The sequence below is a fragment of the Magnolia sinica genome, chromosome 5 (assembly GCF_029962835.1).
Source record: "Magnolia sinica isolate HGM2019 chromosome 5, MsV1, whole genome shotgun sequence".
Lineage (NCBI taxonomy): Eukaryota > Viridiplantae > Streptophyta > Magnoliopsida > Magnoliales > Magnoliaceae > Magnolia > Magnolia sinica.
The window spans coordinates 99,823,428-99,895,516 of record NC_080577.1 but is presented as its reverse complement, the minus strand read 5'-3'; the positions used below and the strand labels follow the sequence as shown (position 1 = coordinate 99,895,516).

Here is a 72,089-nt window from a genome sequence, read left to right as displayed (position 1 = left end):
TCACTCAAGCGATCCTTTCGTAATACCCAGTGGTAAAACCCATGGACATCAAATACTCTGATGGCTTTATAACATCAAACGAATAAGAATTGATATTGATCAGAAATTATTTTTAAAATGTAGGTAAATACTACGTAGTTGATGCAGGATATGCGCACTCACCCGGTTTCATGGCCCCTATCGCGGTGTACGTTACCATCTCAATGAGTATCGTACCGGTCGAAAACCATCCAATGCTCGGGAGTTATTCAATTATCGTCATGCACAACTGAGGAATATAATAGAAAGATGTTTTGGAGTTTTGAAAGCCAGGTTCCCAATTCTGAAGACTGCTTCACAATATCCGATACAAACTCAAGTAAAGATAATGCTAGCTTGTTGTGTGTTACACAACTTCATAAGAATATCTAGAGACGATGACATGTTTGAGGTTGATGAGTCATCAAGTTGTAGTGCCGATGGTGTGATCCCATCACCTACAGAAGTATCCATCCTCGATGAAGGTCGTGTGCTGTTGAATGTCACTCCACATGAAAGAGAGGAGTGGGCCAGAAAACGCGATGAAATAGCTTCCAGAATGTGGAGCCAAGCTCATCTAGTGAGTCAAACAAATTAAATGCATTGTAATGAGACGTACATCAAAGATGGTTTAACTGAGTATCATTCAAGATTATCAAATTAGATCACTATTTTCTGTGTGACATATTTTGTTTTATTTAATGTGCAAGCTTTTTTGGACTTCATATTATTTACTCATGTGGTAGAATAATCTTTTTAACTTGTTGTCGCATCACTTATCTTCTCATAGATTGAGGTAGACCAAAGTGGCTCCATGTCATCGAATAAAGAATCTGTACTATCCACTCCAACGAAATATCACGTGGGATCACCTACTAGTACCCCACGGAGATCACCTAGGAAACATACACTGAACAGTGGAACTGAGGACCAGTCCTATGGAGGTGTCCTTCGTTGGATAGACGACATGGACGACATCCTAATTGACGGATTAATGGAGTTAGTCATTGTTGGAAGACGAAGTGGTGCTGGATTTAAAATAGAATCATTTGCAGGAATCGTTGAAAATATGATGTTGAAGTTACGCCTCAAGATCACTAATGCGAACGTAAAAAATCGCATCCGCACAGTGAAAAAAAACTTCTTCACTGTCAAAGATCTACGAAGTGTGTCTGGTTTTGGATGGGACCTAAACCTACAAATTGTCATCGCATCAGATGAAGTGTGGATGGACTACGTTAAGGTGTAGTTTCTTTAACAGTTACATCATATCTCATCATACAAAGTGTTATGTTAATGACTGATTATTTTTTTTTTGTTATGTTTAGTCTCATCCAGATGCTGCCCAATTTCGCGGCAAACCCATGCCCAGATATGATGATCTCGAGTTCATTTTCGGAAATGACAGGGCTACTAGTAAAGCATCTACCACTGGTAACTTCCCTCCCTGTGCAACCACTCCTCGATGGAGAGATATAGATGTGTCGTCTAACCACACTATTGATCTGAATGATGATATTAGTATAATATCTTCTGAAGAACGTGGCGATGATGCATCGCATATCCATTGGTCTGACGACAGCCCTGGAGGCGACAACATTTCTCGTCCGAGTCCGACACAGCATGAGAATGCCTCCCGCAACACGAATTCCACGGTTAATTCTAAAAAGAGACCGAGGGTGGAGCGACCTGAACATCAGATTGGCACCGGGATGGTCGATATTGGGGGTGCCATGAAGTCAATTGTCATTTTCATCGACAGGGGTCTGAACTTTGGTCGGATGGCACAAATTATACCGGCTTTGGAAGAGTTGGAGGGACTGACAGCTGATGAAGTCTTATGGGCAACGAAGTTGCTATCAAAAGAAGAACCGTATGGGGCCTCCTTCCTTAACTTTGCCAAAGAGAAGAGAATTTCATTCATAAGAATGTTGCTGAATGAGGGTGGACCGCACGTATGAAATAACATTTTTCCTAATTTGACTGGCTGGAAGCAATCATTCGTAGGCTTTTGCCTTTAAGACAAGTCATTAACTATATTATTTTTTGGACTTATAAAACTTAATTTTGGATATTTCTATTTGTTTCTTGTTGCACTTTTGGATAACACAGCACTTGTTATTAATACTTGAATACAACACGTGCATTGATAGAGATTATTGTTATTAAATTGAACTATATGCAAGCTTTTATTTCGCGCAAGTTGACACTTGCGTCACTGATATATTACCCAGTAGGTAATTGGTTATAATTATGCATACTATAAAGATCATTAATGACTTGTGCCAATTAATGATATGTCAATGCAGATGGGCAAGGAGAAGTATTACGTCGTGTTGGTGGGACGTAGGCTTGGAGTATACGTGTCTTGGGACGACGCGAGGTTGGAGGTGGAGGGATTTTCTAGAGCGAGACACCGCGCATTCAAGAACTGGAAGGAGGCAGTTGCATACTAGGACGGTCACTTCAGTAAGGCATGTGCACCGTCGAGACCTTGCACGGATTCTCATACAATTCAGTATGCTGCATTTTCTGATGACCTGGACATCCGTCATTGTACGTCGTCGTCCATCTGACAGATGATACAGACGACACCGGCGACCCCGGCCATGGTTTCCAGGGCCATGTCGACTGATGATCTTCGCCCAACAGACAGAGAGATATTTTGTGCCCTTGTAGTTGGCGTCGGTGTCCTTTTTCTTGCCTTCCTTATTATTTTTAAATTATAGGATGATTGTATATCTTTATCCACCACTTGTTTCTTTTCTATTCCATCTGATCCCGCACAACTTATGATAGACATTGTCTTTTGCTTTTCATGTTTTCATATATTTGGACATTTTCGACTGGCGTACATCTGTTGTGATATACCTATATCACACCACCGTGTCTAATGCAGTCCATGCGGATATACGGCTATGTTCTATGGTGGCAGTGATATTGACCACAATGCATCCATCCATCCATTAAATTAGTTTACTTTCATGACCATTCATTTTCCAAAGCATCCACGGTATAGTTACCATCCATATTCCGCACAGCAGTCGAATTGCCAACAAGAAACACGTGTAGAAGATCCGAGCTTTCCAAATGGTTGGACATAATGCTTAGATCTTTTGCTTCAAAAATCAGGCCATTTCACACCTTAGGTGGGCCACACTGTTCAAAATAAATGGATGCATACTGAAAATTATTAACAATTAGTTTGATATATATGTTCAAATTGACGGCTGAAATTTTTGAAAATTTCTAAACAGTGTGCCCTACCTAATGGAAAGGTCAGATCTCACATGTGTTTCAAATTTACACGTGACATCCTTGCATAACAATTCAAATGGTCTAAATCATGGGCCATAGTGTGGATGGAGCAGATCCCTAGTCCATCAATCCCTTGCAGTCTAATCGATGACGATGAAATTATGAGATTAGTAGGACGGTACACCGTAGTGGGCTAGATAGATGAATGATCTGGATTACTGAAAGGACGGTTGCTAGCACGCGGAACCCTGCCCATCTACACATAAGCACACGTTTCCTGTAATGTGGTCCACTTGAGATTGAGTTATGATTGCATTTTTTTCTCATATCATATAATAATATATATAAATAGATGGACGGCATGGATGACACACATACATCATGGTGGGCCCCACAGAGAACCGACTAGCCGCGAAATGGCTGGTGTCAGGGCGGAGTAGCCAATCCGTTCCCACTCATTTTCCTTGCCTCAGCGAACACGAAAATTGCCATTTCTCTCCTTTTTAGAAAATTTTCAAATACGTGAAATCCAAATGATGGCTTCTGCCACTTCACCGCATTTACCTGAGCAAGTAATAAATGCTCAAAGAAAATGCATTTACCAGCGCATTGAAAAAACAAACAGGCCCTAAGGGCAAAAAAGCAATGCTAAGGTGTTGATAAAAGCAATGCTAGGGTGTTGATAATTGAAGTTGAGCCAAATACAATTTCATTTAACATAATCACAACTTTTTCCATTCTCTCCAAACATTGAATAAATTTTATATAAAATCAAATGCAACTCCTTCTCACCCAAACTCATCTAATACCATGTGTCAAACACCCCCCTTAAGATAGGATTCCAAAAATGAGGCATATCTAAATATCCCGTGGACTACACAAAAAAAATAGTGAGGAATAAACTACTACTATTAAAAAATTTCTAGGGCCCACTATAATATTTATTTGCCATCTAATCTCTTGATTAAGTCACGAAGACATGAATAAAGGAAGACACTAATATTATCTTCATCCAAAACTTTTGTCCCAAGACAATTTTAATAATAGACATATGCATCACTATTATTTTTTATGGTATGGTCAAGTTGTGTCTTCCTCATTTTTTGTCAATGCACCTCAAGGACACCTTGATGAATGTACTGTATGTTCACACTGATTATATTTATAATCATTTTTGGTGAAACACCACTGTTGTTTCTTGTAGTGTACTCCACGTGAGATTTGGATCAACTTCAAGTTTTGGCTCGTGTCATAAAATGGTATAGTAAAATGGAAGGACAGCATGAATATAAAATACATATATCAAAGTGGGCCCCACAGTCGGAGCTGCTTCTAATCCGCGTCCCTTCCCACTTCCATTCAAACAGGCAATGTACGGTCTTCACGTGACATCAGGGTAGCACGAGTGTGCTCTACCTGATCAGCAGACCATAAGTATTTTTCTTACAGGTGATGTTCACGGTGCACGTTACCTGATGAATGGTCCAGATCAATTACATGTGTTTCAGATACCGCATCCCTGTTCCGCACTTGAGAAGGGGGAGCGCCCGGGTTTTCCATTTGTAGGTGTTGATTGGGAGATGGCTGCGATTGCAGGCGTTGAGAGTGATCGATGGTTAGGGGAGGAAATCTCGATCGGTGGCCGACGCGACTGACGGCATCCTGCCATCACCTTTCCACGTCACAGGTACGAGATCCAGTGTACCCCCATGCCGCCGGCCACAAAGAGCACCACGTGGTTCCATGATGAAAGAAAGGATGTTTGGATTGAGCGGTTCCCATCTAGTACTGTAATACAACAAATCGCACGTCACATCGTGGTATTGGAAGAGTCACTATGGGCGCAACAACTGCCCATTTGGATGCCCCCATCACCTATCCTGAAACGCATTGGTTTCAAGATTTCATTGTTTGGATTTAATGTATAACCTGTGAAGGTTCAGTGTATTCGTTGCTCAAGCACTCGTTGAGTGCAGGCTGTACGTAAGGTGCTTGCTGATGGATCTCCGGATCCACCGACTTGGGGTTCTGACGGTGGGGCCCAGTGTGATGTATGCGTCTTACATCCATGCCATCCGATGCTTTATCTTCGGCGAATTTTAGGGCATCATCCAGAGGGCGTGGATTAGGTGTTACCCGGGTATCAGCTTTAGTGGGTGCTACCCGTCCCACCTTCCGTCCGTTTTTTCAGCCCATTTTAGGACATATCAAAATCTTAGGCAGACCACACCACAAGAAACAGTGATTATTAAAAGCCTACAACTAAATGCATCCCAAAGCCTATTTGAAGCGGATCCATAATGTTTATTTGTCATCCAACCCGTTGCTAAGGTTACAAAGAACTAGATGAAAGTAGAATACAAAAATTAGCTTGATCCAAAACCTTTGAGGCCTATAAAAAGCTTTTAATGATTATTCACCACTTTTTCTAGTAGTGTGGTTTACTAGAGATTTTCAGCTGCTTAATTTTTAGGATAACTTGCTTAAATGAGCTGTAAAAACGGATGCACGGCGGGGATAAAAAAAAAAAACTTTATCGAGGTGGCCCCACACAGTAAGGGTAACACCCGCTGAGCTGTTACCCGAGTAACAGCTAATCCGCTCCGTATCTCAAAAAACGGTGCAGGCCCATCTCAGGTGGCCACATCTCGGGAAGGCACGAAGGAGTGCTGATTTTAATATAAAAAAAACATTTCAACTTTTCAACTAATATAAGCAACGTGTATATAATATAAAGCAATTGTCTTGCACCTTATATAGACAGATGAATATCCATCTCTTTTTAAAATGCACAAGTTCATAGGAAATAAAATATTTGTTTTGGACAGTGCATGTACATAATGTATGTTAACGCCATCTTTTTTTATTTGAGAAAAGCAAAAGAAGGAATTTATTATAGATTACATTACTTTCCTTAAGTAAGGATCGGATAAAATGACGAACATATTTAATATGTGAGTGGTATACTGAGTTTTTAACTAAATTAATTACATTTTCGTTGTCAAAATTAACCGACATGGTTCCCTTTTAAAGCCTAAGCTGATTTATTATTCCTCTCAACCAAACACCTTTAAACGGCTACATTACCATCATATACTCAACTTCGTTTGTAAAAGAGTTATCACAGACTGAAGTTTCGATATCCAACTAATCGCACCACCCATTAGAGCAAATGAGTAATTGAAAGTCGACATTTTATTACCTATATTATCCATGTAATCGGCATCCACATGATCTATTAATTTATCTTCTGACTTTTTAAATGTCAAGACGTAATCCACTCTATCCCATATATATCGAAATAACCATTTCACCGTCTCCCGGTGTTGATTGTCGGAGTTAGTCATGTATCTGCTCACAACACCCACTTCATGCGAAAAATCTCTTCTCCTAGAGACCATGACATACATCAAACAGCCAATGACGCTCGAATGGGGCACATGAGACATCAATTGCTTTTCTTTATCTATAATAAGACACTGTTATGAAGAAAGCCTAAAGTGAGCAGCATGGTGTGTACTAACCGGTTTTGTTGTGTTCATACTAAACTTAATCAATACTTTCTCAAGGTACTATGCTTGGGATAACCGTACTATGCTTTTCTTTCTGTCACTGTGAATGTCTATACCAAGAATATCTTTGTAACCCCTGAATTTTTCATTTTAAATGTCTCTGACAACCGAGACTTCAACATATTGATCTCATGCATGCTATAACTAAAGATAAGCATGTCATCTACGTACGATATCAGTACAATGAATTGTTTATCATCTAGTGTCTTCTTGTAATAGACATAATGATCATACTCATTTCTGGTAAATTGTTAACTCATCATGATAGTATCAAACCTTTTGTACCACTGCCCAGGCAATTGTTTCAAGCCATATAACGACCTCCTCAACCTTTAAATTTTATTCTCAGCCACTTGTACTTCGAACCATTCTTGTTACTTTATATAATTTTTCTCCTCTAACTGCCCATATAGAAAATCATTGTTTACATACATTTGTTCTAATTTCAGGTTGTATTGAGCAATCATCGCTAATACAAATATGATGGACACCTACTTGACTACGGACGTAAAAATCTCACTGCAGTCGACACCTTCCTTCTGCTTATACCCTTTTACAACCAATCTCGTATTGTATCTATTATATTTCTTCCTATAAATATATCTATAACCGATCACTTTACAACCCACTAGAAGCTCCACCAGCTTCCATGTCTGATTCTTGTGTAGAGAGTCCATATCGTTATGCATGGCCTCCATCCACTTCTCAGCATCTGGGTCATCTAGTATTTATTGGAAGGTAGACAGATCCCCCTCATTCGTAATGAGTGGGAATGCAACATTCAAGTCATCTCTGTATCTAGCCGGTAATCTCGATCTCTCGATGGATTTCTTCTGAGAGGAGGCTACTCCACCTGCTCTTTTATTTTTGTTTGCGGCTTAGCTTCAAACCGTGTCTCACATATTTCAATTTCAATGTCAATCATTGCTGATTTTTCGATTTATTGCTTTCATCCTTGCAGAACAAAGAATCCCCATCAAACTTGACGCTGCGGCTCAAAGTGATTTTCGGAATAAGTCGGTCATATAGCATGTACCTTTCACGTCATCACCATAGCCCATAAAAGGTAAGTTTTTCACTCTTTGGTATAACTTATCTCTCTCAACTGACGGTATACGAGAGTGAGAATTGCAACTAATTACATGCAATCTCGAGTAGTCAACATCATAACCACTTCACACTTATTTAGGAATTTTACAGTCTATTGGCATAGATGGGGACCAATTCACTAGATAACAAGTCAAGTCGTATACATGGCCTCAATTAGAAGTGGGCATCGAGTTAAGTTAGATCGGATTAAGTCCAACTTGACTCGATTCGGTTTTTGCAAGTACAATCTGATTCGGGACCGAGTCCAGCAGGTTTAACTCAATTTGAACCGATTCCTTGCTGGCCTGACCCGAACCGAGTCCGACTCGATTAAGGAAACCGAGTTGGATCGAGTCAAGTCTGTTCGGTCAATTCGGATTGGACTGAGTCAAGTCGAGCCGGAGACTTTGGTGCTAGGAAGGAAATATGAGGAAAATCGGGAGAGAGAGAGGGAGAGAAAGGAGTAGAGAAAGAATGAGAGGAGGGAAATTGGGAGAGAGAGGGAGAGAAAGGAGGAGAGAAAGAAGGAGGGAATGAGAGGAAGTCGGCTTGGGCTGCAGGTAGGGTTAGGGTTCAGGTCGAAGAAGGGCAAAGGTTTAAAAAAAACATGAGAGAGTAAAATTTGACTTTTTACTACCCGATTCTTATCCGAGTTAGATCGGATCGGACCGGATTCGACCGGATAGGATTCCAGCTCAAACCAGATTTGACCTTCAATATCTTTATTTTCATGAAATGGGAAGAAGAAGGAGAATAAGCATTGCTCTTTAACATCAACAATTACGGTTTTGAGTAAAAGTAACCTTCTCTCATCGTGCTCTCATCTTTAGACCCCTCCTCCAAGAAATCCTCGCCCACTGTTTGGTTTCTTTCGCTCCAATTCTGATGTAGAGTAGGTCGTGGACACTTTCATGTCCAAGATGGACCAAAGAAGGTCCGACCGAAGGCGGAAATGATTCGGACTGTCATAATCTTAAAACATGTGTATCTCGCAAACTGGAATGAGTTATTCGACGTGTCATATATGATTTTGGGGTAAGAGAAGCTACTTTATCCACCCAACCCTGCTCTACTTGGTTGTCCATGTCAAATATTCATTAGATCGACAGTCAAAAATCCATTTTATTTTCATTTTTACTATTTATAGTAAGTTTTAGTTTGATTATAACTCTTCATCCTTTGAGCTTTAAGAGTTGTGCCTAACATGAAAAGTTCTTAGGAAAATCACGAGAATAGCATGATTAAGCCAAATAGGATGTAAGACCCGTATCCTAGTTCGTACTATTCCGTCGAATCCCTTGATTATTCCTGTCGAATTCCGGCAACCTGCGACGTATAATTGATGTTTGCAGGCAACTGTAAGTCGAATCCTGTAGATTTGGTATCACTATTTAAAGTGTTGTAAATTCATTTTTATCATCTATCAATCAAAATTTGAATTTCTATAATTTAATTTAATTTTCTTAATTTCCCTCGTGGATTCGAGGAATCTTTGTGAGGAGTTTATAGAAGCTTTGTGGATTCGGAGTAGTTATCCCCTTGAGGAAGACGGTGATCAACCTCATCATACCCATCCCTGCGTCAAATTCCAACCTCTTAAATCTTCTACATGTATCGATTTCCATTGCCGAAAAATCTCTCGGAGAAGCAAAAGACACCGGAGAGGAGAATTCTCCAAGCTTTCCAAGCATAACATGTAAGACCTGTATCCTAATTAACCTTTTGTAAGCATGATATTTAGTGCCGACCTGCGTTTGAATGGACCGGATTGACGAGTTCCGATCGGTTATCATGTTTTAGTCTCGTAATGACCCGAGATCTATACCTTAACGATTACGCGGACGTGGTAATTCCAACACCGTGAGGCATACCCTATTTTGACGACCAGATCGAAAGATGTGTGCCCCATTAGAGTCAACGTACGACATGCATCAGACATGCATGCACACGTGATATAAGGCCCACTTAGTATAAAGTATCTAGAATAGTAAAACATCACTTTAACATACATACATACATACATACATACATACATACACACACACACACACACAAACAAATCTAACGCATTTATGCCTCACCCTTACCGCGTCATACCTATCCCACGTCTTCTCACCTTTATATTCAACGATGACCATGTCATCCTCATGTATAAAACCATCTCCCGTCCATCTCAACGACTGTGTGAAAGAAATCGAAAAGAAAAAAAACGATACAAAGAAATAAAATGTATAGTTGAACAAGAGATTAGGGAAAAGGAAAGGTGATCTCAACCGTTCGTATATGTTCGTTGTCCAAATCAACCGTTAAGGTGAGTGCACGGGTCGTTATCCAATGTCTTAATGCCGAGCCCATCGAATGGACTCCATCTTGATGTATATGTTAATATCCATGTTATTTTTCCATTTTTCAGAAGGTGGGACCCACCTGTCCATGCTATCCTATGTGGCCGATGTTTGGTCCACCTAGATGTGCATATGATTCGTATATATGAGTCCCATAGTGGTGGAAGTTCATTCGATGGTTGGAATTTCATGTTTCCTTTTCCCTCTCCCTTTACATGTTCTTGGGTTTTATTAGATATGCAAAGCTCGGTAAGCCGACCATGAGCTGACCAACTTTATAGAAAGAGTTGATCACTTTGTTGGACCCTATTTATATATTTAGAATAAAAAAAAAAGAACCGATTAGTCACTCTCTAAGACATGCAAAAGGTGTCTACATTAACAGTGCGAATGAAGTTTGTCACTAATAAACCCACCTTGAAGTAGATGGTTAATCCAAACCATCCATCTTCCCTGTTGGATCATTTTATGCTCACCATTGAAACCTTCTATGAGATTTGCCAAGGCATTTATTGCCATACTCGTAAAGTCATATCGACATGTACATGGTGAACATATAACAAAGAGGTGGCCCCACTCATAGGACCCACATGTTGTATGCGTAGCATCTAATCCATCCATCCATTTTGCTAGGCCATTTTAGCCCTTGGTTCCAAATATTGTCATGACCCATATATGGGGTGGGCCACACTATAGGAAACAGATGAGATAAGAATATTCACCATTGAAAACCACCTACTATGACATTTATTTCAATATGACTTTTCCAGAAGAAAAAACAAGCTTGACAGTGACATCTCAAATAATAGTTGGTCCACTGTGGGACCTACCATGATGTATATGTTTATCGGTGTCGTACATTTGTTTTACTAGCCAATTTTATGTTCATAGACCCAATAGTTGGACCGATGCAAGTCGCAATTCTTTAATGGGTCATGCCACATGAATATTTAAATTTCTACTAGGACCGCTATTCGGGTCCACGGTCTTTATCTTAAGCTATTTAATGTTGATTATCACATATATTGTGCAACCTTTGGGAATGAGAATATGTGTGTACCAAAATTAATTTGGTAACATGCTATTATACTTAGCCCCGATAAGGTTTACACTAATAATATGCTTAATATAAGGCATATCATGCTCATTCATATATTACACACATCATCTGTATGCTTGTTATGGATTTTGATTAATCATAGTATACGCCTTTCAAATTGATATATTTAGGGGACCCGTATGAGATAGGGTTACCGCATGATCACACATGACTTGATGTATGACTTGAAAGTGTGATTTATGCACAACGCATTTTGTATGACACGTTGCATCTACTCCCTAGTGACACCAGGGAGGTAGTTTCGCAGTCGAGATATGGCTGGCGTATGAGTATGGACATCGGAAACTATTAAAGTTACATGGCATCACGGGCGTCCTGGGTGAAAGTCCCTAAACCCTATGGTACCAGTATGATGCTCCAATATTTAGATCGAGTGGAGTCATGAGCGCATGAGGGCCAGATACTGGTAGGCCGCATCTCCCACTGTGTTGAGGTCGATTGGGAATAGGGTTTGACCTTGCCCGCTCGGGTGAAGAGGGATATATGATAGATTGGGTTTGACCAGCTTGTGAAATGAGTTCATTATTGGAGAGTCGAGTGGGTTTTCGTATACCACCAACGAGGCGGATGGTGAGGTCTCTTGCACTCACTTGGTCTCACGCACGATGGGGTAGCAACTAGTGTTGGAAGTGTACTAGACCCCATTGATGATCTAATTGTGAACTGTTATGAGATGTTGATTAGACATCAGGATTGATATGTGACATATGGTAACCATACATTCATGTAGCACTCAAGATTGTAAATGCGTAAATATAATTTAGTGTTATACAATCGTGGGACCGATCCCTAATAGGTATGGTACTATTCGGGATCATGAGTTTATCATTTTGGAATTACATTACATGTTTACTATAGGACTAACATATGTTATAACCCTGGGTGTGAGGCCCTACCGGCATAAGACACTACGCACTACGACTCGTTCCTTCATCATGCATTTTATATTGTATTACTGTATATGACATTTGGCTCGATGATGGCATTTTACTTTGTATAACCTTAGTATGACCGTTAACATTCATGGACTTAGCAGAATAGCTCTCCATCATTTCCGCATACTCTGATATCGTTATACTTGTCATACCTATTGTACATGCACACACGTATACTCTGATATTGTTATACATGTCATACCTACTGCACACACACACACACACACCCTCTCTCTCTCTCTCTAAGCTTTGTAGTAAGCTTACACACGTTGTTTATGTGTAGGTTACGCTACACAACAACAATAGTGAGAAAGGAGCACGTGCCTGACCTTTTGGAGTTTTTATATATGTATTGTATTTACCTTTCCAGTATTGTATTCAAATCCTTTTATAGTAGATGTTTAATGATGTTTTGGCTTATGGTATATTCATGGTTATGCTTTCCTTTAAAAAAAAAAAATTTACCCTGAAAATCCTCCTCGTAGGATTTTTTTTTTCAAAACTTGGTGCAAGCTAGGTATTGAAATCGGGGTACCACGGAAGTTGTTAGCATCGGATTCATTTACTACGAATGAGCATCGAAAATCGGATTTGGAGCATGACATAGCATATCTAGTCCTGTCCCATTCCTAGTTATTATACTAAAATAACCATAGACTACATTTTTTTTTTTTTAAAATTAGGGATTTCTATTACTCTAGTTACTTTGATTGTGTTTAAAGTTAAAAGCATTCAAATCACATTTTCATGAGTTTTTCATGTATAGAATTTAGAAAAAAATCAAATAAAATATTTCAATATCAATTTTTTGGTAATTTTTGAGAATTTCCATATATTCATAAATTCTATAAAAATTTTTATGATTTTGTAAAGTTATTTCTTCCTCATCTATCCAACTATCCATGAATTGATCTATATCATCTTTTCATCGATGTATGCTTCTACCAAAGCTCAAAGCTCTTAATATGAGTTTAAAATGGGGTTTTTTCATTTTGTTAGCTAATGAATCGCTAATTTCTTGAGGGTGTTTTTCCATTATCCAATCATTTGCTATCTTGATAAATAACCATGCTTTGAAGATCTTATTTGTATGCCTTGTGGATAGGGGTGTACATTGAGTCGAACCAAGTTGAGCTGGCCTCGGCTTGACTCGGCTCATACACTGACTGACCTCAGCTCGAACTTGGCTCGTCTCGGTCCTCGGGCTTGACTAGCCAACTCGGCTCGGTTCAGTCAGCAGCTCCGGCCGAGTTCGAGCCAAGATCGAGCCGAGTTTGCCATCGAGGCATTTCCACAAATACCTGAACTGCAACTTCAAAACCCCACGGTTTTACAAATAGAGGCAATGGTTTTACAGGTGTTTTCTCAAACACCTTCTAAGTAACATTAAAAACAAGAAAAACAAAGAGAAAAAAGGTATTAGTTTCATGGATCAGCTCAAAATGTTGTTTGTAGAAGTAAGGGATGTGAGAGTTATATTGTAGTGTCTTTGGAGTTACCCTTAATTCACAACACCAACTGGGGGGACGATGGCAAGAAGAGCGATCATGATCTCCGTGTTGCAAAGTACTTTCCCTTAGTAGAATATGTTTTTCTCTTTGTTGGTTGAACCCTCTACTAAGGGGTCAATCCCACTTCGAAGTCACCTTCAGACTTGTGTTCTGGCTTCTTGCACCCTCGCGATTTATACTTGCAAATTTTGAAACAGATGCTTCTGTGGTCCTGCACTCACTCAAATCTTCTGCTGTTACTTCTCTTTACGCTTTGTTTCTCTGTGTAACTATAGTTTCTCTAATTGGCCTAGCATAAGAAAAGAAAAATGATCCTCTCTCTTTTCTTGAATGAATGCCTCATTGTTTTGTTGGAATGTATTACCTGATGTACATACCTTCCTGGCCACTAGCCACATTTTGTTGAGTCATTTTATCAAACAGTTGGTTAGCAACATCAATGGCAAAATAACTGAGTCACCGATCTGGTTCGATCTGAGTTCGATTCGAGCTAGATTTGATCCGAGTCGAGTCGAGCTGGGGCCTGCTCAAACTTGGCTCGAACTCATTTACGAGCTAAAAAAATCAGCCCGACACGGCTCGAACTCAGCTTCAAACCGAGTCGAATCGAGCTTTTTCGAGTTGAGTTGAGCGAGCTAACCGAGCTAGCTCGGTTTGTGTACACCCCTACTTGTGGATTTTATGATTGTTCTTATTTTCATAATCCATGATTGTACAAATTCAAGAAAACTTCTTGCTTAGCTTTTATGGTTTTCAAGGGATGAGATTGCAGTCTCTTTTTAAGTGCATGCTTTTCCAGGGGTGTTTTTGCTCTTTCCCTGAAAAATGCTTAAGAACAGTCCCACTTCTGTTGGAAAATGTAATGCAAGGGCGCACGTGCTAGAAAAGAGATGGAATTTTCACAAATATGCCCACATGAATGAGTTTTCTACGGTATATGAAAAAGAAAGCGGTTATGTGACTTATGTCCTGTTTAAAAAAAAGGCAAACGGCTCCAATATGATTCAAATATTGGACGTGAAATGGTGTTTGATTTAGGTGGTCCAATTAAAAAATGTTTCTACAGTGACTCGACTTGCTCAGGCCATTTGGTTGCAGTTCTGGCCACTTCCGGGTACGTAAACATTTCCCCCACATATCCCAGGTCCAAGGCTGTCAATGGGCTGGGTTGGCCTGCCTTGGGCCAGACTTGGGCTGGACTGGCTGGCCCAAGGGCTGGGCTCAGGGTTTAAATACAAGCCCGCTTCCCAATCAAGCCGGACTTGGACTGAACAACAGCGGCCGGTTAGCCCGCTTGAGGCCGGACTCATCAGGGTTGCAACGGGAAGAAATTAAAAGAAAAGAAAAACTATAATTTAGAGAAGCTGAGAGACTGTTGGTTGAAGTGGGCCCCACCATAATATTTACGTGAAATCCACACTGTTCACTAAGTGTGTTGCATCATTTAAGGTGCTGGGACCAAATATCAACCCCATCCAATTTAGGTAGATCACACAATTGGAAACAATGTAAGGTATAATGCTCATCCTACGAACTGTGTCTCTTATGGTGGCCCGCATCAATCACTTGTAAATTTATTTTTAAGTCCCATGTTTAAATTTTGGTGTAGCATCTAATGGCTCAAGTTGATTTATTGTAATCAATGCAATAGACTATGTAAAACTCAAGGGTAGCCCACCATGATGTTTGTGTGAAATGTGATGTGTAATCCAGCTTGGACAAAAGACTGCACAAAAGGAAAAAGTTGGAAGAAAGATGTTCAACTGTAATTTTTATATGGCCCACCATGATGATTATATAAAATCTACTCCAACCATTAGATGATACACCAAAATTTATTATGGGTTTAAAATATTAGGCCCATATGTGATTCATGTGGGCCACAAGAAAAGAATTTTTTTATCGGTAACCATTGTCTTATACATTATTTCCAACCGTGTAGTCCACCTGAATCAGGGATGTGATGATATTTACTCCCTTAGCCTAAAATAAGGTGAGAAACCCAGGTGCTCTAGGTGGATTTCACATAAATATCATAATAGGGTTCCGCCGACACTCTCATTACTTCTCTCTCATCTTACAACCCATGCCACATCTCACTTCTAAGCTTTGAACCGCATCACCTCATCTTAAGCTCTAACTTCTGCCCCTCGTATAACTTTTTCTCGTTTCACAAGCTTATTTGATTACACAACCGAAGCCCTATAAATATCAGACAACATTACCGGCTACACGGCCACAACAACACTGTAGCACCAGCAAGCCTTTAACAAATGTCTCTCTTTCCTTTCCATATGAGAAATGCTTGGGATGAGGCTCCGTTTGGTTAGGGCTGTACATGAGCTGAGTTAGCTCCACTAGCTTGCTCGACTCGACTCGAAAAAGCTCAATTCAACTCGGTTCGAAATTGAGTTCAAGCCGAGTTGAATTGAATTTTTTAGCTTGAAAAAATTTAGAACCGAGATCGAGTTTGCCTGAGCTCAACTCGACTTGGATTGAACCCCAACTCAAATTAAACTCGGATCAAACCAATTTGGTGACTTGATTACTTTGATATTGATGTTGCTCACCAAGTGTTTGATGAAATTACTCAATGAAGTGTTGGCTGACAGTAAGGAATGTATGTATATGAAATAAATATCATTTTTTCTTGATTTTGATATTGCCTACAAGGTATTTGGTGAAACACTTATTAATAGCTGCTGTTGTTTTACATACAGTAAGAAATTAAAAGTGTACTCCTTGTGTTTGTGAAAATGCCGCACAAACTCGAACTAGCCTGAGTTGTTGACAGAATCAAGTTGAGCTGGCCAGTGAGGCTCGAGGACTAAGCCAAGCCGAGTCGAGCTGTGCCAAGCTCGACTCGGTTTGACTCGTGTGCACCTCTACATTTGTTCATAACTAGAGCTGAAGTATTTTGAGCCGTCATGGGCCGGACGGGGTCTATGATGAACAATACAAGCCGGGCTCAGACAGGGCTTTTCCCTGACAGTAATCGAGCCCACGCCACTACCGAGTCTCGTCCCGACTCTCCACAGCACGATTCGACAACAGCATGTGTGCTACGTCAGCACGTGATGTGCGTTTGTGTTTGGCGCGCAACTGCGATAGCGAGGAGGCACCGCGCGGTAACAAAATTCACCCTCTTCATCTTCTTCCATTTTCGGCAGCGAAAGCGCAGGTACGAACTCTCTTCTTCTTCGGTTCTCCTTCATCTTCTTCGAATACAGAGTAATAATTAGGGTTTTCATAACTTTTTAGGGTTAACTTTCCGAAACTGCAAATCAATCTGTCAGATATCAATTTTAGAGTTCTTGTTCTTGGATTTACAGAAATTTAGGGTTCTGTCTTGATTTTCTTTGTATGCATAGAAGAAGAAGGAGATGAGGAGGAGGTGGAAGAAGGGGTTCTCAAGTTCTTGATTTGATATGTGTACTCGATGCTGGCTCATAGTACATGTGCGTTTTCAGCTACTGAAATGTGTGATGTCAACCACCATACCCGTGCCATATGTTTATGTCCATCCAGACCGTTTAAATTGTGGACGTTAGTAGTAATGGGGCATTTGACCAAACGAGTATACTGGTCAGATGATATTAACCGTCCGATGTCTTCCTACTGGACTTGGATTGCCTTCCATGTTGCTTTCAGCACTCCAGTTGATGGCCACCAATTTTGGTTGTATGGTTAGTGGATCGAATGCTATCACATATTCCCATCAGGTCGTTGAGCCTTCAGGTTTATGCTACCTTTTCTGATATGATATTTCGCTACTCTTGTATGAGTTGACCATGGGTTACTTAGTTGTTGGCGGCTCATCCACCGTACACATTACATCATGTGGCAAACATGTAGTTCAATCTTAGGCCATCCAAATCACTGGTTCATTTGTGGATGGAGCATAATTAATTGATATTCACATTGGTCAGGCAATTCATGGAAAAAATCTGACCAATTGATCATTTGTCTCATCCTTGACTAACTTGCTCCTTGGGGTGGTCAGTTTATCATAGGAATGTCAGCTAGTATTTATTCAAGGAAATCTCTAATACAGTTCCTGTCTTTAGTTCAACCAACCATGAATGAAAAAAAAAAAAGTCCATTAGCATGTAAGTATGGTTGTGATTTCCAAACATGTCTACTCTCAGTGAAATTTCCCTGTCCAACCTGTTTTGGATACATTACACCACCCATAGCACATTCAAGTTATTGGAACTCTGCTTGATATAAAATGCCTGTGCCCTTAGTAACTTAGTTGGGGCAATCATAACCAGTTAGAAGGTATTCCCCTTTAAACAAGTACCTCAAACTTTCCTAATAGCTCTCGTACACATGTATGTGTAGTTCCATGCATTTTTTCCTTATGCTACAGTGTCGTAGCGTGTGTCACGCAGCATGTAATATGTAGCATATTGATGTAGGACAATTAACCACTTGATTTGAAAGCTCGAACTGTTAGAGTATGGCGAATTAATCCCGTTATCTCATACCCCAGGCCCCAAATCCATAGGTTAGGTCCTCGGCCGAACTCTCCTCGTGGGCCCCAAATCCATGGGTACCATCCTACACAAGCCACCCGCCTCCATGGGCCCCAAATCTATGGGTTATGCTGGCCACCCACCCAAGTGTGCCCCTGCATCCCACAGGCCAGCCCACTCGAACCCGGTGTGAAAATGCCCTCGCATTAATTACCCCCGGTGAGGAGTCTCGAACACGAGACCTTCTGCTCTGATACCAATTTGATTCAGGACAATTAACCACTTGCTCTAAAAGCTCAAACTGTTAGAGTATGACGAATTAATCCCCTTATCTCATAGCCCAGGCCCTAAATCCATGGGTTAGGTCTTTGGCCGAATCCTCCTCGTGGGCCCCCAAATCCATGGGTTCCACCCTCTCATGGGCCCCAAATCCATGGGTTCCACCCTCTCGTGGGCCCTAAATCCATGGGTACCATCCTACATGAGCCACCCACCTCCACGGGCCTCAAATCCATGGGTTATGTGGGCCACTCACCCCGAGTGTGCCCCTACATCCCATAGGCCACCCCACTCGAACCTAGTGTGAAAATGCCCCTGCATTACATATGCTAAAGAGTACTTTTTAAAAAGGGAATTTTACAAAATAGTGAAATACTACCTCATTAATGCGGTTATTTACATCCCGGTACCTTTTTAAAAAGGGTTACTAATAAGCCATGCCATTCATATAACTAATTATCACTGGAGTACCTTTTTTTAAATTTTTTAACGGAAGCCGGGTATCTGAGCAAAGGGGTAGGCAGCTCGAGTGGGCCACACTGCGGTGTTTATGTGAAAAGGGAGTATGTAAAATCTTGGTTGCCAATTTCTCTCCAACAAAGTGATAATCAAACTCTATGTTTAGTCTGTTTACAAAAACCTAGATTTGAAGCAACGTGTATGGCTGCTTGATTGTCACAGTGAAGAGGAATATAAGATAGTATTAATACGCATATCATTTAGAATTGATTTGACCTATATAATTTCACATGTCGCTTGTGCTATTGTAGATTTTCAGCCTTGGCAGAAGAATGAGCCATCATGACCAACCGCTTTTTTTTTTTCTTTTCCATGTGATGAGGTTACCCCCTACAAACATATAGTAGCTAGTTGTGGAGTGATAATTAGATGTAGGGCCAACCCAGTCAACATTATAGAAACCACTGATGTTTAAATGTCTGTGGTTTGAATAAAGAAGACCGCGACCAGGGGCAACAAATTCAGTACTGGAGAATTCTATATACAACTTCAAGATGATGACTACATGGATTTTGCATGATTTGACTCATATCCCAACTACATAATTGATGTTGAGACGATTAATACTGAGATAGATTAAATGCTTAACGAGTCTCCTATGTATGTTGGGATTATCTATTTCATCAGAACTTTGGTCATGCAGCTTATGATTTACCCTAATAGGTGTCTCAACTTGTTGTGCACTAAATAATCTTGATTTGAAAAGAAGATCAAGCACTCGTTTTTGTTGCGATAAGATGCCCCTCGTTTTGATCAAGCAACTTCAATGACGAAGAAGTATTTGAGATGCCCACGATACTTCATGTCGAAAGGCATAATGAGGAACTTCTTGACATTACTAGTTTCCTATTTGGTGGTACACTAAGAATGATATCATCAATATATATGACAATGATAGTTGTATCACCTATCGCCTGTTTAACAAATATAGATTGATCAGACGTACTTCATTTGAATCCATTTTTGAGAGGTAGTATCACCAAGTTTCTCAAATTAGGCTCTAGGCAATTGGTTGATACCATGAAGTGCCTTTCGAAGATTGCAGATTTTCCCAGATTCCCTCTTAGGCTGAAATCTAGAAGGAAGAGTTATATGAATTTCTTCATGTAGATCACTGTTAACAAATACATGCTTGACATTTAGTTGGTGAATAGTCCAATTATATTGAGCCATGACAAAAAAATAATATACAGAAGTGTTCAATTTGGCTACTGGTGCGTGCGCGTGCACACACACACACCATTTCGATGGATTGTACATAATTGAGTTCCTTTGCAGAGAGCAACGAGAAGATCCATGTGGTCCAGTATTGAAGTTGATGAAGGGTAGTGCTCAGGTAGCATTGCCAGAGTTTTCTTTCACTAGGAGTATACATTTAATTCTTCAAAACTTTGGAACTCTTCAGTTAGAGGAGTTTCAATGACTGCAAGAGAAAGAGGGGCATGAACCAGTACATTTCCCTGTGATTTGAAATAAGTTATGTTTTTAAAGAATGTAACATCTTATAAAACTTATCTTTTCGTGTCACAAAACTATGAGACTTGTAGCCCTTTTGAGAATTAAAATACAAAAAAAGAACACATTTGATGGATTGTGGTCCAAGTTTGGTTTTAGATGGCCCTAGTATGTGAATAAAACAAGTACAACAATACTTTGAAAGGTAGAGTAAACAATGGAGCACTTGGTTGCAAAACGCGTAATGATATTTTTCTTTAAGAATAATGGATGTGGTTCGATTGATGACATAAATAGCTAAAAGAATGGCTTCGTCGTAATATATATTGGTACAAACATTCCAAGTAATATAATCCACATTACCTCCAATAGATGTCATTTTTGCACTCAGCAACGCCCTTCTCAAGAGATAAACCCATGTATATCATCATCCTCATCGTCATTGTCATCATCACCATCATCATCTAAGCTTTGTCCCAATTAATTGGGGCTGGCTACGTGAATCATGTTATGCCATTCCACTCTATGAATATTTGAATCCAAAGAAAAAATGGGGGGTAGACCTTCACATCCGAATGAATAAGATGACATGATAACAAAGTTTTTGTATTATGTGGAGGAAATGAAGTTTGATAGTACTTAAATAGCTGACATGTTGTAAACTATCATGCTTGTTCAACTTGCTAAGAAATGATAAATGAAGGGAAGATAGAGACCAATGCCCTAGTTGAGTGTGCCATATGGTCAGTCTTTATTTTGAACATCGGGAATGGAGACAAGCAAAACTTGAAGTTCCTCTATCAAGAACTAAAAAGTTTGTGATCTTCTTGACCACCACCAATCTTCTTCTTTGTTGGTAGATTTTGGATGATAAAATGAGATGGGTAAAAGATGATGCAACAATTAATTTTAGTATCACATGGATAACGTATGAAATAGATAGGGATAAAAAAGACTAGAGGTTCCTTTGCTAAGAGCTTTGGGAAAAAGGATCTGCCAGCTAACTTAATATTGCTAGAAATAGAGGAATAAAAAGTATATCCATCTGTTGAACTAATCATGTGGTCACGCACTCTTAAATCAATGATCCAGGATGCGTGGGAGACATGGTTGGCAGATGCAGATGTACCCGACTGCCCTCCTAGCGTAGTAGTGGAAAGAGAAGCTTGGTGAGCTGCCATTTGTTTTTTGTAGATCATTGATTGCTTTACCCCTTGGTTCTTGTTCATTTTTGATTGAAGGCTACTCCTCAGTGGTAGACATATTGGCTGTTGGTTTAGACCAAAAGTCCTTTGGTTGAAGGCTTGGATTCAAGATCCAACAACAATGGTCTCAAATATGTTTCCTTTTCCCACAATGAGAACGTGGGAGTTTATCTTTGTTCAAATTTCAAATTTCCACATTCAACATTTTGTCCTTTAGCTAATTTAGAGTCTGTGGTTTAAGTCGACCTTTTGAGAAGGACATAAATGGTAGTAGTACTAGTAGTATGATAGTGAGCATCTCCTTGAATATATTCGTATACAAATTCCAAGGTGGTTAAAGCCTCCATCCCTAGGATTTGTATAAGTTGTGGCATTTTAATGGGAATATAAGGCTTTTTGGGAAGCTAGCGTAGAATCATTTAGAGCTGATAAATTCTCCTCCCGTCTCTCCACGCATACACACACGGAGAGAGAGAGAGAGAGAGAGAGAGAGAGAGAGAGAGAGAGAGAGAGAGAGAGTTGTGATTTTCGAGCAAGGTGTCTATTGGCTTGATTTTTGCAGTTGGGGATGGGTCTAGGGTCAAATTTTGGGTGGATGTTTGGTGTGGGGAGTCCTTGCTCCAATCGTCTTTTCCTTCCTTGGCCAATCTGTCTTGTTGTTGATGTCACTATCGCTAGTTGCGTCTCGGTCCAGGATGTTAGGGGTGTAGGCCCCTCATTGTCGGAATTTATCTGACTTGGAGATTGATGACATGGTTTGACTTCTCTCTCATTTGTAGGGGATTTAGCCATCTCCAGGTGTGAAAGATTCATTGTTTTGGAAGAAAGACAAATTGAGAATTTTTTCCCGATGCGGTCTTGCTATTCGCTTTTGTCCCAGTTCGAGAATTCTGGCTGCATCAATCACATTGATTCTATTTGGTCCTACGGTGCCCCTCTTAAAGTCTTGGCCTTCGCGTCGTCGCTGGCATGAATATGATTCTTACAGTCGACAACCTTTATAGAAGAGCAACGGTACTGCCGAATGTCACTCCTTTGCCTTAACGATGTGGAGTTGGTGGATCATTTGTTCGCTCATTGCCCCTTTGCCAGGGTTCTCTGGTCTAGTATTTTTCTCTCTTCTAATATCTCTTAGGCAATGTATGGGTAGATTCAAATGGAGTGTTGCCTTGATTGTTGTTTGATGCGGACATTGGTGGTGCACCCTTTAGAGTGTACAAGAGGAGGAGGCGTCGCTGATAGAGTACCAGAGAGGAGGAGTTGATGTGGATGGATGCTGAGTCCATCTGACCCATTTTCTGATGCGCTACGAGTGCAGGAGCGGCATGACCGCAGACCCATGGGTCAGATTTCACACCCCGTCGCACGGGTGTTTTAGTTTTAGGCGTTTTTTTGTTCTTTTTTCCTTGTTTTAGGGGCTTTATTGCATTTTTAATTTTTAATTTTATATCTTTTTGTTATTTTTCTTGTTTTCATGGACTTTAGTGCACTTATACTTTTTCATGGCTTATGTATACACTGTGAGAAACCCAATTTGATATCATTGAATGAATAAGAGTTCGTATGTTTTTTTTTTTTGTTCCCTCTTTTGTTAGGAGATTAGGGCTTCAGGATTGGCTCTTGGGTGCTGAGGATTTCACCTTGGTTTCATGTTTCCTTATTTCTAGATCTTCGAGGTATAGGAAAAGGTAAGAATCATCCGCCTTCTTTTCTTTTGATGACAAAGGATCCGTACTTTCTTCATCTTGAGCCCTCCCTTCTTCATCCATTTTGTTCCTCTCTAGATATCACCCTTTTGGTTTGAATGGAAAAGAGGGATGGCTAGTTAGGAGAATTAGATCTAAACTTGACCGTGGACTGACTTATGCTAGATCTGGGATATCCTCATATTCCTACGTCCTTCATTGTTGTTGTTTACGTGATTTTATATTAAGGGGCATGATCTTGACGGAATGATCTCATCTTTTTGTTGAGATTTGCCCAATCCCTTTAATTGAAAACAGTTAGTTGATTAATGAATTTATTTGAATATCTTCAACTTGATTATACATGCATATAGGATTAAGTGGTCATCACATGTCCCTGCATCATTGTTCCTTGGTCTATTTGGGGTGAAAGAAACAATCGCTACTTCCTCAAGAAACGTTGTTATGTTATTAGGGTCCTCAACCAGTTTTTATTGTATATCAGGGATTGGGTGCCTCAAGGGCTGTTTTTGTATTTTCCTTTTTTACCTTTTTGGTTCTACTTTCTTGTTCTCCTCTTCTGTGTTTTTTTTTTTTGGGCTTTCGGATTTTAATAATATGCATCATCTTTCAAAAAATAAAAAAAAAATGCTTAGCTCAAATCATCGCCACCTTATTCTCTTTTCACTTTATTTGTCTTTTTTAGTTTGAATGTGAGCGAGAGTCTCTTTTGAGTAGAAAGTAGAGTTTAGGAGGTTTCTTTTTTCTTCCTTTCAAGTAGAAAGTAGGGTTTAGGAGATTTCCATTTCCACAGCCTGCTGGAATTATAGATTTTGCTGTTTCTATCCTGTATTTGACTTCCTTTCAGCTTTTGATTTTGCCTTTTGGATATGCAATTGTCACAACAAATTTTACCCTTTTTAGGCTTCTATTATCAACAGCTGATATGGGCAGTCTTCGAGAGGAGAAGGTGAAAAAATTTGAGGAATTTGTCGATCGCAGACTGAAGCCAGACCTTGTCCATGCTATTGCCGAGAGGTAGTCCCTTGTCTCTTTCATGCACTATTAGAATGAATCGTTTGTGTTTTATTGTTTAGATTTTAGTTAGCTAATTGGTGATGTGTTGAGTGTGTCATTACATGATCATGGTATGTTTATCTTAGGATCCTAGTGAAAGTGGTTTAGTATTACAAATTTGCAATTGAATTATATTGAAAAGAAAACCATATATGATCTTCATGATTCTTTCTTAAGCAGAATGTAATAGTGGTTCTTATGATGGTGGACTCGATTCCAACACATCTTTCCCATATGCTAAGATCGAATGCGATGAATGCAAACAAGCTTGTCTTTGACACCAGAAAGGGAATTACCACTATCATTTCCTATACAACCAATACGATCACTATCATCACCATGCTTATGAAATCCACTGTTCATCCTCACTGTAATAGAGCAACTCACGCACCTGCAAAGTATGAACTTCAGTGCTACAGGTTTAGTCCACAGTAGACAGTACAAAGTCCATATCAGTCAAGACATGCACCAATTCAAACTACACCACTCACACTTATTCACAAGTAAGCGTACACAACCCCCCACAACTCTTCACCTCCAAATACTGGAATCCACAGAAAATTAGCAAAATGATGGAAAAAATTGGCCCATACAGCAACCGCACGTTACAAAAACCTTCATCGCTTTCAAATCTCATTCCACATCACGCATGAAACTTGTTTCTATAGTTGGTAAACACTCAATGACACCAAATCCATGTAAAGAAATGCCACATAAATGCTTAGAAATACTGCAAAGAAAAATGAAATTTGGACTGTTTCTTGACTTTTTCTATTTGCGTAAAGAACCATAAAAAACTTGCCCAAAAAATTCTTAGAGAAATCACCATAATTCCTCTAAATCATCCTCTTCCACATTCTGTACTCCCCCCCATGGGACCATCCTACCTTGCATTGTTGACATCACCCACACAGACTAATGATATTAGCAGTGGGCCCCACAAAAACCCCTTTGATTAGCCTAGAGACTTGCTTTGATACCGATCAGAAAGGAGAGAAGAAAGTGGGAGAGAAGGAGAAGGGCTGATGAAGAAGGAAGAAGTAGAAAGAGAGATGGGAGAGAGAGAGTTTAGGGCAAGATACCTGTGTTAGCCCACCGACTAACACATACTTTATATGAGACAGAAAGGAGTATGATACACCTCACAAATACAAGAGAATATACACATGCATACATAAATAAATATCTTCTTACAATTATAAGATTAGCCATACTTTGTGGGAGAGAGAGAGAGATTAGGACAAGATACTTGTGTTAGCCCTTAGACTAACACATACTTTATATATGAGACAAAGGAAGGAGTATGATACACTTCACGAATACAAGAGAATATACACATGCATACATAAATAAATATCTCTTTATAGTTATAAGATTAGCCATACTTTGTGGGGACAAAATGTTGGGCAGTCAAAGAACACCATTTTCATGGGACGAGTTTAGTTGAAAAGAGGATGTTGAGATGGATGAGTGTCAAGATGAGGGAGGATATAATTAGAAATGAATGCTTTTGAGGGAACTTTTGAGTAGCATCGGTAGGTAATAAGATGAGGGGCAGTAGATCTAATTGGTTTGGCCATGTGCAACAGAAACCAAGAATTGCATTGCTTAGGAATAAGTTGGTTGAAGTTGAAGGTGCTAAAAGGGCAAGAGGAAGGCCCAAAAGAATGTGGGTGGATGTAGTAGGAGAAGACTTGATGACCTATGGTTTAATTGAGTATATGGTCCTTGATAGAGGGGAATATTGGAATAGGATTTGTGTAGCCGACTCCAATTAGTTGGGATAAGGCTTAGATGATGATGATGATTCATGTATACATACGTAAAGAAATGTTTGTTTCCACTCCTTTTTATTAAAAATGCCTTGCTCATGTTTAGCTTTTTTGAGGCTCAATTGACTCCGGATAACAAATTGACACTCATAAGTTACATATAGCTAACTTCTTCTAGTTTTGATATTGACCCTGAAGGAATTATTTAATGCCCATCATTTGCTGATGGAACTTACTTGGTTACCTATTTTGCAGGGACAAGGTCTTTGAACAACAGAAAGTGTTGTATCCTTTTGACTTTGTTCTTTGCCACATGCATTTGAAATACATTTTGATAATTGGTCTTTTGGATGGCTGTAATTTGTTTCTTTGTATAGGGTGCACATCACAATTACAATCAAGAACTTAATGAAATTATGTGATTTGCGACATGCAGTACTTGATTATGTTGTTACGGTTACCTTTGGTCCTTTTATATGACTTACAAGTTGCATTGTTAGGGGTAGTTTGGTCTTTTAGTTGTATTCTCTTATTAATCTTATAATATGGGAGGGCTAGTTGCCTGTATAGTGAATAATAGGAAAGTGGGTTTCTTGCTTAGTTGCTCATCGTCTTTCTTCTCTTCTTGCTTTATCAATTGGATTAGAGATTGCTCCCAAAGAACATGGTGAGGGCAACCATTGCAAGTAGCATTGAAGATACATTTACTATTTTTAATTCTCTTGAAGGAAGGGAGAGAGTGTTGAAAAGAAAACTGGGGAGAGGAACATGGAAGAAGCAACGGTCGAGCAAGAGAGAACTCCTCAGACTGGCGTCATTAGTGAACTATGACAAATATGTGGGACCTAAGGGGGGTGAGTGGCTATTACTGACTTCTCTAATAGTAGTGGGAAAGGACAAGGGGCTTAGGGAAGAAAAAAAAATCTCCCAATGAAGCTGATATCATGGCATGTTTGAGGGTTGGTTTGAGCCTTCCTTTGAGAGAGGCTAGGTGAAACAATTTTTTAAGGCTCAAAAAGTTCAGTTGGTCACTCTTCAGGAGACTAAATTGCAAGCATGGGATATAGGAATGGTCGTGTCTATTTGGCTAGATACATCCTTTGGTTGGGTAGCTTTGAATTCAAATGGGGTTGTAATGCTGGGGCATTTTCACACCGGGCTTGAGTGGGGTGGCCTGTGGGTTGCAGGGGCACACTTGGGGTGGGCGGCCCGTGGAACCCATGGATTTGGGGCCTGTGTGGGGTGGGCGGCTCGTGTGAGGCGGAACTCATGGATTTGGGGCCCACAAGGAGGGTTCGGCTGAGGACCTAACCCATGGATTTGGGGCCTGGGCTATTATGAGATAAAATGGATTAATTTGCCATGCTATATCGGTTTGAGCTTTTAGAGCAAGTGATTAATTGTCCTGCATCAAATTGGTATCAGGGCGGGAAGTCTCGTGTTTGAGACTCCTCACTGGGGGTGATTAATACGGGGTCATTTCACATTGGGCTCGAGTGGGGTGGCCTGTGGGATGCAAGGGCACACTCGGGGTGGGCGGCCCGCGGAACCCATGGATTTGGGGCCCACGAAGAGGGTTCGGCTGAGGACCTAACCCATGGATTTGGGGCCTGGGCTATGGAGATAAAGGGATTAATTTGCCATGCTCTATCAGTTTGAGCTTTTAGAGCAAGTGGTTAATTGTCTTGCATCAGGTTGCAGGTGGGATAATTTTTATTTGAGATGACAATATGTTGGTCGAGAGATATTAGTGGTCGTGCTAGTTTTCCATTTTGATTCTTTTGAAAACTGTTAGATTAGGGAGAGACTGGCTGTTCACTGCAATTTATGCTCTTAATGATTCTAGTGTTAGGCATTTCTTTTAGAACGAGTTGAATGGATGCAGGAGTAGGTGGCATGGGCCATAGTGTGTAGGGGGAGATTTTAATGTGGCGTGATGCCCTTTGTAAGAGATCAAATGGAGAGGATATTGACAACAGTATGCGTTCCCTTTTTGATTGGGTGGAGGGCAATGTGATGATTGATCTTGCCCTATTTGATGCTAAATCTACTTAGTCTAATAATTTGGACAATCCTGTAATATATTTTTCATCTATGGTGATTGGGAGGAGATGTATACTAGTGTACCGTAGCTGATCTTTTGAGAATAGTATCCTATCACACTCCTATAGTTCTTGACTATTGCGAAGAGCTGTGGGGCCCTAAGCCTTTCAGGTTTGAGTTTTCCTGGCTCGAGAATGAAGAGTTTAGAAGTAACATCAAGAATTGGTGGACATTGCTCGAGGCGAATGGAAGGGTTGGCCACAGACTTATGCTGAAGCTCAAAGCTCTTGAAGGAAAGATAATGAGTCGTTGAAAGTGACGTTCTCTTCAATAGAGGAGGAAAAATCAAATTTGCTTCCTACCATTCATGAATTAGATAGGGAAGAGGAGGCTAGTTCACTTACTGGTGAGGATTTGGTCCAAAGATAGCTCTTGAACCTGGTTTTGGAGAGAACCTGTAGAAGAAGCAATTAAATGGAAACTAAGTTTTTTGGCAATTTATCTCAAAGAGAGAGATAGGAACACTAAATTTTTCCATGGAATAGCTAGTGCAAGAAGAAGAACAAATCACATTATAGTCTTCTTGTTGACAGTGTGTGAATTGAAAGAAAAGGTGAGACCTGCACAGCTTTTATAGGCTTCTAGAAAAATCTTCTGAAAAGGGTAGGATGGAATAGCCCGTTACTTTTCCATCTAGCTTTTGATAGGATCGTGAAGCTTGTGTTGAAAGCTATGTTTTCACTTTTCGGTATTGGTATCTTTGCATGCATCGCACACTTGGGATACAAAAATGTATAAGGTATTGCACAAGAAATATTGCGTAATGTATCGTTGTTTCTGGGAATCATTGGGAAATTGGTCAAATTTTTTTTTAGTGAATCTTTAGTGGATGTTCAAAAGGACATCATTATACACTCAGAACCAGTGTTTTAAGTATCGACGATATCGGATGATATATTCTACGATATATCTTATATCCCATCAGTGCAATACGAAACACACAAGTAGTAGGATATATCCCACGTTTGATCGATCCTTTTTATTTTTGTAAATCATGTGAAATTAGTGTCAAATTGTTACAAATCTATGATTTTTCATGTTCTGCATGAAAAAGAACGTGAAAATCATGGATTAGGAGCTTCGATGGGCTGAGTTGTGGAAATATTAGAAAAAATAAAAAATTTCCAATTTCTCGCAAATCAATTGCAATCCGTGTCCAAACATAAAAATCAAACATGTATGTAACTTGGTCTAGTGATTCTTCTCTAGCTTTTGAATGTATTACTTGTGTTTCCACACGTCTTTTTCCATTACTAAATTATATGAATAGACTTTGAATATACTTGCATTAGTTCACTTAGACAATGCATGTATTAGGACCCCAAACAAAGAAAGCATATTATGTGCACTTGTTTTTTTTGTAATGTTTTGATTTTTAAGTGTGTTTTGATGTCTTTTTTAACGATCATTGAAGTTTCATTGAAAAATTCGACTAATTTCCCAATGTTTCCTCATGTTTCGAACAACAGCGATGCATCACACGATACAACCGATATATCTCATGCGATAACCGATACGTATCCGTATCCCAAGGGTGCGATACCGCTATTTCGAACAATGGGTGTAACTAGTGTTTTAAATATCTATGATATCAGCCGATATTTCCCACGATATATCTTGTATCCCGCCTGTGCGATACGAAACGCATAGGTAGTTGCCGATATATCGCACCTATTCGATCCAGTGAGCATTTTCGATTTTTGGTCCATGTTTTTGTTGTAAATCGCATTAAACTAGTGTCAAATGGTTACAAATCTATGATTCTTCATGTCTTCCATGAAAAATCATGGATTTGGAACTTCGATTTTGAGATTTGGGGGGATGGGTCAAGTTGCAGAAAATTAAGAAAAATCAAAATTTCTCAATTTCTCGCAAATCAGTTGCAATCTTTGTATCAAAACATAAAATTAAACATGTATGTAACCTGATCTAGTGATTCTTCTTTTGCTTTTGAATGTATTGCTAGTGTTTACATACATGTCTTCTTACGTTTATAAATTATATGAATAAACTTTGAATATACTTACATCAGTTCAATTGGAAATCACATATATTAGGGCGTCATACAAAGGAAACCCCTATTATGTGCACTTTTTTGTGATGTTTTGATTTCTAAGTGTGTATTGATGTCTTTTTCAACAATCTCTAAAGTTTCATTGAAAAATTTGACCAATTTCCCATTGTTCCCATGTTTCCCAACAACATCGGTACATTACGCGATACAACCGATATATCCCATGCGATAACTGATATGTATCCATATCCCATGGGTGCGATACATTACACGATATCGTTATTTAAAACAATGCGTGTAACAACAATATTTTGTGATATATCATTGATACTGTGATATATCGCGCGATATCAACTATATATTGATTGATAAAGGGGATTTTTGCAACTTTCCCCTAGATCACATTAGTCTATTGTGACAGCAACAATATCGGCCGATATGTTGGTTGATGTTATCGAGACTGCAAACTATTGTTGAAACTGAAAGATAAACAAATGAGGAAGAGGTATGGGCAATAGTGAAGCCCTTGGGGTGGGATCAATCCCCAACCCAGATGGTTACCCCATTGCATTCTTCTAGGTGTTCTTGGAAGTGGTGAAACGAGAACTATTAGATTTTATATTTAAGTGCTTCAATTGAGACGCTTCTCAAAAGGGTTAGGATTTAGGAATGTCTTTCATTGCGATTGTCCCTAAAAAGGAAGGCGTGGCAAGATTGTTTGATTTTCAGTTTATTAGTATGATGGGTAACCCTTGTAAGTATTAGTGAAGTTTTGGGTTCCGTCATATCAAAGTCTTAAGGTGCATTCTTGAATGGGCGACAAATTATTGATGGAGCGTTGGTAGCCTACAAATGTGTTGATTCTAGAAGAAAAGAAGGTAGACCAGGTATTGTGTGCAAGCTAGAAATGGAAAAAGCATATGATTATGTGCAGTGGAACTTTGTTTGATACTTATTGGTTACGATGGGTTTTGGTGAAAGATATCAGGGATGAATGGCGGAGTGTATGGGATTAGCCCACTTCTTTGTGCAAGTAAATGGGTTGCCTAAATGCATCTTCTTTAAATGCTCCTGTGGCCTTAGGTAGGGCAACCCTCTATCTCCATTTCTGTTTATAGTGGTGGCAGAAGCTCTCATCGGATGTTGGAAAAAGGGCAGAGAGGCGGAGCTCATTAAATGCAAAAATGCAAATCTCTCATCTCCAATTCCCTAATGACACCCTTCTCTTTTGCAGGGTGGATAGTGGTTAAGTTGATAATATGTGGAAGATTGATTGTCGTTTTGAGGTAGTTTCTAAGTAGGAAGTAAATATTAATAAGAGTGAGATTCTGGGTGTCAGTGTAAGGGAAGAGGAAATTGAGGGGTACATTTTAGGTGCAACAAAGGTAATTTCCCAGCTACTTGGCCTCCCATTATGTAACGGGAAACAGAAAGTGCATTTATTGGGCGTAGCCATCGAGATTATCCAATGCAAACCCTTGGGGTCGAATAAGAAAACCATATATCTAGGAGGTTGTGTTACATTAATAGAATTTGCTTTATCCAAGATGTCTCTCCACTTCTTGTCGATATTTCAGTGCCCATCTAACGTTATTGAGAAGATTGAAAAATGTCAAAGGGACTTCGGCGGAAAGGGGAAAATTCTACCTAGTCAATTGAGAGGAGGTTTACACACTTGGCATTAGATCGTTGAAACTTTTCAGCTTAGACTCTTATAGCCAAAATTGTTGTGGGTATTTGAAGAGGAGAGACTATGGTACAAGGTAATATCTAACAAATATGGTGAAAACAGAGGGAGGTGGTTTACTGCAACAATATCTACATATGAGGCTTCAAGCTTTGCGAAGACGATTCTTTGAGTGATCTATCCATTCGAAGAGAATATTTCCTTTTCAATGCTGATGGGTTGTGTATCCGTTTCTAGGAGGACTGCTGGTGTGGGGAGAGATCTTTGAGTGGAGAATTTGCTTTTTTATATAGGGTGATTAGGGCCAAAAAAGTCTTTGTATCTCAGTATGCGGCATTGGTGGGAGCGTAAGGGACTTGGCGCCCCATCTTTAGAAGAAAGCTATAAGAGGAGGAAATTATTGAATTTATTAGGTTGATGGAAGTGTTGCATTTTCATAATCAAGGAGAGCCGATAGGGGGATGGGATGGGTGATGCAAAACATGGAAATTAAATATGATATGCAAGATTTCAGACTTTAGATTATACTAATTTAGAAACATTCACAAAAATTCCACATCCCACATAAAGTCAAGCATTCAACAAGGGGGATCTACAAGGGTCCAAGCCTACACATGCTAAGGTTGGATCAATTAAAATTATCGACCAAATAATGATCAAAGGAGAGTAAATTCATCCACAAATGCAAATGATTATTTTCCAAATCCAAGGGATTCACAAGTTTCAATTCGAAAAACCCTTAGGGCTGAAAAAGGGGAATATAACTTTAGATTTAGGATAATCTAGGGTTAGGGTTAGGGAAATAGCGTGAGAAAAGAGTGAAATAGAGGAAATAGACGAACCCGAGGTGATCCACACGTGTAGACAGTGGCTGGGTCCAGACGCACGTGCATGGGATCCTGGCCGCATGTGTGTGGTGCCCACGAATTTGAAATCGGCCAACTTGGGTTTGGTCGGCCAGGGGAGGTCCACCTTCAAGCCAAATTTCGGGACGATCGGATGTCCAGTTTGTGCTCGGTGTTCCACCGAAGTTTCGGCCCCCTGCAGGGCTAGATTCTGGAAATCTGCTGTAGGGGAAAGATTAGCTGCAAACGTGGGTGGATTTGATGAGGGGATGGCTGTAGGAGATGATGAATATAGAGAGTAGGAGATGTGGGCGATGTGGGATGGGTGTGGCTTCGCACCACGGTAGTTAGCCCTTCGAACAAGGGAGGGTTTCGCACCCAATTAGGTTTCCACAACTCAGAGAATTAGAGAAGTAGAAAAACGCAGAATTTTATTAATCATCTTCAATGAGAAAAAACCTACAAGGGGTTACCTATTTATAAGAAAACCCTATACCCCAAAAGCCACGTCATGTGCGCATACTATTACTTAGAGACGAAGTAACAAAAATAACAACTAATCAAAGCAATCTAAATCGTTCATGATGTTCCTTATAACGATAATAAGCAAAACTCAAAGTCCCTAGATCATCTAGGGTAGTGGGCCATGATCATGAGATCCAATGGTGGGATCCACATGATGATCGGGTCTACTCCAAGGAACCAAAACACAGTCCTCTAATTAGGAGGCTCTCCATGGATGTCGTCATTGATCCAGATCGAAGGTGGGACCCTCCTCCTTGCGTACGTGCGTAAGGGGGGCGTGTATATGCGCGAGATGTCCTCATCGACTCTCCCTGGCTGCGAAGATTTTGCTATTAGCAAAACAAAACTCCTAAACTGCTCCAAGATGTCAGGATCAAGTCTCTGAAGCTCCTTATCAATGAGCCGCGTACTGTCTGAAGTTGGGCGTGACTTCCACTTGACCAGGAACTTTTGAAATCTGATGTCTGACGTTGATATTATCTGATGGTCCAGAATATCCTTTATCTCCTCTCTGGGTGTGGGAAGGGTGGGTATGGGAGTTAGAGGCTAGGAAGATGAGTCGGGAGGGAGCCATGGATCAAGGGAAAGGTTTGGGGAATCAAGATGGTTAGCTGACAGGTTGGACAATGTATCAGTGGTCCCCTGAAATGCAACTAGATCCTCCACATTGAATGTAGAACTAATTTTCATGAAAGGTGGAAGATCTACCGCATATGCATTGAGGCCGTTTCGTTTTATAATTTTGAATGGTCCAGCGCTACGCGTGTGTAATTTACGAACGGCTCCCTGAGGGTACCGCTCTGGCCTGATGCGGACCATCACAGTCCCCTACATTGAATTCCTTGAATTGTTTATGTTGGTCAGCAGAAATTTTGTAATGTTCATTACTAGTATTGATCTTTCACCTGATTTCTTGATGCAATGAATGAATGTGATGTGCAAAGGACTCTGCAGACTCTGATGGCCTATGGGACAGGGACATAGGGACAAGATCAATAGGCTTCCTAGGTTTATAACCAGTAACGACTTCGAAAGGACTTAAACCCATGGATCTATTGACAAAACTATCAAATGCAAACTCAGAGATAGGTAGTACAGTGTCCCACGTTCGGGTGTGCTCTCCTACTAAACACCTGAGCAAATTTCCTAGACTTCTATTGACTACCTCAGACAGGTTTGTAGAGTCACCCCAGGGACTAAATCAATAGCGTGCTGTATATCCCTCATAGGGGGGAAGCTCATTCAGTAGATCATCGGGAAAGACATCACGAAACTCATCCACTATCGGAATGGCCTCAGTGGGTAACTCTGCACTATCCTTTGGTGCACTTTCCCTAGTCACAGGGGTGTACACCATTGAGTCCGACTCAGTCTCTTGCTCAAAGTCTTTGGTATTTAGAATATGGAGAGGCTTAGACTTAGACTTCGATTCCTCAACCAACCTCAAGTGATAAGAGAAAGGGAGGTATTTACAGTTTCTTTCATTTCTCCCCAATGGACAATTGGGAGTTCCCTCAACCTCTTTTTCTTTCTCTCCACAGTAGCCTAAAACCTCTTTGCTTGGTCTACAAGCTTCATCTTGGCAAATCGGACTCGACGAGCATCCGACATGTCGTACCACTCAAACTTATGTTCCATATCTGCCAGCCAATCTAGAAAAGTTTGTGTCCAAGTGGCCATTAAACGTAGGGGCCTCTACTCTAACTCCCTTGAGGAGTTGCGCATCTGGGTCATAATGATTATGATGCCCCTCGCGGGGTGGGGTACACGGGTGCAGGCCCATGTCTGTTTCTTTGTCCACCCCCATTCCCTTGTCTATCCTCCTGACTACCTGCCTGAGATTGGGCATCTTTCCCAATGGCGAGGTTTGCCCAGGAGGAGGTCTCTAGTTGGGTAATGCGCACATTAAGCTGATCCCAGCGTTGGTCAACACGTTGTTCCAAGTGCTTACCCAAAGACTCAAATTGTCGGGTTATGTTGTCCATTGACTCTTGTACTTGCTCCATGTTTAGTGCAAGGTGCAACCCAAAACCGCGACTAGTATGTGTGGGCATACAACTACCCACTCAAATCAAAGGTCCTTTAATGCAACTATATGCGTCGAAATGCGACTAAATTTTCCTATAGGACTCTAGGGAAACTATGCAATGCTCCTAAAATTCCAGCAACATAACTGTCCAAACAGTTTGTTAACAGAAAATTCAATAATGAAAATTGGTGAATTTCTGCCAATAGAAAATTCAACAGTCTATGTTGTGAATGATGGGTCCTAAACAACCCTATATGATAAAATAAACGCAAGTAGACTAAACCCTAAACATGCAATGCAATCCCCTATGAAAACCCTAAGCTTTGATACCAAATTTGATGCAGGACATGAAAATTAAATATGGTATGCAATATTTTAGACTTTAGATCATACTAATTTAGAAACATTCACAAAAATTTCACATCCCACGTAAAGGCAAGCATTCAACAAGGGGGATCTACAAGGGTCCAAGCTTACACAATTTAGGGCTGGATCAATTAAAATTATAGACCAAACAATGATCAAAGGAGAGTAAATTCATCCACACATGCAAAAGATTATTTCCCTAATCCAATGGATTCACATGTTTCAATTTGGGAAACCTTAGGGTTGAAAAAGGGGAATAGAACTTGGGATTTAGGAAAATCTAGGGTTAGGGTTAGGGAAATATGGTGGGAAAGGAGTGAAATAGAGAAAATAGATGAACCCGATGTGATCCACATGTGTGGACAACGGCTGGGCCCAGACGTACGTGCGGTGGATCCTGGCCGCATGTGTGTGGGGCCCACGAATCTGAAATCGGTCAACTTGGGTTTGGTCGGCCAGGGGAGGTTCACCTTCAGACCAAATTTCGGAACGATCGGATGTCTGGTTTGTGCATGGTGCTCCGCCAAAGTTTCAGTCCTCCTGTAGGGCCAGATTCTGGAAATCTGCTGTAGGGGAAAGATTAGCTATAAACATGGGTGAATTTAATGAGGGGATGGCTGTAGGAGATGAAGAATATGGAGGTTAGGAGATGGAGGCGATTTGGGATGGGTGTGGCTTCGCACCACGGTAGTTAGTGGTTTCTATAACTCAAATAATTAGAGAAGCAGGAAAACACAGAATTTTATTAATCATCTTTAATGAGAAAAAACCTGCAAGGGGTTGCCTATTTATAAGAAAACCCTATACCCTAAAAGCCGCGTCATGTGCGTACACTATTACTTAGAGATGAAGTAACAAAAATAACAACGAATCAAAGCAATATAAATCGTTCATGATGTTCCTAATAACAATAATAAGCAAAACTCAAAGTCCTTAGATCATCTAGGGTAGTGGGCCACGATCATGAGATCCAATGGTGGGATCCACATGATGATTGGGTTCACTCCAAGGAACCAAAATACAGTCCTCTAACTAGGAGGCCCTCCATGGATGTCGTCATCGATCTAGATCGAAGGTGGGGCCCTCCTTGCGTACGTGCGTAAGGGGGGCGTGCGTGTGCGCGAGATGTCCCCATCAATGGGTGTTTGTGGAATCCTAACAAATCAGGGGAATTCTTGGTCAAATCTTTTTACTTGATTCTTGAAAATCTTTCTACTTGGCTGCAAGCTGAAGATCGTATTCGTCACATCTAGAAATACCAAGGCCCTTCTCGAGTAGTGGCTTTTGCTTGGTCGATTGGCAAGAATATAGTACTTGCTATCGACAACTTACGGAAGAGGGGTATGCCAATTCTGAATGGGTGTATCATGCGCTTAAAAGATGAGGAATCGGTGTACCATTCGGTGTCGTTGCATCTTTGCTCTGCTGGGTATTTGTTGGGTGATGCCTAGTAGTGTGCAAGATCTCTTTTCCAGGTGGTACTTTGCTAGATCTTGGAAGGAAGAAAAGTTTATTTGGCACCTCTCTCTTCTCGCAATGCTTTTGGCAATATGGTTTGAACACAACAACAGGACTTCTAACAACTAGTTGACAGTCGTGGAGCCACAATGCTAGGTGGATGGTTGTGGAATGAGCAAGAACAACCAATTTATTTAAGGATACTCCTTTGGAGTTGTTCCAAGGAAGTTCGGGGTCTTATTTATTTTGAATTAGTTGGATGACTTCTCATCATCCTTTTTAAGCCCTTTCTTCGTTTTGATAAAATTTTTGGGTTACCATTAAAAAAGAGAGAGAGAATCCCTATAATCCGCTAAACATTAATTGACAAGTTTTATGCACAATTAATAATAGATTGATGAAATAAGGAAGACACTAATGACTTGACTCCAATCAACACAAAGATCACAATCGGTCAATTTCCAGTAATCTAGTCCTGATTGGCTCTTCAGGGCACATGCATCCAACGTCTTCATCCATTGGATGTGATATATATGCTCTTCTTCGCGACAAGCTCTATGAAGAAGTTTATTTGGCACCACCTCCAAATTTCAGGTTCATGGGGAGTTTGCGAGTTGAAGAAGGCAATGAATCTACTGAAGCAGTATTTTTGGTAGTGGTTTGAAAAGCTTAGTGATGAATTATGAACATTGGCTTCAAAAGAGGCATTCTGGTCATAACTGTTTGTGAAACAATATGGAGTTACTCGCCTTGTTGACATTGGTGATGTTTTTGTTGTTGAGGATAATCCTATAGAATAGCTGAAAATTTACATGAGCAGAATCTTTCATTATTAAAGATTCATCACACAAAATATTTATTTGGTGCTGATGTAACTTGTTGAAAGGAGGGGTTTGTCATCTCAAAACATAACCATGTACTATATTTGCTAAAAGAGATGTGCAAACTTATGTCAAAGCGGTTCAACACTCCAATGGAGAAGAATAATCTGCTTCATACTTTAGATTGTTAGCCCCTTAAGGATTCAGGTACGTAACAGAGGCTGGTTGGTATGCTGATTTCTTGTACCATAACTCGTCTCGACATTTTGGACTTCAAAGCCAGTTCATGCACGCCCCTTGTTTAAAGGATCAAAGTCCAGCAGTCCATGGTCAAGCTAGGCATGGTTGAAATGTTTGTTTCAGCTTGAGGGGAGTGATTGTTTGAGGTACTGTTGTGTTTTTATCAGTGTTTTAAATAGCGGTAGCGTGTTGCGTAGCGTTCAACCCTCACAATACTTATATTTTTTAATTATATATATATATATATATATATATATATATATATATATATATATATATATATATATAAAAGCTACACAATACTTATATTTTTTAATTATATATATATATAGGGTAAATATTAAATAGTAAGAAAAAAGCAAAATATATAAATGTCACATCCACCCCTTCGCGCACCTCAGTGGGCCCCACGTGGGCCATACCACAGAAAAGAAATGAAAAAAAGTATAAAGAACAAAAAAAGACGGTAACTGGCATTTAAAAGGGAAAAAATGAGAAAAAAACTCAAAATACCAAACTCAAAATACCAAGTTATTTTCATTGTACATCGAAAAAAATTCAAAAAAAAAAGGAACGAGCGTACCTATTTTTGTCTCAAGATGAGATTGAATCAATGAAAACTGCAAAAGTTGAAGTTCCACAGCCGATCGCAACCGGAATAGGGGAAATCCGATTTCTCCGTCATTTCTTCTCCATTGTTGATGAAACTGCATCAAATGGAGCTCCTTGTAGTCTCCAACAATCGGCCAAAGAAGCCCCTTGGAAGGGCTTTTCGATCGCAAGATTGAAGAGTAGGGAGAGGAGCAGCGTTGGTTTGCTCGGTTTGCGTCTGGAAGCCCTTTCGAATAGGGTTTTTTTTTTTTTATAAATTAACTTAAGTGCTTGCTTGTGGTGTGAGTTCACCACTGTTTAATACAGTGAAAAAACAAAAAACAAAAAAAATAGAACAGGTAGTGCGCGCTACCTGTGCTACACGCTACACGTCCGTAGCGTACGCTACGACCCCTGTAGCGTGTGCTACAGGGGATATACGCTATTTGCTGCGCTACGTAGCGATTTTGCTACGCTACACTACGTAGCGTACGCTACTGCTACGCTACGCACGCTACTCACAACACTGGTTTTTATATTGTTGGTAATGAGTTTCACATTTCTGGGTAGTTTGGTCTTTCGAATTGTATTATCTTAGTCTTATGAACATTTTAATAGCATGGTTAAAAAAGAGGGTTTCTACCCTAATCTTTCTTCTTCCTCTCTCCTTTTCTCCTTCTCGTTCTCCTTTAATTTCTACTGGTTAGCATGTTCCTCACCACTATGTGACACATTATTTATATACCCACCAACGTGAATTGTGTTATCAGATAATTCCTTCGTAGTTTATTGTAGGGTACTAATATGTATGGATGCCTAGTTGTTACTTGACTCCTACTTCCACTTGTCGTAGCTCAGATTTGAAAAGGAACATTGAGAATTTGGAGAGGAATGGGGTGACCTCTCTGCGTACATTGGTGAATCTTGGTTCTGAAGTGTATATGCATGCTGATGTGTGAGTACATGCTATCTTTTTCCTTCCAGGCATTTTCCATTGTTTTATTTTTTTCTTTCTTTGAGTAAACATGACTTCAACAAAATTCAAAGAATGTTAATTCTGCTGACTATGTGGCATTGTCTGTTAATACATATTTCTTTTCACTGTTTCGTGCAGTTGAAGCTTTACCAGTTTTTTGTTGTAGTTATATACTCTTTGCAATGTTCACATTCTTATAGAAGGCATCTATATATTGTGAATGGTTGTCTAACTTTGGTTATTCTGAGTTTACTGCATTATTCTGCACAGTTGGTGTGTTCCTTGGCTCTGAAAGCAGAACATCTCCACATGAAAATCTAGCAATTGTTTGATATTATTCACTTGCGTCACTAGTTGAGTACAAAACTAAAGATTTTAAGACAAAATATGACTTTTATGTATTCTGTTACTTTTAAGTAATCAAGAGTAGATAAAGAGGCCATTTAATTGACAGTACTCGGTAGTAACATTGGTCTTCTCTATGGCCTTTGATTATGTTCTCTCTGCATCCATTAATAGATCCATCGATTAAGCAGAGAATAATTCTTCTTTGTGAGCTATTGTTCTTATCGGATGGGTTTAAGCCCATACTTCTGTGGTAGTCACTCATTGTTTCAATATTGAGGTCTGTGGTTCAATAACAGCTCACACCTCCCAGAAAAAGAGGTTCTTGTCAAGTAGTAAACTTGCTTTGCTTACATTGTCTGCGACATCCTCTTCAGCTATTGATTTTCTTTCAATCTTCCTTTAGGCTTACAATCACTATGTTTACTGAGATATCTGCTATTTGAATGTGTATATAAGGCAGCCGCTCAACATGCTACCACATGGGTCCACTTCGTAGTGTTTAAGAGATAAAAGGTGTCCATTAGGTGATTTTGTTTAAGCTGCCCATTTGTTTTGAAGACTGACCTATCCAAGAAGTGGACTGGCCTTATTTTTGGGCTAGGGCATCTACAAGTTAGGGCCTTCTTCATGAACACCTTGGATGTTTGACAAATGCCAGGAGATGCATGTTCTGGCATGTAGAAAACTGCATGATACACATGCAGTTGATTTACAGACCGCTGTATTTCTTTGCTTAATAAACAAGGGATTCAACAAAACATGGAAATCTTGGCATGGTTGGTAGGAGATTAAAAGAAAGAAATAATGGTGAAGGGAAGAGAAGAAGAGTAGAGTAGATGAGAAGGGAGAGAGTTTGAGAGAATGAGTGTTGTGTGTCTCTTGCCCTGACACCAACACTCTTATTACAATAAAGGTACAGAGTTCTGTCGGAACATGAGGGATGGTGCACATGCACTAATACAACAGGCAAACAAGAAACATACACACACATGCCAAATGCTAACACACACACACACACACACACACACACACACACACACACATAAAATCTCCACGTGGTTAACATCTAGGCACCCTACTTCGAAACTTTAGGGACTGTTTGGCTGACGCCTGTAAATCATTAATTCCCATTTCTTCGGTTCTTTGTGTGTGTGTGTGTGTGTGTGTGCATGCATATATATATATATATAAAATCTCCACCTGGTTAACATCTAGGCACCCTACTTCGAAACTCTAGGGACTGTTTGGCTGACGCCTGTAAATCATTAATTCCCATTTCTTCAGTTCTTTGATGGAATGCGAGGAATATCCAGCTCTTTGGTTGCCATTTTTGTATTAGCCTAGGCTTTTTTTTTTTTTTTTTGAGACTTAAAACCACTCTTATGTAAATTAACAGGAAGTATATTTTACTTCTGTTTTAATCATTTAAAACCCTTCCCTTTATGGTAGCCTCTCCTCATGAGTCTCTCTTCTCAATGTACACACATGTTGTGTATGTGGGGCTGATTAGTTGCTGATCTAGATTGTTGACGGATGCTAATGAATGGCATTTTTAAGATACCCAAAAATTGGGCTAGTCCATTCTTCATATCCCATTCTTCAGATGGGCTGCAAGGTTTGAAAAACCGTGCAAAGCTTTTTCACCTGTTCATTTGTTTCGTAACTGTATCTGACTCTGATCTAACAAGCGGACAGATACGAATTTTGTGAAAATGAATTTCCATAGTCAGCCCCACTTTGACCTGGTGGACTGTTCGGATCTTGTATTTGTGTGCTGTGATGGTACACATGGTGGCCTGTAACGTTTTCCATATCATTGTCACGTAATGCATCGCACCTTTGGGAAATGGGGATACATTGGTTATCGCATGTGATATAATTTATTGTTTTTGTTGGGAAACATTGGGAAATTGGTCAAAATTTTCAATGAAACTTCAGGTATATTTAAAAAAGACACCAATACACACTTAGAAATAAAAAAATCACAGACAACAAGTGCACACAACAGGTTTCCTTTATGTAGGGTTCTAATCTATACGTTGTCTGACTGAACTGATGCAAATATATTAAAACTCAATTCTTAAAATTTATAAATGTAAGAAGACATGTATGGAAACACAAGCAATACATTCAAGAGCAAAAGAAGAAGTAAAAAAATTAGAAATATACCTGTGAATTTTGAAAATTTTAAATTATTTTTCGAAAATCCCCTAATTGCCAAGAATGTGTAGATTGGGTTATATACATGTTTAATTTCATGTTTGAACACTAAGATTGCAACTAATTTGGAAAAAAATTGGAGAAATTTCAAAAATTTCCAAATTTCCGCAACTTAGCCCATTTCCCCCAAAATCTCGAAATCGAAGTTCTAAATCCATAAATTTTTTTCGATGATCACAGGTTGTCTCCGCCCCTTAAGATGAGACTATTCCTTACAGATGCAGGCAATCACCCGCCAACCACGTGCATCAGATAATCCACGGGGAGGGAATCCAAATCCATAAATTTTCGTGCAAAACAACACTAGTTAAAAAAATAATGAAAAAAAAAAAAACGAATCAAAACTTGAAAATGCACATCTTTTAGAATCCGGCCCCAGGCTTTTGATTGCAATTTTGGAGGAATATGCATCATTTGACACTAGGAAGTTTTTGTTTTTGAAAAAAATATCAAAATTTGAGGATTTTCCAGACAGAACAACACTGGTTTCCTTTTATCCCTTTCGAGGTCACACTCGGTATTGATATATCACACGATACATTAAGAATTTATAAAGGAGTGTGGATATATCGCAAGATATTGACAATATATCGCTATATCGTGCAATATATTGTACGATACCATCAAAAATGGATATTAAAGATGGGTTTCGTATCTCCTAGCTGGGATAACTGATATATCATAGGATATATAGGTGATAGCGTAAGATAACGAAAACACCGGTGGCCTGTACAAGGGCTGCCATTTCACATGTTTTGGGTATTGGTATATGGGTAGGATTCTACTTGTGTGTAATGTCAACAGGTGAATAATAGTTCTTGATATTACAACTGCGTTTGGAAGGAATTGTATGAAGCTCAACAAGCCTCTAGTTAAAGATGGTAATGCATGGCCAACATCTTTACCCAATCTAAACCATTCTAATGACCTCTTGATGGATTATACTGCATAAGTAACATGAGAAAGGGTCATATTAATTGTGTAATTGGTGGCCATCAAATCAAGGGAAGTATAGTGATAATAGTCAATGGTGGCTATGTTTGTGAGTGTAGATCCCATAGTTTGTGAAAAGATGTGAGAGAGAGGGTTAGGGCTAGACGTCGCCACCTCCCTTGCTTTTATTCTCTTGAAGTTTAAAAACCCAAAATACCAAAAATGTCCCTCACTACAAATTGAGGGAGGGAGGGATAAGATAGACCTTATAAGTGTACAGTCCAAATGACAATCATCTAGGTGGGTCTTATACAACTCACACGTTCATAACTTCAACATTCCCCCTTAAGGTAGAGCATTTATATAATTTATCCTCAACTTGGAAAAGATACATTCAAACTGATTTATCCCGAGAGCTTTAGTAAATACATCAGCTAGCTGATTTTGAGATTGACATATGACATAGAGATTTTACTACTTGAGACTTGTATGAAATGGCATTCGACCTCAATATGCTTTGTTCTTTCATGAAAAACTGGGTTGCTTGCAATATGAATGGCCACCTGATTATCATAGGACTACTACATTGGGGTATTTGCTGCAAACTCCATTTCGTTTAGTGGCTTCTTTAACCAAACTAACTCATACGTGGTGCGAGCCATGTTGTCAAATGCGATTGCATATGCGCATATATGTGATGGGATTGCATATGCCATCATGGCATATGAGATTGGAACATGTATGTGACACATACTTATATATGCGATCGCATAATGGCCCAATGGTCAAAAATATGACCGTTGGGACTTAATGCTTTTTTATTCTTTTGCAAATTCAGCCACTTTTGCCTATAAATAGGCACTAAAATCCCCCTTCATTTTCACTATTCTCCACTCTAAAGTTTACAATCTCTCACTCTCTCTCTCTCTCTCTCTCTCTCTCTCTCGTACTTTAATTTCTCCACAAGACTACAAGTCTTTCAAGTTTCAAGGCTTCAAGTTTCTCATTATTTATTACATTTACTTTTCATTTGCCATCCAAGATCAATATTCAAGAATACCACCAAGCTTCAAGTTCAAACTTTGAATTTGAAGTTGAAAGTTGAAGTGTTCAAGATCAAGATTCAACAAGAATACCATCATTCAAGATCATTTAATTTCTTCTCCAGTTCTTCCTATTTCTTTCATATAGTTTCATTCCTTATTCAATTCATTTATTCTTGTTCTTATCCTCTTATTTGTTGTTCATTCATTAATTCGTCCTCACCTCTCTCTCTCTCTCTCTCACACACACACATTCTCTCATTCATTCTCTCTCTCTCTCTTTCTCTTACATTCTTTCATTCATTCTCTTATTCTCTCTCTTACATTCTCTCATCCATTTTCTCTTTTTCTCTCTCTTACATTCTCTCATCCATTTTCTCTCGTACATTGCATTCTCTCTCATAGTCTCATACTGTCCTAGTTCCATTAATTCTTTCTTACTTTCTCTTTCAAGTTTGATTTTTTTTTTTTTTTTTAATTTTTTTATTTCAAGACTCAAGAGAGGAGTCAAATTACAACTTAGTTGCAAGTAAACATCATTACTACAAGCTACAAGTGTATGGGTGTACAAGCAAGCCTACAAAGTACAAACTACAAGCTATAAGTGTACAAGTGAACAAGACTACAAGTATAACACAAGTTCAAGATTCAAAAAGCTTAGAACTCTCTCTCTCTCTCTCTCTCTCTCTCTTACAAGTGTAAGTGTATTATATTTCTACTCTCTATCTAGTCTCTACAAGTGTAAGTGTATTTTATTTCTACTCTCTATCTAGTCTCTACAAGTGTAAGTGTGTAACTCTCTCTACTCTCTATAAGTGTACGTGTGTAACTCTCTCTAGTCTCAACAAGTGTACAAGATCATGCCTTCTTCCCAATCTTCTTTGAAACCCTAGTTGAATGACCTAGGTTGGAAGTACGGGGACTATTGTGTGCTACCGAAAGGACTCACATAGTGTGTGAGCTATGCAGATTTGTAAGTGCCGGTAGTATTGCACAACACAAGCAATACCTTGCACATACACCGGGATAAAATGCAAGAGCATGTCCTAATATTACTCCAGAATCTGAAAAGAAATCATGTAGTCCAAGGACAAACAATAAAAAAGAAAACATGATAGTGCCATACTAAGAGGAGTACACGGAACAACCTAATCCTACCCCCCTAACTTGGTCATCCATAAGTGGATAGGTGGTCTAGACCACACCTCGAGAATGCGGTCGACCAATGGGGTAAGGATAAAGGACCTGCACAAACCACTTTGGAAAATTGATACAAGTAAAATGATAGGAAAACCATGATTCAATATATCACTAAGTAATTGTACTAAGCCATTGTTGCTTTCAACACAGTTAAGTTGAAAAGCTTCAAGGTTATGGTGGAAGGAATATGTCAATTTGTACCTGGGCCCAAGCCTCCTTTATATCATGAAGTGGGGGAAACATGCATCAAAACTAAGGTTGATTGGACTAGAAGCTTCATAGCCAAATATAAAGAATCATGGAAAACCTATGGTTGTACTCTTATGGCTGACGGATGGACTGGCAAATCCGGTTGGACTCCGATAAACTTTCTAGCGCATTGTCCAACTAGGATAATATTTTTGAAGTCCATGGATGCATCGGCTCATTACCACGTGACCGATTATTTGTTTAAATTATTAGATAGTGTAGTTGAGGAAGAAGGAGAGGAGTATGTTGTCCAAGTTATCATAGACAACACAACCTCATATATAACTGCCAATGGCCTTCTTATGGTGAAGAGACCATTTATTTAGACCCTTGGTGTGGTAAATTGTATAGCCAAACGTAGAAGCTTTGTAGTGTCGCTTGATTGGAATAATATGCCTTAGTCAAAGTAGGTTGAGGGGAAGCTAGTCCAACAAGCCATCGTTTCACAATCTTTTTGGACACAGGTGCTAAAGGTGTTAAATTCTTGAAACCCTTAGTGATTGTGTTGTGATTGGTGGGCGGAGATAAGAAGCTACCAATGAGTAACATTTATGATGCGATGGACAACGCTAGAAACAAATCACGGGTCACTTTAACTATAAAGAGCGTGATTACAGGCCCATTTAGATAATTATCGTTAAGAGATGGGGTAGCCAAATGTCATCTTCCTTGTATTCAACAGCCTACATCTTTAATCTGACCGTATTCTTTGCTTCTACTGATTAAATAGAGGCAAAAGCGATGCATATGGTTGGCTTTCTTGGTGTTTTGGAAAGAATGGTTCTAGATAAAGAAGAACATGGTAAGATTTCGGCTATACTGAACTTCTAAATGAGGAGTGTGGGTATTTTCTCAAGAGAGATAGTCATCAGGCATAGGACTATGAAATTGCTAAGTATGAACGTCTTAGGGAATTGGTTTGAATTACTTTGAAATAATTTCTTACAATGCTCAAAGTCTAACATACTTAAATTGTTACTTAAACTGACTGGTGGGTTCCTATGGAGTGAACCCGAACATAAATGATCCAACACTAAAGAAGCTGGCTATGAAGATTCTTTGATCCACTTGTTCTACTAGCGGCTGCGGACGCAACTGGAGTATGTTCGAGTTAGTAAGTTTGATAATTCACTCCTTAATGATGATTTTAGCCTTAAATGTTAGGGAGTTAAATGTAATGGTTATCGCGACGCTAATACACTTTCACACAAAAAAGGAATCGTTTTAAACAAAAGAAGCTCAATGACTTGGTCTTGTCCAATACAGCCAGAAGCTGCGAGAATGATTCTAGGCTAGGTGAGAAAAGCCTGGTTTCTATGATCTTATCTGCCAAGATGATTTTTTTTTTTTTAAAAGACACAGGGTGTCCCCACCTCTTTTTTGAAGTGAGACTAATCCCTGCGGATACACGCAATCACCCACAACCACATGTATCGGGTAAAGCCAAGGAGGGGAATCGAACCCTCACCTATAGGGAGCAAACCTATGGTGCATACCATTCATCCAATCCTCGTTGGGTTCTGCCAAGATGATTTTGTTGTAGTGAGTGACTCGTAGAGATAGAGGGCCCAATCTTTGCAGGCAAGGACCTAACATGGGCCCAAGTCGAAGATGCTGCATTCGGATAAGCATATGGAGAAAGTTCTTCCACTGGAAGGCGGAGAAGAGGGCGAGTAGTAGCAGTCAGGTAGTGGACGAGATTGAGGAGATAGAAGAAGAAGATGATCAAGATCAACCATTGGATGTTGATGAAATACTAGTGCGAATCGATGATGAAGAAACATAGGAAGATGAAGTATATGTTGAAGAAGGAGACGACTTTGTTGTTGATGGTGGTGTTCAGATGTCACAATGGCGACTGGATCAATGTATATAACATTAGTGTATTACTATATAAGTAGCCTATGTTAGTATGTTTATTTTTTATATTTTATTAGTTGTGTGCGTGTGTATGTTTTGGTAAATTGTATTTGTATATTAAGTTGTAAGTTGTAAGTTGCAACCTGAAAATTATTTCAAGTTATCAAGTTACCCATTTATCAATACAATTTCTATGTTCGAAGTTTTCAATAATTAATTCTCTCTTAACGTAGCTTGTTAATTGTTCTATTAAAATTTATGTAAATATAATATAAGTAATTAAATATATAATTTAATGAAATACTCAAACTACAATGAATAAGTAAAATAAGTTATCCAATCACCTAGGCAAGTTTTCCCTTTTTTTAGATTATTATTATTAAAAAAGAAGCGATTATGCGATTGCATATGCGAACAATATATGCTGATCACATGCAATCGCATATGCGATTTAACAACAATAGGTGTGAGCCATTGCTTGATTCTCAGCTTCAATGTTAGACTGTGCAACCATGCTCTTCTTGTCAAAATCATATTTCTACACCCTTAGTCAATGCTCTTTGATGTATTTTTAGGTTATTGTCATTACTTGTATCTCTACTATTTATTACAAGAATTGCCGGGGCAAACAAAAAAAAGAAGAAAAAAAAGAAAAAAGAAAAAAAAAGGAAAAATAGAAAGCAACCATTGAAACCGTTTGAACCATGCAATGTAAAAGTACATGAAAATAAAAATAATTGTTAAGAAATTAAGAGCATTTGGGTAATTAGGGCGAAGCTCTATCTTAAATCATACCAAATGAGGAGGTTTGCCATAATGCATTCCAACATATTGTATAGGATACATCAAGATGGGAGTTGTTGGATCTGGATCATGTTTGATGATATAGACTATTGATCTAATGAAATACACAATTGATGGTGGTTGGCTTGATAATCTTCAATTTTGGTAGATCCTAAACTTTCAATTAATGCATCACATAACAATGGTTAATGAGATTGTCATCTTCAAAGGAAAAGAGTTAAATGATCAAAGGGTTGAAATATTCCAATTTGAGAGTTATTTTTAGTATCCTTGATCCATTTTGAGACCTATCATATAAACTGTTTGGATCATTCAAACATGATTCCATATCCAGTACCTACAGTCCCAAGATATCCTGTATAACAATACATAGTATAATAGCATATATATCCTTTGGGGTTTTGTCCTTGCAAAGAACTTCTATTTAGGCCATCTGGTTAGAAAATTGCTCTTCTTGCTGCCCTTTGGGCCATCTGGCTAGAAAGAAACAATCGTTGTTTTGATGATAAAAAAGGATCAGCCCTTGGGGTTCTTTGTAAAGTTTTCCAGTTTATGAAGGGGTGAGCTCCTTGAGCTTTTGTGCGAAGGGTTTTGATAGCCGTGGGGCTATCCTGTTTTCTTTGGTTGTTTTTAGTTCCTAGGTTTTGCCTTGCCCCTGTTTTTCTTTTTTGCCTATTGCCTAATAAAATTCCTCATCTTTCAAAAAAAGAATTTCTATTTAGTGAAAATTCATGACACCATTACAACAATAATTGATGATCAGCCATAGAATTACTATTTTCCAAATGCTTTAACAGCAAATTTAGAGGTTAAAGACTAAACAACTTAGTTTTCAGCAAGTTAGGTTGACAAACAACATTTTCACCAAAGAATTGTCCCTTGTGTCAGGATGATAGACTCCTTGTCTCCCTTTTTCCCGGTATTATTCACATTCATATCGGTTCAGATTTGCTTTTTATCATATTGTTTTTTGCCCTGCTGATATGCCCTCCAATATGATATTTGAAACCTTGATTATACACCAATGATCTGTCTATGAGTTTCTCCTATATTATTATCTTTCCTGATTACATGGACAACTTTTTTGCATCTTCTTCCAAAATCTCTGCATCATTTCTATGTAATAAAATATTTTATATCTCTAATGATTTCATGCTCGTGATAAACTAATGAAGTTTTCCTCATTTCGTGGCACGTGAGTGGATATGAAAGTTACTTTTGTTCTTATAGTTTTCTTTTTCCCGTATGCCCACAGGCCAGATACGCGCCATATATTTCTTGATATTGGACTGGGTTTTCATGTGGAGCTTACTTGGACTGAAGCTTTGGAGTTCATATCAGTAAAGGAAGCAAGATTATCCAGGTATTAGTGTCCTTATCTCCTCGTGTTTTTAGCTTGATCTGAAGTTATTGTATTTTACCCTTGAGAATTTTTTTCTTATGCTTGATGGAATGGCAGGATTGCTAGCATGCAGAGAGATACATCCATTAGTTTCTAATTGCTAAATGTATTCTAGTTCGCTATTGGCAGATGATTCCTTTTCTTCGAAGTCACAGTGAATGTCACATCTGTGGAACTTTTGTTTTTCGTTTCATTATTTGACCCTTTTCCAATTGTTTATTATCTGGATGCACAGGAAGCTGAATCAACATCATTGATAAATTGTTCTGAAACTTCTTTTTGCTCAAACAAATTATTTTTCTTAAGTTGACCTAATAGATATGTAAAGATATCTAGCAGTATAAATATAATCGTTGTCTACAAACATCCTATTATATGGAGCAAGGAAGCAAGACTCACAATCAAAACAAATCTTCATCAGACAGTACCTACATCTGCACCAAATGATCCTCTCTGTTTTTTTTTTCCCCCTCTATTCCTCAAATGGAAATTGAGCAACTGTCATTTCTTTACAATGGGGCTTCTATCTTTCTTTTCTTTTTCATTGAATTAGCATCTCTTTTTTGGAAGGTGTTTGTCTTGTGCCTCGGACTAGGTTTGGTTGCTGTTTTGGTATAGTAGCTGGCCTTGTAAGCATCAATTCTTTTAGTTCATGGAGTTCAACATCATCATCAGAACAACTGCTCCATCATCATCATATAACCTTTTTTCTGGATCTTTGGAGCCGGCTTCATGTCAATCATTCCTAAGGTCCTATGCTCGATAAGTGGACAAGCCTTCATTTGCCTTCATGGCAGTTATATCAATGTGAAGTAAAATAGCTCTCTCTTTGTTTATTGATGTAGCTTGGATCTTGTGTTAGGAGAGAGAGACAACCCTCTAGAAATTGTTAGAATTCTAGATTTAGTAGAGATTCCTCCAAGATGTTATTAGAATTCCAGATATTAGAGAATCAAAGTGTCCCTAGCTCAGTGGATCAATCATGTTTTATAAGGAGAAAGTTGTAAACCAACAAAAATCAAAATACCATGGAGGATCTTGTAAATGAAGAAAACTTGTATATCAGATATATGTTGGGTTGTCAAAGATCATGCTAAATATACTAAATATTCTATTTTAAATAATTCTTACACAGTACCAAAGCAGTGTTGACATCTATGTGTGAATGCACGTGTGTGACCATATGGCCTTACCCAAAATAGAAAAGTTCCCACTCTCCCCCATAATAAGAGGGAGAGTGCATGAAGGAATCGGTCATGTAGAGGACCGATTAAGCAGGGATCTGGCATTTGAAAAACCCAAAAACTACTGAAGGATCTAGGCTATAAATATTGATAGCCATGGGTGAGATGATATAATAATAATAGAGTAGAATCCTTATAGACAGAGAGATCAAGAGAATTATCTAATATTGGGGAGATTCATTGTTACTGTCGATCCAAAGCCTAACGACATTAAAAAAAAATAAAAATGGAATAGCTGCACACTATGCATCAACATGTAAGAAGGTTCTTTTGAAAAACCCAAAAACAACTTGAGAATCCAAGCCATAAAATATAAATAAAGATAGCCATGGCTGAGGTGATATAACAATAATAGAGAAAGATCCTTACAGAGAAAAGAGATAAAGAGAATTATCTGATTAGTGGAGATCGATTTCCACCAGTGATCTCAAGTGATGTAGAGCTGGTCGCGGACACTTTCATGGGCAAGATGGATAAAAAAGCCCGGTCGACGATAGAAGTGATCCGGACCGTCAGAACTTAAAACGGATGTATCTCGCAAACCGGAATGAGCTATCGGACGTACCATATATGATTTTGGGGTAGGACGAGCTACTTTAGCCACCCGACCCCGCTACGCCGGGTTGCCCACGCCGAATTTGCGAAATACCATCAGATTGACTGTCGAAATCTTGTTTTAATTTCTTTTTACTATTTATAGTCAGTTTTATTTTGGTTATAACTCTTCATCCGTTGGGCTTAAGGAGTTGCGTCCAACATGAAAAGTGCTTAGAATAATTAGGAGTATAGCATGGTTGAGCCAAATAGGACACTTACTATTTTTGGCCGAAAACCATGAGGTCTGGTGGAAATCACGACTGTCTATGAATAGTAAATTTACTATTTATAGTAAGTCGCGATTTTTAGGAGTTTTAGTTACAGTATGATTCCAAAACTTCTCCCTAGGGTTTGTAGCGTTATTTAAAGAGTTGTAATCTCGTTTTTCATCATCAATAAAATTATTTCGAATTTTCTAGAAATTATTATTATTATTATTATTTTTCTTATTTTCCTCGTGGATTCGAGGTATCTCTGTGAGGAGTCCAGAGAAGTTCTGTGGATTTAGAACAGTTATCCCTCGAGGAAGATGGTGCTCGACCTCAACACATCCTTCCTTGGTCATTGAGCCTAACGACATTTTTCTTTATTTGGAACAACTTTGCGCTACGTATTAGTAGACAAGAAGGTTGTTCATTAGTATCAAAGCACTAGATTGATCGTTGTTGCCTTATTTTTTGTTGTTAGAACATCATTTACAGAAGAGATAAGATACATCGGTGTTGTATATTCAATCAACATGAGCACAACATTGCCTGAAGTTGTAATTCTCGTTGCCAATTATCTCCACTGATCTCCATTAACGGCGTATTGTTGAAAATCAACATCCACCTTTATGTCGACAGTCAAGTACCGTTGCCTCTTCCAATCTTCGGTTTCGTCTCCCTTTGCTACTAACGGCTATCGGCCGAACGTCGTCGAGAGCCAAGAGGCAAAAAGCCCTCTGCCATTGACGTAATTCCTCCCCTTCCACCAGAGATAAGTAAACCCCCCTCATCTCTCCTTTGTTTCTTTTTTTTTTTTTTTCCCGTAAAGAAAAGGTAAAAAAATTAAGCAATGATTTGTTGTGGCTGATCGGCGACACGTGTTATCGATGCATAGTTCTGTCCAAATCGTTGCAGTCAATGTAGACACCTCAAACTTCCAAAAGAAGAAAAAGAAATTGACATCCCAAAACAAGTTAGTCGGATACCCATTCAAACTCTCTTACTCAAAATTTCCTTTCGATAACATATATATATATATATATATATATATATCCCTCGAACCCCAATGCCATTCGTTGTCCATGATTGAATTAGGGTCGTTCTAAACCCCTGCATTGATAACGCTTCTTCGTGCTGTCATTGGCACCATCACCATTGAACTACCCTTTTGTCAATGACCTAAACGGGAGTTGAGAGGGCTTAAAATCTCATTGTAGAAAATCCTCATTAAAGATTGCCATCTCTGAAAATCCGTCCCTGTCGGAATCTACTTGAAGCATCAACAATAGCCATCCATAGTCCCGCCACCGCACTAGGTCTGGCACTGTAGCACTGTAAAGAATCCACTCCCTCTGATTTCTCCAGCAAGAAGAGGGGCAAAAACCCTCTCCCTTCTGTTTTTTTTAATCTAGTGAAGGAGATGGTTTCTTTTAAATTTTTTTTAAAAAAAAAAAAAAAAACTACGCCCGACTATCTCCTTTGCTTTTTGAAATTGGTTTGTATGTTGCTCCCAATTTGCCATTGCTAAATCTCGGATGAAGCAAGACTGCCACTGTTGCATTTTTCTGGAGCTCTTTGGATGATGCTATTGTGTGAATTATTGTTGACAATTGAGAAGATTTTGGTCAAAATTTTTGATTGAATTTCAAGGTTGCGTTCGAAACCCTCACTGAGAGGCCTCCAGTTCCTTATCTGTTTTGAGTAAGGGGTTAAAACCCCCTTCAACAAGGGCACGATATAGTGGTCTGAGGGTAAAGATTACTGTGGTGTGCCTCGGAGTTCGGTAGTTTGAGGTGCACGGCAGTTTGGTACTTCTTTTTTAAAAGAAAAGGGGAAAATAAAATAGAAAAATGGAGGGGAAGAGGGATGTGTCGAGCACATGACCTCTTCTAAGCACAATAGGTGCACTACCAGTGGGCTATTTTTAGAATCTTTAAACAGCTGCATAATCAGTTGTTTTTAACCTGACCGTGAATGACACATCTCTAGCTTCATTTACAAAAGATCTTATCTATTAATCACACTTTGTTCACATGGTCATCAACCAAGATACAGTTGCTTATCTTCTTAAGTATGTATGTGTGGAAAGTGGAAGCAAGCCCTTGTCAGCATTGTTCATAAAGATCAGGCCTAGCTAATTAGGCTCATTACGATAAAAGGGCCCAATGAAATCTACTCCAAGCCGACGATTAATGCGCATCGGGCACAATAAGTACTCTGGATTATTGCTATATCAATGGGATTTTTTTAGAGATATTCGCAGGTTTGGGTCAGTCTATTCCAACTCATTCCCTTTTATTAGTTATAAATGACATCAAGAGCTATGAATACTGAGTTGAGCAAAACAGAGCAATTCAATGGAATGAACTTTACCATGTGGAAAAGGAGAATTAGACATTCTTTTCTAGCACAAAGTTGATTATGTGCTTGAATCTCAAATGCCAGTTGAGCCAGCATCAACTGTGACAGCTGCAGGAAGGCACATGTATGATCGATTCCTAAAAGATGATAAGTTGGCCAGGTCCATGAGGCTGGCCTGTATGGACCCAGAATTGGAAATTATCTATGAAGCCTATCAGATTGCCAAACAAATGTTTGATGCAATCACACAAGTGTATGAGAACGCGTGAGATTCATACACCCAAATAATAGTGGAACAATTCAACTCCGTTAAGATGAAGGAATCAAATTCAGTGATCAATCACGTGCACAAGATGATGGTGATTGTAAAAGAGCTGGCGGCACTTGGAAATCCAATCCCAGACAGGATGCAAGTTTCCACGTACTTGCACAACATATCAGATTTGTGGGAACTGACATTAGTGGCTATAAATATGTCAGGCAGGATAGTCACTTTGCAGGAACTTCCCATGTTGCCATCTGTAGAAGTTCAATGATGGGAAAAGAAGTGATCTACGTTCTCCGTCTGAAAAACCATGCGTCCCTAGTCCTGTCAAGAGAGGCTTCAAACCCACTAATAACAACAAAAAGGGTCACTTTAATAAGAAAAGAAAAGTTAAATGTTATAATTGTGGAATACTGGGATATTGCATAACTGATTGTCGTTCTAAAAATAATAATTCAAAAAATAATGGTCCAAGGGACTTGGTGTTTTGTCTCGGAATCTCTACTTGCGGATTGTGATGCAGATGCCTGGTGGATAGATTCAACCTCATCCAGACCCATTGCAAAGTCAAGGGGGTATTTTATTGACCTAAAAGAGCTAAAATTAGGTGATCCTGAGGTATACATGGAAAATAATGCACACAACGATATTGCAGGCATCAGAACTGTGAGAAATCTAGTTCCAGGCTAGATGAATCTGCTCCAAACAATATATTATATGCTCTGATAATTGCCATGACTTGGTGAAAAAGGTTATGCAGTTTGCTTTAGGTCAGGAATGGTATCTGTTGGGAGAATTCTATTTCAGGCATTGGGTATTTTTGGATAATATTGTCATCTCTTGGTTGCATTGAAAGTAATGGATAATTGGTAGATCTGGTGTTGAAACTGAATATTGTGCATGTTTAGCCCTTTTGATCAGCTTTTGCACACTAAATATTTTAATGGGGTTTTGTCATTGCTTCATATTCACTTTATTGTGATATGAAAATTCTCTCAATATACCTCGAAGCATATATTTCATTCAATACATGAAAGTTGATCATCATGAGACAAATATATCAAAAAATTATTGTGGTTTTATGCTAGGGAGGTTTACATTGAAGCTATTTTTCTACTTAGACAATTCATGGAGACTTATAGAGAGTTAATTCAATGGTTGTTGGGAAAGAAAGGAGTTTTAAGGGGATATATTGACATGATTACGGATATATACGAAGGAGTAGCAACAAATGTGAGGACCACTAGTGGAGAGATAATTGAGTTCCCAATTACTATAAGCTTACATCAGGGGTAGGCATTGAGCCTGTACCTTTTCACTATAGTTATGGACGAGTTAACGAGGCATTTGCAGGAAGAGATTCCTTGGTGTACATTGTTTCCAGATGACATAATCTAGAGGGTTTAAAATTAGTTGGACTATAGTTGAGCATATGGAGTGCAATTTCAGTAACAATAAGAGTGGGAACCAGGGTATTCCATAATGGTTATGATAATGATCTCTTCCCCCCCGAAAAAAAAAGGTTCAACACCACAACATACCGTTATGGGGCTATTACGGGCTGTTTTTCTGTTAAAAAAACGACCTTTATGTGACAACTACCATCGTTACCATTACGTAATGACCATTACAGCTGTTATGTAACCTTTTTGGAATACCTTGGTGGGAACGAGGAATTAGTTAAGATTGCGAACCAAGAAGTTTCCCAAAATGACCACTTTCGATATCTCGGGTCAACAATTCATGAGAGGGATTAAGGAGGATGTTGTGTATAGACCCCAAGCAGGGTGGAAGAAATGGAGATGTGCCTTTGAAGTTTATGTCATTGTCTTGTAACATTTAATCTGAAAGGGAAATTTTATGTGATGGCTATAAGAACAAGCGTGCTTTATGGGACAAATGTTGGGCAATTAAGTAACATGTTGGGTAAATTTTCTATTTTTATTATTAAAAAAAAGTACCATGTTGGGTCCTTACTCATGCCTCGGTGGTAGACTCACAAGAGTTTTAACACGAGGTCATGGGTTTGAGTACCCGTTGTGGTGAAATCCCATTGTGGTGTGAGTGCATGGGTGTGTGTGGGGTGTGAGTTCGTGTGTAAAAAAAATAATAATAACAACATGTTCATAGGATTAGTCCAGTTGAAATGAGGATGTTGAGATGGATGAGTGGCAAGACAATGATAGAATTAGAAATGAATGCATTCAAGGGAATTTTGTAGCAACACAATAGGTAGACCTATATGGTTTGGTCTTGTGCAATGGAGACTAAGAATTTTGCCCATGGATATGAGTATTGGTATCGGTAGGCGTATCGGTTATGGCAAAAAAAATGATATGGTACGGCGTTGTGTATCAATATCAGCCCCATATTAGAACATATTAGACATAAAATTTTTTTATCTAAAAGAATATGGAAAAATATTAGAAAAATAGGAAAATGACATGTCCAAGGATCTAACTACGTGTGCGTGTGCGTGTGTTGGGTTGACTTACTGTAAGTTGTGACGTGGTTTCTTTTGGGTATAAGTTGTTGATATATGTTATAAATTGATATGATATATTATTAATACAATTATCTATCAACTATTGGAATATGAAAAGATTCAAAATAATGACATTCAACTAAACACATGAACTACACAAAATAACTAACATTCAATTTAAAAAAACAATAAAATAAATACAATGATAACATACAACTTTAATAAGAAAAAAGTTTTTTTAAAAAAAACAAAAAATGGTAAAAACAGAAAAGAGGTGAAAATGAATTTATTCATCTAACATTTCATTGACGTCCATTTCCCAAATTGATTTTTGAAAAAAAATTACAAAATTATGAAAATGGCCGAAAATACGTGAGAAAACAAAATTACAGCTCTTAGATGGTAGATCTATCTCCAAACAACATAGATCTATGTTCAAATAACAATAAATTTTCATTTCACCAATATGATTTTTCAAGAAAATAAAAAAATTAAAAAGTGCCAAAAAAAGGTGAAAATATGTTAAAAATGAAATTGCAGTCATAGAAAATGTAAATCTATATTAAAAAACTTAGTTCTATATTTAAGCAACATAAAATTGTAATTCCTCCTAAGAAATTTAGGGAAGAAAAAAAAATCATAAAAAGTGTAATAAAGGCCAAAATTGGCTTGAAAATACAAAATAAATTAAAATCTAATGGAAAAAAAAATATTTACCTAGATCTATCATTTATTTCATTTCCTTAAACTTATTTTTGAAAGAAAAAACCAGAAAATGCCAATTGAAGGCCCTAAAATGTTTAAAAAAAAAAAAAAAAACACGTTGCATAAAGTTTTTTTTTATTATAAAATTTTTGGGGCAATGCATCTGTGAAATCTATAGATCTATAGTATTAAAACACTTTCAGGCATGACCACAACAATTAGTTTAGAAAAGTTTAAAATAAAAAAAAATGTTTGGAAATTTAAAAAATATTGAAGTAAATCGAAAAAATAAAAAAAATGCAAAAATCCCCAAATCAAACACATAGTATTAAAACACTCTTCAGGCATGACTACAACAATTAGTTTAGAAAAGTTTAAAATAAAAAAAAGTTTGAAAATTAAAAAAATATTGAAGTAAATCGAAAAAATAAAAAAAAAATGCAAAAATCCCCAAATCAAACACATATCAAGCATGATTTTTGATTGATTTGGGTTAAGGCCTTGATTTGACATGATTGCAACAAGAATTAAAAAAAAAACATTTTTTGTTTGTAAATTTTTTTTTACATTATTTTTTTTTTCTCAAATTGGGCACTGGGCCTTTGATCTGTCAATTCAATGAAAAAAAAAAACACGTGTTTTGATCTTCAAAACAGTTGTAGATTTGGTGGAAAATGTGCCTATAAAACCATCCCTAGCTTAAAGAAATTTGAACGAGATGCAAGAAAGGGAAAAATGTGAAAACGGGAGCCAGCTAGGGCCTTTTAAGTCCATATTGATCTGACTGATACGCGTATGATTTATTAGTGCCGATATAGGCTGTATTGGATTGATACAATATTTTTTAAAAAAGATGGGCCAATATGGACCTGGCATGTATCGTACCCTACCGATATAGATATGATACGACCGTATTGACCGATACGATACCGACATGTAGATCCATGAATGCGCTAGTTAGAAGGAGTAAATTGGTACAATTGAGGCTCTAAAAGGGCATGGGGAAGGCTTAAAAGGATGTGGGTGGAGGCAATGTTTTAAATATCGATGACATCAGCCGATATATCCCACAATATATCTTATATCCCGCCAGTGTGATACAAAATGTATAGGTAGTGCCAATATATTCCACATTTTCAATTTTTGATCCTTTTTTTTTTGGTTGTTGAAATTATGTTAAATCAGTGTCAAATGGTTACAAATCTATTGATTCTTCATGTTTTGCATGAAAAAACATGGAGTTGGAGCTTTGATTTCGATCTCTTAAATACTCCATGTTCTCCATTTTTTTTTTCTTGAAAATTTCCTTCAACTAGCTGTCAATTGAGACTAATTTTGAAGTCTTTAGGAGTGTCTGATGAAATGATCATCACCTATAATCTAACTGTTATGCATTCAATTTGAATATAGTTGCATTAGTTCAGTCGAACAACTCATATCTTAGGACCCTATACAAAGGAAACCTATTATGTACACTTCTTTTTTGAGATGTTATGATTTAAAGGCGTGTATTAAGGTCTTTTTTAAGAACCCTTGAAGTTTCATTGAAAAATTCAACCATTTTCCCTATGTTTCCCCATGTTTCCCAAAAAGTGCGATAAATTGCCTGATACAAACGATATATCTCGTGCGATAACCGATACGTATCTGTATCCCAAGGATGCAATACGTAACACGATACCGATATTTTGAACACTGGGTGGAGGTAGTAAAAAAAGATTTGAAGACTTACAGTCTAACTGAAGTTATGGCCCTTGATAGAGCGGAATGGCATTAAAAGGATTTATAATTTCATATATTTCAGCATTATGAATCAACTGGCTGATATCTTTAGTATGGGCATTAGATTGAGTGGAATGGCTGAAAAGGATTCATGTAGCCAACCCCAATTAATAGGGATAAGGTTTAGATGATGATGACGATGACGATGAGCATATATTTTAGAGCACCAAAGTTTTTGGTCCAGGCTCCTGTTTCTCCCTTGGAGGAGCACATAGCTTGAGGCAGTGTATAGAATGAGAATTTTGTTTTTACTGATGTAGAAAGGGGTTTTATAGATATTTTTAGGAGCCATCCTATTTTCAAATGTTGAAAAGGATTAAATATTCATGGGAGTAATGGGAAATAATCCACATATAGAATCTGAAATATCTTAGAGAACTGCAATCCCTAATACAAATGTGAATCTGGTAAGTGAGATAAAAAGTTGTACATGAAAGATATGTTGGGTTGTCAAATACCATATAAAAAAATTGGGAAATAATCCATATATAGAATCTGAAATATTTTAGAGATTTGCAATCCTAATGCAATTGCGAGTCATGTAAGTGAGATAAAATGTTGTATGAATGATATGTTAGTCAAATATCATATTAAAAAAATACCGTATATACGAGTGCATCCAAGAAGGAGAATAGACACTCCTGATTTCTCACATTCTATCTCATGCTATCACTGTTAATAGAAAGTTCTATAAAAATGCTTGCAAAAAGAGCTCAACTTCTCAATTTGAATTGTTGGCGGACATCATCTTTACTGTTATTCTATAGGCAGGTAGAGGAGTATACACATCTAATTGCAAGCATTAAAGCTCAAATCAAGCTGGTAAGTTTATAACTCATTTTTATTACTTATTTCTCTTATATGTTGCATTGGTAAATTTGTTTGTTATCTCAATTTTTCATAATTTGATCTAGTGTTGTTGTAAGCTCTAAGAGTCCTCAATTCATTATCATGTCTTTTAACTTCATTGGCAATGTGTATCCATCATCATCATCATAATAATCTAAGCCTTATTCCATCTATTTGGGGCCGTCTACATGAATTCCTTTCTGCCATTCCACTCTATCAAGGGCCATAACTTCGGTTAGACCATAGGCCATCGATCCTTTCTTCCTACCTCCACCCATGACCTTATGGGCATTCTCCTTACCCTTTTAGAGCCTTGAACTTGTACCAACTCACTTCTAACAGGTGCACTTCTTGGTCTCCATTGCACATGACAAAACCATCTAAGTCTAATTTCCATTGGCAATGTCTATGAGTAAAGGAATGCTTAGATCCATACTCTGTGGCACTTGAGAACTAATCTTACTATCATGAAATACAGCCATGTAAATTAGCAATAGAGAAAGGTTTCTTTATTTATCTTGGGGAGCTATGCAGACTTACCATCAAAATAAAAATAGGCGAACTGATATTATAGTGTTATTACGAATAATGCTAATGATAATAGCACTTACTGGGGCAATATAATGTAACCACCGCCACATTGTCTTGATCATCTGACCCTACACATCTTTATATGGGTACTTTAGATGTTATGAGGCTCGGCTTGGCCATTTAAGTGCAAGTAAGCTTTTATGCTTGGAATGACATTTGACTGCTGTCTTTAACATAGCAGTAATGGCATTGTAACTATCACCACCATCTACGTCGGCTTCTATCTTACGAATAGTATGGGTGTTTCATTGAGCCATGGAATTATTGATTATCATAGAGTCAAATGACACTGACCTGTGCTTCAAATATGTTAATAAGAGTAACGCCAATTATAAACTGCATAATGTACCACATAATAGAGACTACAATGCTAATAAGAGTAACGCCAATAGAGACTACAATGCTAATAGAGACCACAATGCTAATAAGAGTAATGCCAATTATAAACTGCATAATGTACCACATAAGAGCATTTTGGCTATATTGAACTCACGAGTTCATTCAGAAATGACAATAAGTATTAGCATGTCTTCCTGGAATGTCATTTGAGTGCTTATTACTGAGAACATGTTATATGCATCATTAGTGTCCACCCAATATTGTTTACGATTACAATGGTAGAGCTGAGATGTTCGAGTGAACATTTTTAGCCAAAAAAGAAGAAGCAACATAACTGTTAATTATAACTATCATGTTTGAGTATCAACTATCAATATAGGTCACCTGAAATTTAAGATGAAAAAGCATGGTGTTCAACTCCTCTTTCCCTATTTTTTTTCTCACATTCAAGCATTGTATAGACCTTTTTCATCAACCTGTTCAAAGTTATAGAAGCCGTAACCTCCCACAAAGCAATTTCAAAGAAACTTCCTTCACTTTCTCATGTCATAGAAAAGCACTGGAGAAAGGCTCCCATTAAACACCCCAACTCCTCTCTGTACAAGGCAATTTGAGTTTTGATTGTGTTCTTAGTAAGGATCTTGAAAGTGTCAATTGGCAGTGCTGGATTTATGTGCCCTGGAAAGCCATTGATGATCAGGATTGTGGCTTTTGATGACCACCTATGTTTGGAATATGTTACTAATGTCATATTTAATGAGTGGCGAACTTCAACTGTTTTATTATCATAAGGGCTAAAGAGAGGGATTCCTTTGTACGCCCATGGGGAAGTTGATAATGGATGCAATGGCCACTTGGCCATGGGGGAGTTGTGGTCCATGATTCTCAAGTAACTAAATATTTACAATGACTTCAGCAGGTTTTGGCTACCTTTGATCACCCTATGTGATGGGAATGAACGACGAGTTGGGATGGGCAGTTTCCACTATCGGTATTTGTGCTTATGACTTACCCCACATGGGAGTGTAAGTTTTCATCATGTTTGCTGGGTTCTTGTGTTTAGGTCTGATTGACTGCTTGCATTGGAGGATGTATCAAGTCTTTCAGTCAGAAGGCCCATCATGCCCGGATTGTATTATGTAATAGCTTTGTCTAACCCTTTGACTTGAGGATATGTAGGATTTCGAGATCCTAGTGTTCTGTTCTTTGGTTCACCTTGTGAGGTGACAATTGTGACTGACATATGGTTGTGGTTGTGTGCATGCATTTTGGATGCGATTGAAACCACATGCTAGAGCTGCAACTTGGGGTTTGGGTCAACCCAAAAACCAATTGACTCGACCCGACTCTGGGTTGGGTTGCCAAGGTCCTCGAGTTGGGTTTGGGTTGAAAAATACCAACTCGATTTGAAGGTGGGTTGGGTTTGGGTTAAGCAAATTCGGGTTGGGTCGGGAATAATCAAATGTATTTGGGTCAGGTTGGGTTGGGTCGAGTATAGAGGTCTTTGGGTTGGTCACCTTGAGTTGTAATTCGGGTTGGGTTGCGAGTTGGGTCCTCTTGAGGTCGGGTTGGGCTCAGGTTGACCCTCAACCCTGGCCCAACCCAACCCATTTGAGTTGCACCCCTAGCCCACACTAAGATACAATACATTCTATTTTCCACTAAAATATTAATAAGTAGTTTTTTTTTTTTTTGTTAATGCTCTGTTAGATTTTGCCATTTTTAACCAAGTAAATGATTTTAGTGAAATAATATGAGCAACAATATTAAGTCAGTTTTTTTTTTTTTTTTTTTTTGCTATTTTTATCTTTATATTTACTCTTTTCCTTATTTTTCCTACTATTTTAGTTAAAAATATAGAATAACGTGTAGCTTAGCCTCACACCTCAAAGAGGGGTGAACACTATGCTACATGCTATTGCTATGCTACCCACTATTCGTCATTTAAGGCACTGATCATCAGCTGTTGCTGCAACTCCAGCCATAGCATTTTTATTGACATCAATCCTTAGATGTGACACCTTGAAGCATGTCGGAATGCCTTGAAGATTTTTTAGCTAGACCATGAAAGCCCCATATGTAATAATAGTATCATCAATGAACTGAAGATGGGAAATCAACAACTCCGGAGAACCTATGACAAAAACCATTATGAGATTTAACTTAACAACCTTTCACTGGTATCATTCACCACAATAAAAAACATCAGGGGTGATAGGCTTCCCTTTGATGCAAGCCCCTAAAGCTGGGCAAGAAGCTGTAAGGAAAACCATTCAACAAGGATTGAGAAGAAAGCTGGAGAAATGTATCTTTTGATCCAATTTATCCATCTATTCCTCCAACCGATTATCTGAAGAGAGTAGAGCATGAAATCCCAAACCCACATGGTTGCAAGCATTTTACATATCAATCTTACAAATGATTTTAGCCTCTCTAAGTTTTTTTTCTAGAGTTGTTGCAATTCATTAGCCATGAGGATTCTATACAAAACCCGTCTAACGTTCACAAATGTGCTTTGAAAAGAGGAGATAGTTTGGCCCATGACCTCCCTTAAACAAAGAGAGACATTTTATGAGGATTTACACAATCAGGTAATAAGGAATCTGTCCATTTTTCACATATTCAGGTAATAAGGAATATGTCCATTTTTCACATAACGGGGTACTCCTGATTCTTATACCACGTAAATCGACCACCACACAAAGAAGGATCAGTCAATCTATTGAAAGCAACAAAATTTGCAAATTTATGCATCGATGTGGTAGTTTTATTCTACCCAACTTCTCATGAGGGAATTTAGTGTAGAGGGTGCGTGATAGAAAAGGGAAGGGTCACCATCTTCTTCCTCTAAGATAATACTTGAATAGCTCTTTGATAGCTTTCCAACAATGGTTCCCCTTTTGTGACATAAACATGGCATAGCACTCACGTGATTACTATGAAGAAGTGAATCTACTCTGTAATTTGAATAAATGGTCACAAAGTTATGGCCATTGGAAGTTATAGTGTGTTTAGGTCATTTTTACGCCAGATAGAACTTTTTGTTTTGATTTCTTTCCCTTTTGAATGTCCATAAAATTGTTTAGAATAGGACCTACATCAGTCCCCTTCACTTGAAAAGAACTCGTCCTCAAGTTTATGATGATACTAATCCATGACGACCTGCGCCTCTATAGTGCGTCTTCTTTGGCTTTCGTAGCAACTGATTGTGAAGGCCTTCAACATTGGATCGGACTTTCATTTACAGTATGGAGCTTTTGAAACATCATCTCAAATAATTGTTTCTTTGCAATCCTTCGCATCTGGGGTGTAGGCTTCCACTCCTTTAACAACAACGGGTATGGATATCCAGAGTGTTGATTGTGGCTTCGTTAGTTTCTCTTGATCAGGGTCCGTTGGCCACAGTATTGGCATTGTTACTACTAGCCTTTGATTTGTACATTTTGGTCATCGTTTAAAAGGTGAAATGGCGCCGATCTTCATAAAGTTTGCTAAGATAATCCTGAAAGTATCATCTCCTTGGCTATCCAGTCGTTCATAACCATTAATGCTTTCTGTTGAGTCATTCATCAACTGATGTTCTGATTCAATTGAACCATCTGATAGGTTCCTGGGCTTGATATTTCTTTCTAGCTTGATTGCTACTAGTCCTTTCTACCTCTTCACTGATCATGATCTGATGCGGGCACACTGTCCAAGGAGCAAGAAAACTGAGAATGATGATAGATAACCTTCTCCTTGGCACAGGAGATGGAGGTGAATTTTCTCACCCTCCTGTGGTAGTAATTATAGCATGAGCATCATAATCATCATCGCCATCCAAATCGTGTATCATGCACATAGAGTTGGTAGGATCATGAGTTTATTCAGCCCATGGAAGTACAGATGAGATTGTGTTTGGGTTGAAATTGATCTTACATGTTCTTTTTTCTTGCATCATGCATGTAGTTAAATTAATAGCACACAAACTTAGTGATAGCATCACCATCACCATCATCTCTCTGCTGTGAGAGTAAGGAATGTCTTGTGTTTGGCTAAATTTCAAGCATTTCTTTATTTTATAATGACAACAAATTTGTATTTGCAGGTGTGTGAAGGTATTCGGGAGCTACTTGAAATTCCTGCCTAGTGATACCACATAATCTTCAATTTAGCTTATAAGATTCTTTTTTTTTTTTTAAAAAAAAAAAAAAAAAACATCAATGGATTTGTCCTGTATATTAGATGAAGAAGAAAAGAAACTCTCCTTGCAGTTATTTTTGAACTCAATATTACAATTTCCATCATTTAATGAAAGTGGATTTGTAAGATTCTGTGAGTTCCAACTCATGGACAAGATTCAATTGGTAAATTTGGCAGGCATCTTTTGGTGAACAGTACACACCCACATCATTATTTCTTCACGGTTTCCTTGATTAGTAATTATGTAGGCCCTGTTTAACGACCAGTGGATTTGTCCTGTATGTTAGATGAAGAAGAAAAGAAACTCTCCCTGCAGTTAATTTTGAACTCAATATTACAATTTCCATCATTTAACGAAAGTGGATTTGTAAGATTTTGCGAGTTCCAACTCATGGATGATGTTCAATTGGTAGATTTAGCGGCATATTTCGGTGAACAGTACACACACATACATCATCATCATTTCTTGGTTTTATCCTGGATTAGATTATTAAACGAATGTAATTATGTAGGCCTTGTTTGTTGGACGCGTAAAAATGAGTTGATCTCATTTGAGTAAACAGTAATTATGTATTAGGGATCAGGTCTCTAATACATAATGAGTTCATGTTAACAGTGATTATGTATTAGAGATCAAGGTCTCTTATACGATAATTACTGTTAACTAGAATGATATGAACTCATTTTAGGTGTCTAGCAAATGGGGCCTTTGATTTTCAGGGTCACTTGGCTAGTGTTTCTATTTCTTAAGATTTAGGGGAAGAAATTTGTGTACCTAACCCATTGGCTCCATATTGAATACAAAATCTCCCACCATCCATTGAAGGAGGATGGGAATTGCAATTGCATGAAGCTAATGTTTAAACCGAAGTCCTACTAAATAAAAGGATTTACAGAGGAAGTAAAATTTCTAGCAACAAATTCCAACTGAAATTGTTTTTGGGAAGATTGAGGATCCATTGACCATTGTGCCTCAATTACCGTTTATTATATTATATCAACTTACCCTTGATTGGATCATGCTGTTGATGGATCTGCACTGTTCATTTACCAGACCCACTACTGGATCAGACAGCCCAAATTCCATTTGGAAATTTGTAGTTAACGGATCCATGACGCATATTTTTTATGCTGGCTTTTTCTATGTTCTATTTTCTATTTTTTAATGGTGATTAAGATAATGGTGGCTGTTTTCGTTTTTAGGTATTGGCCCACCCATGAGGTGGTCACTCGATCAGTCGATCCAGATTGATCTACATATTCACTCTAGAAAATTGGCAATAATAAGTAAATTTCTTTTGGTGATGGCCCCATGAATTAGTAACTACTGAATCTTTCATCTTTGGCCAATACGATGAAACTTGGTGAGGATGATTCTCTCCTTATGACCATGAGGTGGTCACTCGATCAGTCGATCCAGATTGATCTACATATTCACTCTAGAAAATTGGCAATAAGAAGTAAATTTCTTTTGGTGATGGCCCCATGAATTAGTAACTACTGAATCTTTCATCTTTGGCCAATACGATGAAACTTGGTGAGGATGATTCTCTCCTTGTGACCATTGCTGATATCATTGATGAAGGAACCATCTATAAGAGTATGATCTCTCATTTCTGTTGAAAGATAGTACAAGATCCAATCCGTCTGCCTACTTGGTCGGGTCTGACCTTCTCATCTGTACCCTAGCCCAAAAATCAGGCTGGTCAACTAATCTTGTGGGCCAAGACTCTTTTAGCCACCCATTTCTTTTATAATCTGTGGTTCACTTGATACTCTAGGCTACGATGTTTACAGGGGGATTACCCTGATGGATGGTCTGCATTTTGTTCCCGTCCACGAGCTTGGCACATGTTGTTCAGATGGACTGCCTTAGACACACGTGTGGCTCAGCAAAGGTGGACAAGGAAAAGAGAGATTTTAAGTGCATGTTTAAGGCCAGGGAATGGAGTGGTGTAAAGATGCAATGGAGAGAATTTGGTGCGGATAATGCCTTGTGGACGAGAGTCCGGCATTTGGGAGGAGAATTATATGAGATTGAGAAATAAGGCTGCCAATGGCCGGTGAGACTTGAGAGTAGGGCCAGGTGAAAGACCTTGAATAGGACTGGTCCGACAGGCCTGCCCAACCAGTTCAGATTTTGGACCTAAACCAACCTCAGGTACCCCTATTGCTAGGCCTGTCAGTAGGCGTTTGGCTGAGCGGAGCTGCTTTTTATGATTTATTAGTTTTTTTTTTCCCTATATTCCTTTTCAATCTGTAATATGTATAATTTAAAATTAACCACACTAAAATAGTGTGGAGTTTTAGCAACAGCAATATGAGTAAAACGTGGAGTTATTTAAGATTGCTGATCAAGAAGTTTTCCAAAATGGTTGCTTCCAATATCTCAGGTGATAATTTGCGAGAATGGAGAGGTTGAGAAGGATGTTGTTTGCCCATTCAACTCATGCTGGTGAAAGAAATTGAGGTGCATCTATGGAGTTCTATACAATCAACACGTGCTACTCAAGCTAAAAGGGAAAATTATAGGATAGCTATGATCTAATCATGCTTTATGGGACAAAATGTTCCACAGTAAATGAATAAATGTTCATGGGATGCATGTGGTTGAAACAATGATGTTGAGATGGATGTGATAAGAGGAGGAAGGATGGAATTAGAAATGAATGCATTCTGGAACTGAGGAGCAACACCAATAATTAATAAATGAGAGAAAGTTGACTTAATGGTTTGGTAATTTGTAATAGAAACTGTAGGGTTAAGAATGAGTTAGTACAAGTTTAAGGCTCTAAAAGGATGAGGGGAAGGCTAAAAAGACATGGGTGAAACTAGTAAGAAAATACCTGATCACCTATATTCTAGCTATAGACATGACCCTTAATAGAATGGAATGTGAAACAAGATTCATGTAGATAACTCAATTTGTTGAGATAAGGCTTAAATGATGATGATGATGATGATATTATATACAATGCAAGCAACTTATGAACAATTTTTAAAAGGCCGGGATGGGTGAGCTCATAGCATCTGATGGTATCTACATGATTTATTAGAGACCTTTGCAAAGTCAAAGATGGACGGCACTTGTCCAACAATCCACCGAGAGAGTTCCTCTTTTGGTACCATAGTGGACTGAGAAGAGTTGGTTACAATAAGGATAAGGTCTTATTCTTATTGCATCCAACCTCCTTTCCATCGCCCTCTCGATTAGACATGCATCTGGATAAAGGGTTATTCACATGGAGGTAATAGACAAGCATTTTGATCGGCACAGAGGTTGTCGGAGAGAAAATCCTGTAGGCCCATTCATTTTTGGCCGCTAACAAGTGGGCTCCATAAGCTTATATGCAACATCTCCCACCTAATTATGTTGTGGGCGTGGCATAACACAAATCGCCTATATAGCTCATCTCATGACAAGTAAAACTAAAAGAGCGCAATCGAAAGAATCAGATGTATGAAACTACTGTTGCCTTTGTACATGTGTTTAAGTACTAAGAAATTACTTGATTAGCATTCAATAATCCAAGCTTCGTTATGCCTATCTTTGTTCACATAACGATACTATATGATGTTAAATTCCTGATCTGGTATACTTGGTCAATATACACACTTAACCAATGTATCAAGTTTATTTAAAATTTTCAAAATTTCAACACCGGTTTAAATTTTCTTTTAAAGTAATAATATAATACATATACTTTTTGAAAAGAAATATTGTTTGCAAGTAATTATAATAATTCGATACTACTGGTGAATAAGTCTTCAAGTATGCATGTATTAATAGTTTTAGAAATTTACAGTGTAATTGTCTTGGAACTTCCACACACGGATGTGTAATTTACAATCGACTAAGCCGCTTTCTTATTGTAATCAAGTCTGAACTAAACCATTTGGACCGTCTTCATCCTACACCAATGTAGTTAAGTAGTAACATCCAATCATATCCTCCTGTGCACAAGAGGAGGTTAGCTAAAGATACAAAAAGCGGGTTTAAGACTTATATAAGCCATATGAATTGCTTTATAAGGGGAGTTTATTCATTATTCTTAATAATATTTGCTCTTCTTAGAGGTTTTTCTGCCAGCGGATTCAAAGTTAGTCTTGGATTCGAGGTTTATCATATATAAGAAGATGGTGATCGTTGCCTCCTCTTTTCAACCATGCACCCACTACGCCAAGTGGCCAGGAACTAAAGACTTGTCCATTGTATTTCAGGCTCATTAAATTTTAAAGCATCTTACATGGTAACTTCTTAATCCAATTATACACACACTTGGAGAGAATGTTGCCATCCTTTTTTTTTGAAAATTTTTTTGAAATTTTTTATTTTTAACGCACGCACACACACCCCCTACACACTCACACCGTGGTGGAATTTCACCACCATGGGTACTCGAACCCTTGACCCGGTTTTGAAACTCCTAAGAGTCTACCACCGGAGCAAGAGTAAGGACCCGAATGTTGCCATCCTTATTCTTCTAATCCTCAGCCAGTACTGTGGGTGTTTCCATTTTTCTCCCATTCACCAATTTTCATTTTCTGCACTTACGAATTCAAAATTTCCATCCACTCCTTGGAAATCATCACCTTGGGAACCAGTGGTTTCGGTGCCGGAGATTGTTCGGGAGTGACATTCTCACTACTCTGGATCATTGGGCGTACTCTAAGCATTTCAACCTCTCCATCGCTCTTCATCATCACCATGTTGCATGGTATCTTCTTCGCATAGAAAGCTTTGTTCTTCCTTTGGTGCCTGCAACAACACGATTAGTCATTCATATACAAACATACATACATATGTGCATGTGAAGCATCTATTATATTCCCATTGAGGCTCGCACTTTGCACCCCTGATGTCATGTGCATCAAGACCATTCATCTAGGAGTCCCACGGAATTTGGTCCAAATGGCAAAAAACAAATAATTCACTGGAGCTCTCACCAAAACAAAGCTAAGTTACAAATTTGAATATAGAAAAGCAGTCTTGGATTTGCCTTTATAAGGATGATGTGAATCCTCTAGTTTGTGGCAATTTAGTGCTGGTCATTCAAGATGAATGTTTCGCATCATCCAATGATGAGGTGCAAGGGACAAGCTCCTTAGCATTTCATCATCAACAGCAGTTTGAGCAATGATCCAATGCCAATATTGATGATATAGTCCGATTGGACCAATTTCAATAAACTCTGAACGGTTTGATTTGAATTATAACGAAGATCAGTGTCCTCATTCGAACGATAGTGAAGATGAACTGCGAATTCCTTTGTGGAGCTAGGTGGTTGCTTATGTGGTCATGCACTATTGGGAGTTGAAGATGAACATAACATCACCCCAACCAGATGATCAACTCAATCTGATTAAGGACTTAAAAATGGATCAACAAGACCATCTCACATGCTATCAATGGATGACTTAAATCGTCCTGTTCATTTTATAGGATCTTAGTGGGGTGTCTTTGATCAACCATTCATGCTATTTTTGGATCAAGTGCAATTCATGGGGAGCCCCTGATATCTAAAGATAGTCAATTATCATAGGTGGGAGTCATCCGAGTCTACCCGGCGGCAATGGGCTTGGTCAATGGATCCATTAAAACAAACAAAAGCCCTAGTGTGCAGTTGGCATTGTTTTCAGGGTCAACTTGAAATTCGATTAACTCAACGAGTCAGTCGAATCAAAGAAAGGTTATTAGGAAAATTTAAGGAGAAGAATATCACACAATAATTATATATTATCATTATTTAGGATTTTTGCTGCAAAATTACTTAGGAATCAATATTTTACTAAATAATGCCCCAAGGGGTGCTTTTTGAGGAAGGAAATTAGAAAAATGCCTCATTCAATTTTTTAAGAATTAGTTAAAGTTGAGACTTGTGGGGCCATGTGGTATGTGTATAACATCCAAGCCATCCAACATACCCACCCCACCATGATGATCACAGCAGCTAAAAATTAGGCCAATCAAATAATCAGATAGGCACTTGAATTTGGATGTTTTGAGTGGTGTATATCATTTTTATGGATTGGCCCACCTTGTGATGGATCCCGAATATTTTTGATTCACTTAATAATCATGTTGGTGTTCTCTTATTGGACGGGTTGGATGTTAAACACATACCACGCGGCCCAACAACACTGTATTCTCCATGTTGTAAAGAACAAGAAAATGAGGACAGTAACATAATTTCTCTTCTGAAAAAGCATTGCCCAGGGAATAGGAGCTCTTGGAGGCATTATTTGGTAAAATCCAAGGTATTCCAGGGTAAAATCCCCTATTATTTATGATCCTTCTGTTTGACTCGCGATTTGCCGGGTTGAGTCAAACCAGTGAGCCATGAGACTAGTATGGGCTTGCAAACTATGGTTTGGACCATCCAAGCTACATACAAGGATTTGCACGTGTAAGGTGTAAGAATTCTATAACGTAGGCCTTATTGATCAATGG

The 72,089-nt window shown here is 38.6% G+C and overlaps 2 protein-coding genes across 8 annotated transcripts in view; one reads left to right on the top strand and one right to left on the bottom strand.

Moving 5' to 3' along the window:
- The first annotated feature begins 16,821 nt into the window (after nucleotides 1-16,821).
- On the top strand, nucleotides 16,822-65,625 carry LOC131246422 (uncharacterized). Of its 7 annotated transcripts, none has more exons than XR_009171366.1 (8): nucleotides 16,822-17,029; nucleotides 24,394-24,507; nucleotides 26,574-26,603; nucleotides 39,851-39,952; nucleotides 49,886-49,993; nucleotides 55,229-55,371; nucleotides 60,445-60,499; nucleotides 65,544-65,625. XR_009171366.1 is itself a non-coding variant. In XM_058246533.1 (7 exons), exons 1-7 carry the CDS (start codon nucleotides 16,926-16,928, stop codon nucleotides 65,583-65,585), a joined length of 555 nt encoding a protein of 184 aa, XP_058102516.1. In that variant the 5' UTR covers nucleotides 16,832-16,925; the 3' UTR covers nucleotides 65,586-65,625. The 7 variants fall into 7 exon arrangements, 5 of the variants coding, with proteins under 5 accessions (XP_058102517.1, XP_058102516.1, XP_058102520.1 ...); XR_009171367.1 differs by having other exon boundaries at nucleotides 55,229-55,475; XM_058246533.1 differs by lacking the exon at nucleotides 55,229-55,371 and having other exon boundaries at nucleotides 16,832-17,029.
- Nucleotides 65,626-70,189: 4,564 nt separating this feature from the next.
- LOC131247114 (uncharacterized) overlaps nucleotides 70,190-72,089 on the bottom strand; it is a 4,938-nt gene continuing 3,038 nt past the window's right edge. The window contains exon 4 of the mRNA XM_058247554.1: nucleotides 70,190-70,397. Within this exon, the coding sequence (XP_058103537.1) occupies nucleotides 70,190-70,397 (208 nt within the window). The remainder of the gene's footprint in view (nucleotides 70,398-72,089) is intronic.

Coding starts and splice junctions, on each gene's coding strand:
- LOC131246422 (XM_058246533.1), top strand. CDS start 16,926: ATGTGCGTTTGTGTTTGGCGCGCAACTGCGATAGCGAGGAGGCACCGC. Junction 17,030..24,393: donor TTTCGGCAGCGAAAGCGCAG/GTACGAACTCTC, acceptor TACCCTTTTTAG/GCTTCTATTATCAACAGCTG. Junction 24,508..26,573: donor GTCCATGCTATTGCCGAGAG/GTAGTCCCTTGT, acceptor CCTATTTTGCAG/GGACAAGGTCTTTGAACAAC.